Here is a 72,089-nt window from a genome sequence, read left to right as displayed (position 1 = left end):
AAAGCCAACCTGGATTGGTTTAATACAGCATTCTGAAATTATGATTCAACTGGTCTGCAACTCTAACGACGAAACCAAGTACAGACATGGGGTCTCCCCACCTTGACCTGCCCGGAAAGTGGTGGAGCCCGCCTGGGTCGAGGACCATCCAGCCTATACCTATAAGGTCGCTCCAATATAGACCAGCAGGCTGGATTCTCAACAAAAGACCTCCAACCATCGCGGTTGGTGAGTTGAAATTTTTACGTGGAGAAAAAGAACAAAGAGAAGGGATCCTTCGCGGCATAAAGGGAACTTCGGACAAGGGAGCACATGGAGTCAAGCGTGTGCAGTAGGGCACGGAAAAGAAGGTCAAATAGCAAAAAGGCCTTGCAACTTCATCCGAATGGAGAAGAGTACTTTGCCCGTGGCTCCTTTTAGCCTCTAAGAAAGCCTAGTCGTATTTACCACCCCAAAGAAAAAAAAAAACAAAGGAAAACCTAGTCTTCTCTGCTAAGAAAGTTATAGGTTAATGGTGGCATGGGATGGGTGGACTAGGATGGACTCCACCGAAGGTGAGGTTTAGAATTTCCATCAATTGACTGCGCTTGGGATCAACAACCCTCATTTCCATCATTCTCGTTCAACTGTTGTTGGATACCTAACTCTTGGTCCCAACAAATTTGAGGGGATTAGCAGGTAAGAACTCGGTATCTTCTGCCGTCAAATATGCGGCATGCGGCTTGCCAAATGAAATAACGTGATTGGTTTTGGATGGGATTCGAATGTGATACGATTTGGTAGTGTTATTTAATTATATTTGGTTAAATTTCAATGGGAATTTCCATACATAGAAAATCCACCTGGAAAGGTCATCCATCCTCCTCCTCTAGATCGTCTATGCCATCCATTCACTTCACAAAATAGTTTAAATCAGTGATGGCATGGACACTGATATTCGTATTCAATGTTTGTGGCGATTGTGACAGTGGTGACAATGTAAGATTCAATCAAGTAACCAACCACAGATTGATGATAACTCATGTCGTAACCTACATTTATTTTCATTTTCTTTTTTGATTGCACATTTAATCTTGAATAAATTTGTTAACAATGTGATAAAATATTGGCCACTGCCTTCTTCCCCGTTGTGCAGGCAAAAGGTTTTGGAATCAATTTGCCCAGTAATTAGTGATCGAACAATCATCACACATAAATTAGTTGTACCTTCTACCTATTAACATTCTACGATTTCTTCATTGGTCACCATGAATCACCCATTGCATCTATCAGTTTTCAAATTTGTTCCTTGCATGAGCTTAATCACATAAGATAAAACCTTTTTAGATTAAAAAAACACAACAAAAATAGTTATGCTTGATTGATTATCCATGGAATCGGCAAACCCCACATGAAAGACAAAAATCAAGTAAATTCCTCACTCACATTGGCTAAGATCAAGTTGTGATCTGACATGCCCTCGCCAAATTTTATGTTTTATTTTATAATTGTAATGTAAGTCCCAAGTAGACGAATTCATGGCCCAAGCACGTGCCAGGCCCATGTCCAAATGTCAAATAACTTTTTTTTTTTTTTTTGACAAGGCCCAGCCTGGCCCTACCTGCCCTTGAGGCCTACCTTCTAGGCCCGAGCCTGATTTTTGCTCAGACTTCGAGCCAGACCTCAGGATTTAAGATCATTATTTTTTGATTTTCTAAAATTTCTAAAAATATTTTAAAAAATGTTAAATATGCATTATATATTGTAAACAATCTATAACATGCCTTTTATCCCGGTAAATTCACATATCAATAAAAATTATCAATTAAATTTACAAATATATCAAACATAAACAAATAACAGAAGCAAAATAAATAAAAAAAATAAAGCTGAGCCAGCCAGACTTTAATCTCCAAGATCAAGCCTAACTCGTTTACGGCTTGGGCCTATTTTCCAAGCACTTTCCAGTTCAACGGGCCTAAATCTTGAGCCCTAAGTCGCCCCTTGGTTCGGATGGGGTCCGTGAACAGGTTTAACTTCATGTCATACTAGGTCCTCTATGCATACTAGGTCCTCTATGCAGACATGAGTAATTCTTTGTATACCATATATGATATAAAAAAAATATATCATTTTATTTAATTGGATCACATAACCATTACTTTTCAATGCGCATTTTAATATGTACGGTTTCGTTTTTTCGTTTAAAATTTTTTATGACGAAAATGCTCATTATTTTCTAAAAAAAATTATAATCTCTTGTGGTCATCTTATGATATCCTACGGTCAAATTATGACTTGCTGTTTATAATTTGACCATGAAATATTATAAAAAATATATATTTTTATTATTTAAAAATTTTATAAATTTTCAATGATAAAAATATTTTTCTTTTTTATGATTTATGAAAAAAAAATTATGACTTTTTGTATATAGAAAAACATAATTTGATCGCAAGATATCATAATATAGCGACAGGATGTTATAAATTTTTTTAAAATAAGAAAAATATTTTTATTATTTAAAATTTTAAATGAAAAAATAGAATTGTAAGTATTAAATGTATTATTTAATATGCGTTGGAAAGTATTAGTTATGTATTTTCATATGAGTGGATGGTATGTTTCACATCATTTTTTTTACACCGCATCCGATACACAGACTTTCTCATCCAGACACGGGTGTTTAAGAGACTGGACCTCATCTTTCTTTGCCGTGGTCTAAAGGAAGTAAGTGATATACACATTTTAGCCCTTGCTTTCCCGGTGAAAGGTGCAAAGTTTTCCCTAGCCGGCCATCACAATGTAAGAAAAGGAGATGAGACATGGGGAGCTCCACTCATGCATGGCCATAAGCAGCACTACCGAGGAAAAGAAAACAGAGTGGGGATAAACGGTGGCCAAGGAATCTAAAGCTTTTCGGTGAATGAGAGAGAAGCCAGGAGACCAATTTCCTTTCATGTCCAATGAGACAAGAAAAATCCTTAGGATCTTAGAGTCCATTTGGTTGGAAATAATTTGACATAAAAAAAATGAATTTAGATTACTATGTTTGATATAAAAAAAGAAAGAGAGAGATGATATCCCATGCTTATTTTTCGGAGAGAAAAAATAAAATAAATATCATGAAAGGTATTTAGTAAATTCTCAAAGAGAACTGTTAATGATCGGACACAATCAAACACGCTACTATTCGAAATCGGCTGTTTCGAACTACTGTTTAGTTCGTATTTGGTTCGGATTCGAATGTATGCGAGGAAACTCTTTTTGAGATCGATTTTGTTAAGTTTGTTATGTTCGAATTAGATTCGAGTTCGACTCGTCTAGAGTAATATAAAAAATAAATATTCAAAAAAATAAAAAAAAAAATAAAGAAGAAAATTATGCTGACTCTATGCAAGACGACCATCCATACCTCGCTGGGCTTTTCCGACCACTCCACCGAACGTCGGAATCCTTCCTAGCACTGTCGGAATATCCCCTCCCCCGATGCCGACGGCCTATGCCTCCTCATCGGAGATACCTCCAAGCCGCCGAACATCATCAAGTCCTCCGCTGTTGGCCTCGTAGGGAAGCCACCACACTAGTGTTGAGAAATATATCCCAAAATCAATTGTTAGATGATTGTACTTATCTTGTAAACTGTATATGAATTTTTATTAATAAAAATTATTTGATATTTTCATTACAAATTGACCATCTTTGAACTCATGTGTTGTAATGAAGTCATTGGGACTATATATATTAATCGACAAAGGAGGATTTGTCGTTAAATCCTTAAAATTGTTCGTGACCAAATGATACGCTATTACTAAAACGATAGCGATATCAAGTGTAGGTCGTTGTGTGCCATATGAGGTGGTTGTCCTCTTAACCAAGGAGTGTGGAGATACTGTTATGACATGTAGATAGAATGTAGGAGTACATTCGCATCGAATGTGACCATGTGCCGAGCACTCTGCTGTCAAGAGTAGCTTGTGAAGAGTATGGATATAAGTGTTCCTCCGACCTGAGACCACCACGATGACTTATAAGCAACTCACTGTGCTTTAGTACCGGACTATCTGAGTTTCTAACTTAGTGATAGAAGGATACTAGGTACAGTCAAATACTTACCAAGTCGGTGTGTGAGTCAAAATGGAACTGACCCCTCTGAATTGGTAGAAGATATGCATCAATGTATTTCAATTTAGCAAAATCTTGATCAGGATAATTCATGAGATGGATTTGAAAAGTTGAAATACAATGTGGTCGACTTAATTAGGGTTGATAGTTAAACCCTAAGTCACCTTGAGCATTTAGGTCAAAGAGATGAATTATACGGTAATCATACGCTAGTAGGTTCTAGAAGGTTATTTTACAACACTTCGACCCATCCGGTCATCGGATCATCTTTGCTAGATGGTTACATCGATTTGTATAGAAAGTTGTTTCTATGCTACCGGCTTAGGTTCGAACGTATGGAGTCACACGCATTAGAAGATTTGGTCAGATCTGATGACTGAAGAGTCCAATTGAATTGTGATTCTAGTGAAGAGTCCTACTTGGACAAGGACTCTGTGGAGGAGTCCCACTGGGACTGGAACTATCATTTATGAAGAATTAATTAGTAATTAGATTACTAATTGACTCAATTTGATTGAGTAAAGAGCTTTGGAACAAGTCTAATTGAATTAGATTCAGTTCGACTTAGATTGGGATTGATATGATCAATTTCGATTACAAGAAAAATTTGATCCTGATTCGATCAGGATTTAGACTTGGCTAATTCCTAATTGGATTAAAAATTTAATGAGATATTTAGATTTCTAATTAGATTAGGTTCATTTCTATCAATGGTTTCAATCCAAATTTGATTTGGATTAGAATTGAATTAGAAATGAAGAGTCCAAGTCAGACTAGGGCTCTATCCTTATCTTTTGTGCCACATCTGGATCTATGCCAATTTGTCCATGCCTAATTGGATTTGGGTTGTGATTTTTGACATCATAAGAGAGAATCCAATAAAGGTGGTCGGCTATAGCTGATGAGTCATGATATTATCTCTTGCTTAATTCGAATGCGATCTGAATTAGAGATAAGATGCAGGCTAGGAAAGAGATTTTTCATATATGATATATTATTGGAGTCATATTATTTTTTTCTTATTTTTCTTAAGAAATCCTTTGGCATGTGAGACTTTAGATTTTTTTCCATGTCCTAATAATTTTTTTAAAATTTTGGAGATGCTAAAAAGGGGTTTTGGCATTGATTCATGACATCCTTTCTTGAAAAGTTCTAATTCCCAGTCTATAGAAAGGGGACACATCCTCCATGCCTCACAGACGAGCACCAATGTCCGGTTGCCATGATCTAGCACCTCTTCAATGCATCTCGACAATAGGAGATGGAGATCGGGAATTAGGAAGCCATGGGAAAAGGAATGAGGAAGAAAACCATCTTGAAAATGATAGTAAAAAATTTATTATATAAACCATTCATCTTCTTACCGATTTGCCCTTGGATGTTGAAAAAATTATCTGCACCAACCACGATCGTAACTGGCTACAGGAAACAACGGGTACCCCATCTGTAGCCGTTGTTTCTCAATCCAACGGTCATAATTTTTTGTAAAAAAATGACGATAAGGACCTTTGGAGCACCGTAGAAAGATCTATTAAAAAAATATTTTATGTTGGAGGATATATTGATAAATTTTGCCATATTCTTATATAAGATTATCTCCAACCAAATAAAGTAATCTTTTTTCATTATCATTTTTCAGAGTAATTTTTCCATCAACCAAACATAGTAAAAATTATTTTTCTCTGTAATCATTTTCACAACTAAATGATTCCTAGAAATCGTTGAAATATTCCATAATCTGGAACACCCCAACCAAACATACCCTTAAAAATCCTAGGGAAGGTTCTTGTGGTCCTTCCATGCCCAAAACCTTTACTAGGTTTCTACTGTGTTGTACAGAGATTAAAAAACAAAAGTTTCAGAGGCCAAGGAGCAGAAAACCAGCAAAATTAAGAAGGATGAAACAAATCTAGCATCTTTTTCCACTATGTCAAATAGGGATGGCAATTGGATCGGGTCGGATATAAATGGATTGGAATAAATACGGATCGAATCAAAAAACTCTAAACCCAGACCCGACCAGTTTACTTAAACATATCAAATTTTAAAATCCGAACCCAACCTGCTTAATAAACAGATTATCCGATCCGATCTGTTTACAACCCATTTATAACCTCTTAAAAAAAATAAAACTCAACCCGTTTAATGACCCATTTATAAAAAAAAATTAAAAAAAACCTATTCCATCTTTATGGCTGACTGTCTTCGCCTTCACCCTCACCGCATCTCCATCCAACCGTCTCTCTAACCTCCACCCTTGCTGCACTCTTGACCACCTCCAGCTCCATCTGACTAACCGCCATCGTCCAGTTCGAGATTCCCAAAGTAGTCAGAGAGGGAGATTCTAGACTGTTGGACTGGACCTCTGTCATGCTAATCTCCACCACCAACGATCGAAAGGAAACAGAAGGCGAGGAGGGCCATCGTGCCACCGAAGGCTCCAAGCAGTGCGAGCAGTGGAGCGCACAGCCGGTGGGAGGTGACGGGTGCACACAATGAAGCAACTGGTGCGAGCGGCCGATGGGAGCCAGCAACGAAGCGAGCAATTGCAAGGGCGATGGCTTGGAGGAACTCGCAAATCTCGATGCCCTAACATGAAAGAGAGAGGTGACGGAGGGAGTGGGTGAGACGGTGATGGATTATAAAAGGGACGAAAGACTTTAAGGCTTTTAAGGAGAAGGAGAAGAGGAAAGGACAAAGCGCGAGGCATAGATCACAGAATGGGTTAAACAGCCCAAATGGGCCGCTCAAATTTGCCGATTTGGAAAAGGTAGAAGCACGAGCGTGGGGTGATAATGGATCCTGATTCGAAACGAAAGAAATTCAAATGGCAACCCAAAATTTACCATCTACACACAGCCTAAATAATTTAATTAAAATTATAAATAGATTAAATAGATTGAGCAGGTTGAAAAACTTAAATCCTAATCCGACCTATTTAATATATAGGTTAAACAGGCTGATCCATTTACGACCTGAACTCGTTTAAGTCAAATTCAAATCTATTTAAGACAAAATGAATGCAGATCGAGTTGATGAATTGGATCATATTTTGCCACCCCCAGTGTCAGGTGACATCGCTTTACTGGCATAAGTTTTAAAACTGGATTTTTTTTGTTTTTTTTTGGGAAAGAGAGTCAAGCCTCAACTTTTGATGAATTGTGAGACAGGTTGAAGCAAAGAAGCAAGAGTAGGGGGGTAAGTTGCTATCCATCACTCATCACGTCATCCTTCTCTGTCATGGTTGGTTGCTTGCTACTATCTACTTGCTCATAATTGCCTACTCCCCCTGCTTCATCGTTGTTGATCTTCGACCCAACGGGTTGGACAGGTATCATACGCCCTTTTTCTTGGTTATCATAGGTACCATATGCCTTAGATCTCACACTACCTCCCCTTCTAACGACCCTAAAACCGTTAGCCCAAATTCTCCATTTCTCTTACAAGCACACCTTTGAGCTCAGCTCTAGTTGGAGCACCACCAACCTTAGCTATGACATCGTCCACAATGAATCATCCCTACCATGCCTACTAGACACGACAAGAGACTCTCCATTCTCTCGCACTTTGCATTCATGTCCAAAAGCATGTAGATCCTAACATAGTATCCAATCTAATCTCCTTCCTATTAACGTAACTATGGATCCATTCATCTTGTTGTAGGGCAGACGAGCAAACTGAAAGCACGCTCAATGGAGCCATGTGTCTGGTTCGATCTTTCTCATGAGCATCTCATAGTGGGATCCTTCATCTCCAATGGCATCTGAGCAAACAAAAAGCAAGCTTTCTCCATGGAACCACAACTACAATACCTGCAAATCATGGTGTTGCACATGATAAAATTCCTTCAAGGCCCTGATCAAACAGCCCCCATGCAATCTCCAAAAAGCCATACTTCACATACCCATCTACCAGAAAATTCCGAGACAACACATTTCTCTCCGGCATTTCATCAAACATCTGCTCTGCCTCTTCTATGAATCCCAAATTCAACAAACCAGCAATTACTGAATTTGGAGACAACATCCCGCAGAGGCATTCTATCAAACATCTGGCGAGCAACCCCATAATAAATCGAATCAACAAATTCTGAACGAATAGTTCCGTTTGCAACCCGTATTTATAGAGGCATCCACAATCTCTCAAGAAAAGAGGCAGAGAGACAGGGAAAGTGTTTCTTGACCTGTTTCTCGGTCACGAGCCGATGAAGCTAGATCTTGAGGGCTGGCGGCCCAGTTTCGGGAGTTCAAAAATATCAACATGGGCGCCTCCGGCGCCTCCTGCTCGCCAGTGGAACGACTTGCCAAGGAAGAGGCCATCGATGACGACGCCATCACGGCGGCGTTTCCAATTCTTGATCCCGACGGTCATCGCCATGGCCATCTGGCCGTAATCCAGGATCAGCGTCGCCTGTCGTCACCTCCTCCTCGCTGATCGTCGCCATCGCCACCTCGTCCCTTTCGCCTCCGCTTTCCTCCCTCCCGCTCTCTCTTTCCCTGGCTCTCACCTTGCCAAGAAACAGAGCGCCGCGAATGCAGGGAAGGGGTAGTCATACCGTCGAAATAATAAGTTTATGGTTATTATTTTTTGAGGTTATAAGTTTATTATTATTTGCTATTTTTTTCTCCATTATTTTCTTTTGAATATTTGATTATTGTTCGTATATTTGCCAAATCCAGGGTCTTTCTAGTTCGGGTAAAAGAAGCGTGGTCGTGTGGGGCATATGCTAAAAAAAAAAAAAAAAAAAAAAAAAAAAAAAAAAAAAAAAGGAGGGATAGGCAGGTCACAAAAAAACAAAAAAAAAAAAAAAAATTGCGTCTGGGACGTCACTAACCTTTCTAGAGTATACAACAGGAAGAACGTGCCATGGAGAAACTGGAAAAATGCCATGGTTTCTTGATTGCTGGTGCGGTTGGCGGGTTGTTCTTGTCCGTTGGCGGCCAGACTAAATGGCTGGAGATTTATCGAGGGATTTAGGAGCCTTCTGCATCACTCGTAGCCTTTGCTTCCTTCGCTTACGGCCTCTCTCCCATTCCCTCTCTCTTTCTCCGGCTCTCACTTGACCAAGAACGATATAAAGAATGTAGCGTTGGGATGCGGGTGCAGGGGTATTTATATCACCAAAATTATAAGTTTATTACTTTTTTTTTCCTACTTTTATTTCTCTTCTTGTCAAATATTTTTGACTATCTTTTAGGTCGGGTAAATGATGCCTTGGACCTCACTTACCTTAGCAGAGTAGATAGCGGAAAGCGCGTTTCCATGTGAATAGAGATCAAACCTATGAAACTTCCATGGTCCCTTGACTACTAGTAAGGTGGGTGGGTTAATCTTGATCATTGGCAGTCAAGTTGAATGGTTGAGATTTATTAGGGGTTTAGCGGGCCTTCTGCGTCCTGCAAAGAACAAAGATCCTTTTTGCTTTCTCTTACATACTTCTGGTTAGTGCTAGATTAGAATTTATGCAATCCTCCATTATTTTCTAATGGTTTTAATTTGATTATTTGAATGAGTCTATTTGAAAAGATGTACATTTCTTTTGATCAAGCAATCCCATAGACTTATTTTGATTAAAGCCAAATAATTAAATACAAAAATAGATCCTTTAATTAAGAAATCTCCAAAAATCCTTTGCTGTTGAGTATTCTTTCAAGTGCCCTTAAAATTATTTAGCTGAATAAGTTTAAAGAAATCTAAAAAATAAATTTTAATCAAAATTATTTTGTACCCATGTATAAATATAAAATCGAGAAGTTATTTTCATTGGATTTATACAATTTTATCTCAATCACATACTATGTGATTATTGTAACTCAAATAAAATGATCTTTAACAAAGAGAGACTGAATATAGATTTAGTTTATTTATTAGATGGATTTTATTTCTCCGATGACTTTCCAAAAAGTTGGCCCCTACCAAAGTGACGTACAAATTGTTTTACTCCCACTAAATATTGAAATCAATAGCATTAGAATAAATCATTCTAATAGTAATAAAGACCTTAAAGAATAGTCCTTTTATATGAACAAAATGGAGTGGTTATGATTAGATACATACAACATGTTTTTCTAAAAACAAAATTTTTATAAATCAATTGCTCTAAATAAAATACTATTCTATAATCATTGCAGTAAAATGAGTACTTCATCTCATTTTTGGCTGTTATATTTTGCACTTTCTAAGCATCTAAAATTTGTCATTATTTTTGCTTCTTTGTTGTTCATCATGATACTTTAATCTTATGATTTTATTCTATGATAACTATCATTTCTCTATATTTCTATTGGTGCTTTTATTAAAGAAACTCTCAACTAACTATCAGAAAATTTATCATCATTGAAACTCTCTTGAATATAAATATTCCTTGTGAATTATATCTCTGGCACTGGGAGTCGGTTCTTTGGGAGGTAAAAAGCTTACCTAAGAACCTATATTTTTCTACATAAATATTTTAACGATAATATTTAAATAGAAAAATAATTTATCCATATTTTTTAATATTTGAAATGTGACTCTAAAATATATTATTTATATTCTTTACATTATTATTTTCTGAATAAATTAATAAAATCTAACAATATTTTTAAAATATCTTTTATTATATAAATATTATTATATATATTGTGTGTGTGTGTATTATTTTGAGATGGAAATCAACCCCTTGAAAAGTGGAGAGAGGGGGTTGATTTCCATCTCAAAATATCATGGTTTTTAGTCACTGCATGTTGCCTGCTATCAAGTATGGATTTTTTCTTTTTAAAAAAATTAGAAAAACTATAGATTTTTCTGTGATGTGAATTAACTTCACATATTTTATTTATGCTCTTGGATATATGCAAATTTGTCTATAGTTTCTTATTTTATTTTACATTTAACTCAAAGGTACCCATCTCTACTATTTTTTCTAATTTACCTCCTTTATAGGGGTAGAAGTCAATCTAAAGCACCTTTCCGATTGGTAAATCTATTTGCCTTATGCTTAGATCTCTTTCCAACATTTATTGTAGCCTTGGAGGTAGTTAAAGTTGCTGCATACTTAAATATATCAAATTGCTTCTATAAGCCTTTAAATCACTAGGTTTTGTAAGCATGTCATGATTTATAAAAAAAAAAAATTAACATCTGATCTTAATTATTAATATGATAATTATTAAACTGTACAATTATTCACCCCTCTTGAATGCTTAATATGCAATGACTTGTATAATAAACATCTGCATCCTACGGGTGAACCCCCATCTTATGGTATATATTCCTTAAATATGAGGAACAAAATATTGTGCAAAAGAATTTTGTCACAATATCAATTGTTTGTAATATTAGTTTTCAATCATTTGTTATAGCTTTATTTTTAGTGATCAAATCGATGTTTGATTTTTGGGATGTAATAAAAAGGCCAAAGCACGAAGTTTACTCGGACTAGTCTCTTGATTGATTTGGATTGGATTTTTTCATATTTAATTTGATTTTGATTTAAAATTTTTAAGAGTCAAAAAAATTATTCGACTTCAATTTAAATAAAAAAAGAAGGGAGAATGGGGGCTTAAAACTAATTGATCTACATATATACTAGCTTACTTGAATTGAGCAAGCCAACCAGGTGCATTGATGGCACCCAAAAGATCAAAATACAGTATAAACCTTTAATCACACCCAAACCCAATGCTACCTACCCAATGAGAGAGCATGTGAGGATTCTCATTTTAAAACAAAAATACTTCATCTAAATAATTGATGCAGGATTAAATGGAACCATTCCCTTCAAACTTTTCAATCCTAAGAGTTAGTAACTCAAACATCAAAGGCTCCCATTACCCAGATAGATATCCCCTGCCATCCTTCGTACTCTTGTTTCTCCCTCACTCTTCTCACCAGTTAGTCTTCTTCCTATCGTCGTACTTTTTTTCATGGAAGTTGCCTCTCCTTTCCTCCACTCTCCTCCCATCATTGGCCCCTTTCTTATCATTGCCTCCTCGTTCTTGCCTCTCCTTCCCCTCCTTGGCCCCCTTGCCACTAAAATCGGCCTCCTTTCCACCATCTCCCAGCTTCATAAAATTGCTCCCTATCAAGGTGTTCAATATCTAAGTCATTCAAATTGCTTATTTGGAGACTCGTAGGCCAGAAGATGGATCTTGACATACTCTCTACTTGTTCTCCATGGAAGCAAAAAGTAACCAAAGCTAAGGTATTGATGAATATAGCAACTATGAAGAGGCACCCTTGCAAGTGTTGCCTCCATCGTAAACCAAAAGCAAAATATCAAACAATACAAGCCTATTCTCGTCTCCATCCTCTCCTTCACTCCATCAATATTTATAGGATAAGTGCTTCATCCATCACGATATTATCTCCTCTGAATCCTCCTAGATTAGGATTTTGCTCTTCTTATCTTTTTTTATGTGATTCTAATTGATTTCTTCTCTATAGTTCTTTGTCTTATTTTTCTTTTAGCTAATGAATCATATAAACCAAATCATGCTAGACTTTTTTTTTGGGGGGGGGATCACTTTGAATTGATTTTTTTATTAGGTCAATTTGATTTGGATTTCAAATTTATTAAACCAATTTAAGTTGGTTCCATTTCAAAAATATCCGTAAACTGATCTGATCCAAATCATGCATACCCCTACATACATGGTTTCTATAAATTTAGCTAGAATTAGTAGGATGATGTTGCTATTTCAGTCACAATTGTATAATTTTTTTTCTATCATAGGGCTTGTTTTCCATGCATTCATGGTACCATATTTCCTTATGCTGCTCAACTATTTGGAGTTCTTTAAAATGTTAAGGATTGCGAGTTTACAATATTCTCCGGTGCCTAATATTGCTCTAGAATTTCTCTTAATTTCCTTTTCATACATTACATTTTAAACTATGCTTGCTTCATTTCAACATTAATAAATATAAACAAAATAACAATTACCCATCATTCATGCAATAATCCAACTTGCCAACGAGTATAAATAAAAGGATATAGTTTTCTTTTTCCCTTCTAGTGAGATTGAATCCCATTGCTGCTAAGCTCCAAGGAGTTGCTCGGATAGGTGCCAAGTAAGTACATCTCGCTCCCAAGTGAGAAATGAACCTATAAAAGAAGTTCGCTTGCTAAAATTGAGAGATCTTGTGATGTTTAAGTCAGCTAAAATTAAAAAAATAGTGAAAAAAATCACAAAAATGAGAGCTTAATATATATTAGAAAAAGTTTATCCAGATTCTCCTCTTATCTCCTTTTATACAGGGATGGAGTCAGCTGTCATTATGTAACCTTCATCCACCGAAATACGGGAATGTAGAAGTTATCGAATTTAGATAGGTCTAATGGGTAGTTATTACAGTCCACGATATCTTAGTTATGAGCAGTTAACATTCACGTCATGTGTCGTAATCGTTTTTTGACCCTCTAACTTTTTGGGTCGTGCATTATGATTTTTTTCTCTGATCCTCGGCCATTAACCAAGTAAGACATTTGTTAAAAACCAATATGACCATATCGCCAAAAAAGATGTTTCATCATCATCGGATTGTTATTGTTGGGATATACCGACTGACCGGCCGACCGACCGATCGACCGACCGATCGATCGACCGACCGACCTTCCGATCGACAGACCGACTGAAATCGGCCGACCAATCGAAGGTACATCGGTCGGGCAGACCCTTTCTGCCCTCCCGATCGACTGTACCAGGAGGTCCGATGCCCGACTCCCACGACACGCCCGACTGACCGTCGGAGGGTCCGAATCTCTACCCGACGCCCCTCAGCTGGCCACCGACCCAAGGTCGGTCGACTCCTCCGATCGTCGTACTACTGTCAGAGACTGTCGGTCCTGACAACAGCATGCGGCACTGCCGCCTAGGGGCATTATCCCACCTAGAGCATGGGTCAACCCTAGCGATTTGACAGTCTCACAGTGATTTGACACCTTTACGGCGACTCTGACAGTCTACGGTGAATTGACAATTCTTCAATTGTCTGCGCCATTAATGACGGCGCCATACCGCGCTCCACTATATATATCGGGGAAGGCAACAGTGCTAGGGGCTCCGAGGAAAAAACTTCCAGGCTTGCTCTCTCTCTCTCTCTTTCCCTCTCTCGATTGAGCTCTCTGTCTTCTTTTCACTGTTGCCCAGTCTCCTCTCTGACTTGACCGTCGGAGGGTCCCCGCTGGAGCCGCCTCCGGTCAGTGCGGACTTTCTTTTGCAGGCGTTCGTTCCCGGCGACCAGGCGACGAGGAGATTGGCCGCAACAGATTGGCGCACCAGGTAGGGGGACGCAAGCAGTAGATACTAACGACAAAGACAAGAGCTCAACGATCGAGAGTCACCGGGTCGGCGAGACGCTCTTCCCGCCGGGAAGAGACCTCTCTGCCACCCTCCACGACGGAACCTAGCTCCCCGCATCCCGCGGTTACCACGGAGGCGCAGATCGCGACGATCGTACGGCAGATGACCGTGCTGACGGACGCCGTCAAAAGCCTCCAGCAACAACCCGCACGGCTGCCGCCATCACCGGTCGGGCAATCAGCGGCGCGTCCGATGCCCTCCAGGAGCAGCCGCCGACGCCCGCGCCGATCTCCGTCATCTCCGCGGGAGCGCCTGCCACAGCGCTCTCACAGAGGGGAGGAGGTGCGGCCACGGCGCGATGCCCATCGGTCCCAGCAGCTTTCTCCCTCCCAGCTGGAACGAGTAAGGAGGGAGAAGCGACCGCGGACGCCGTCCGCCTCCCTCTCAGAATCTTTCGGAGACTCCACTCCTGGGGTCTCCCAGCACCAACGGACGGACGACTACGAACGCCGGTTCGAGAAAATCGACCGTCGGCTCGCGCAGTTGCAGATGGACGGACAGAAGTCTTCGAACGACGTTGACTTCCAGACCACCCAACCTCTCTCCCGACTCATCCTTGACGAACCGATCCTTGGTCAGTTCAAGATGCCGCACGTAGAGCCCTACGACGGCTCCACTGACCCAATCGACCACTTGGAGAGCTATAAAGCTCTCATGATGATTCAGGGGGCAACCGACGTTCTCTTTTGCATCGGCTTCCCCGCCACGCTCCGCAAGGCTGCCAGGGCCTGGTACTCCGGTCTTCGATCGGAAAGTATCCACTCCTTCGGGCAGCTCGAGCACTCTTTCATGGCTCACTTTAGTACCAGCTGGAAGCCGCCGCGAACGTCAGACAGCCTCTTCTCCCTCAAACAAGGAGAAAATGAGACGCTTCGACACTTCGTGGCGCGATTCAATACGGTCACGCTCGAGGTCCGGAACCTCAACGAAGACATGGCCATCTCAGCCATGAAACGGAGACTGAGGGCGTCCCGATTCACCTACTCCCTGGACAAGACCCTCCCCCGCACATATGCCGAACTGCTGGAGCGCGCGTACAAGTATATGCGCGCGGACGAAGGAGCCTCCGACCGGCGCTCAGTCGAGTTCAAGGGTTCGAAGGAAAAGCAAAGGAAGGGTCGGGACCCCGCCAAATCTAGTAGACCCCCGCCAAAAGTCACCCCGACGGCAGACTCCAAGGCCGACACGCCCCAGGTATGACTCCTATACTCCACTCTCCGCTCTCCGTGCGCAGATTTTGATGGAGATCGAGGGAGAAGAATGCCTGCGACGGCCTCCGCCTCTGAAGGCAAAAGGCCTCGACCGACGGAAGTACTGCCGATTCCACCGGGGCCACGGCCACAATACCGAGCAATGCATCCAGCTTAAGGATGAGATCGAAGCTCTCATCCGTCGAGGGTATCTCGATAAATTTTGGAGGAACCCGCCGACTCGACCAGTGGCCGACCGACAACCCCAACCGACTGAAGAAGCGACGACTAATCAGCCGACGGTCGGGGTCATCAATATGATTTCCAAACGACTTGGCTCGGGGACTACTGCTGGAGGGGAGCCCACGAAGAAGCTGCGCCCGGACGACGTGATTACTTTTACGGAGGAAGACGTTCGGGGCGTCCAAACTCCCCACGACGACGCTGTTGTTGTCTCGGCAACAATAGCCAATTATGATGTAAAAAGAATTTTGTAGATAATGGAAGTTCAACAAATATTTTGTTTTACTCGACCTTCTCCCGGATGCGACTATCAACCGACCGACTCAAGAGGGTCCCTGCGCCCTTGGTAGGCTTTGCCGGGGATGCCGTCGTGACGGAAGGTGAAATTACCCTGCCCGTGACGGTCGGCACCGAACCACGGCAAAGCACGGTTCATTTGACTTTCGCGGTTGTCCAAGTGCCTTCGGCCTACAACGCCATACTTGGAAGACCCGGACTTAACGCCCTCAAGGCGATCGTCTCGACGTACCATCTCCTAGTTCGGTTTTCGATCAGGAACGGAGTAGGGGTGATACGCGGAGACCAACAGCTCGCTCGCCGATGCTTCCAGATCTCCGCTCGGAGCGACGAGTTGAGGGGCTCCCTGACGATCGACAAACTGGACCAACGGGAGGAGGAAGAACGGGGCTCGCCGGCCGAACAGCTCGTGTCAGTCCCGATTGCGGAAAATCCCGACCGAAAGGTTTGGGTCGGGTCTCAACTACCTGACCCAGAACAGCAACGGTTGACGGAGCTGCTGACGGCCAACGCTGACATATTTGCTTGGTCGGCAGCAGATATGTCGGGCATCCCCCTAGAGACAATAACCCACCGACTCAACATCGATCCGACGATGAGGTCGGTGAGACAGAAGAAAAGGACTTTTGCTTCCGAAAGACAGAAGGCCATCGATGAAGAAGTGGACAAGCTACTCGAGGCGGACTTCATTAGAGAAGCCACATATCCCGATTGGCTCGCCAATATCGTCATGGTCAAGAAAGCCAACGGAAAGTGGAGGATTTGTATTGACTACACCGACCTGAATCGGGCCTGTCCAAAAGACAGCTTTCCACTTCCAAAGATCGACCAGCTGGTGGATGCAACGTCCGGATTTTGACTGCTCAACTTCATGGATGCCTTTACCGGGTACAACCAGATTCGGATGGTGCCCGAAGATGAGGAACACACTGCCTTCGTGACCCCAAGGGCCTCTACTGTTACCGGGTGATGCCCTTCGGGCTGAAGAACGCCGGCGCCACCTACCAACGACTTGTCAATAAGGTTTTCAAAGACCAGATCGAGCGCAACATGGAAGTATATGTGGACGACATGCTGGTGAAAAGTGCGCAGATTCCGGATCATGTTCAGGATCTCGAAGAGACCTTCCGCACTCTACGACAACATCGAATGAAGCTGAATCCGACTAAGTGCACTTTTGGGGTGATCTCAGGGAAGTTTCTCGGATTTCTGGTTTCTCAGCGAGGGATCGAGGCCAACCCTGAGAAAATAAAGGCGATCATCGACATGCGTCACCCAAACACCAAGAAGGAGGTCCAGCAACTGAACGGAAAGATCGTTGCCCTCAGTCGATTCATCTCTCGATCAGCTGAAAGGTGCCTCCCGTTCTTCAAAACTCTGAGGCAGACGAAGGGCTTCTCTTGGTCGGACGAGTGCCAACGGGCCTTCGAGGATCTGAAGAGGTACCTGGCTTCCCCGCCGCTGCTAGTAAAGCCGGAGGTCGGGGAGACATTGTATCTCTATTTGGCCACCTCCCCAGAGGCGATCAGTTCGGTGCTCGCTCGAGAAAACGAGAGCCGAACCCATCAGCCCATCTACTATATCAGCAAAGTGCTCCACGGCGCGGAAGCCCGATATTCGAAGACGGAAAAGATGATTTTCGCCCTGACCATCTCCACACAGCGACTCCGACCATACTTCCAGGCACATGCCATTGTGGTTCTCACCAACCAGCCCCTGAGGGCGATATTGCGCCGACCCGATACCTCGGGACGACTAGCGAAGTGGGCGATGAAGCTTAGCGAGTTCGACATATAGTACCGACCGCGACCTGCCTTAAAGGCCCAGGTCCTGGCCGACTTTATCGTCGAATGCCCGACGGCCGACCAAGGGTCGGAAGGTATGGACCCGGGACGAGACGCGGTCTCCGAGCCAGACCCGGTCTCCACCTGGGTACTGCACATCGATGGAGCTTCGAACGCTCAAGGGAGTGGGGCTGGGTTCCTGCTCACTAACTCGGACGGGGTAGTCACCGAGTACGCCCTCCGATTCAACTTCAAAGCCTCCAATAACCAAGCCGAGTATGAAGCGCTCCTTGCTGGCTTGAGGATGGTGAAGAAACTTGGGATCGACAGCCTCCGGGCGTTCTCCGATTCTCAACTGATCGTGGGGCAGGTCAAAGGTGAATTCGAGGCGCGAGACCCAGCCATGGCAAAATATCTTCAGAAAGTGAAGGATCTCGTGACACGCCTTAGATATTTCGAAATTTCTCACATCCCTAGGACGGAGAACGCCCAGGCCGATGCACTCTCCAGACTGGCGACCTCGGCTTTCGACTCTTTGGGCCGGACGTTCGTGGAGAACCTCGAGCAGTCGAGTATCGACCAGGCCGAAGAGATACTACAACTGACAGCTGAACCAAGCTGGATGGACCCGATTGTCCGGTTCCTGACCGACGGGATCGGCCCTGAAGATCCCACGGAGGCCAGGCGGCTCCGATGGTCGGCCTCCCAATATGTGATCATGGATGGCCGACTCTACAAAAGGTCGTTCTCCCTTCCCTTGCTCAGGTGCTTGGGACCGACCGACGCAGATTATGCTCTCCGAGAAGTGCACGAAGGAATCTGCGGAAGTCATCTGAGGGGCAAATCTCTAGCCTACAAAGTCCTGCGACAGGGTTACTATTGGCCCACCATGAGGAAGGACGCGGCTGAGTTGGTCCGGAAGTGCGAACCTTGCCAGAAGTACGCCAACGTACAGCACCGATCGGCCAGTCAAATCGCTCCTATTGTCGCTCCATGGCCCTTCGCTCAGTGGGGGGTCGACATTCTCGATCCTTTCCCTCCAGCATCGGGTCAAAGAAAGTTCATAGTCGTCGCCATCGACTACTTCACCAAGTGGGTGGAGGCCGAGCCCCTGGCGCAGATTACCGAACGGAAGATGGAGGACTTCGTCCAAAAATCCATCATCTTCAGGTTCGGATTGCCGCATACCATCATCACCGACAATGGGCGGCAATTCGACAACCAAGACTTCAGAGACTTCTGCACAAGGTTTCACATCACGCACCGACTAACTTCAGTCGGACATCCACAGTCCAATGGTGAAGTCGAGGTGACCAACCGGACCATACTACACGGGCTCAAAATCCGACTAAATGAAGCCAAAGGCCTCTGGATCGACGAGCTAGGCTCCGTTCTGTGGGCTTACCGAACGACCCCCCGCATTCCGACCGAGGAGTCGCCTTTCGGTTTGGCCTATGGGACGGAGGCGATGATTTCACTCGAGATTGGACTGCCATCTACCAGGGTCGAGCGGTATCGAGAGCCGGACAACTCTGATTGTCGGAGGGCCGACCTGGACCTCCTCCCCGAACTGCGGAACGAGGCCCAACTTCTCATGGCTTCATACCGACAGAAGGTAGCCCAGTATTACAACGCCAAGGTCAGACCAAAGCTTTTCAGGCCTGGTGACTTAGTCCTGAGAAAGGCAGAGGTCTCGAAGCCCCTGGACCAAAGGAAGCTGGCTCCGAACTGGGAAGGGCCCTACATGGTAGCAGACACCTATGGGCCGAGGGCTTACCGACTGGAGACTCTGGAAGGGAAACCCATTCTCCGGACCTGGAACGCTGACAACCTGAAGTTGTATTATCAATGAACCTTGTACTTGTTCATTCGGAATACAAATCCAGTTCGAAATTTCGGAGTTCCGACTCTTCGACTGACGATCGGCGCTCACCAAGAAGGTCGGGTCCCGACATCCCGACTCGGACTCGGTATCCGCATGAAACCGACGGCCCGACCGCCAACGACATATCGAGCGCTCACAAAGGCCATCCACGACGATGGGAGTTGACACTCCTTCTACGGTCGAACTTTCAGGCCAGACCGTCGGCTAACCTACCGACTGAGCCCCGACCAAAGAAAGGCGAAATGCCTACGCGACCGCCCTCGTGACTTACCGACCGAGCTATGACTGATCGAAGGATATTCGACTTACCACCATCTATCACACAATGCGACCTCAGTCACATTCATGACTCACCGACCGAGCTACGGCCGGCCGGAAGATATTCGGCTTACCACCGTATATTATGAGGCACAGTATAAATACCCGACATAAGGGTATCGGGATCCGACTTATCATCGATCCCCCGACTAAATGCGCCGGACGATATTCGACTGAACGCGTCGGAAGAGACCTGACTGCCAAACCATTATCCGGCGATCGGTCGGCTTTCGACTCAACGAACGCACCCGACTCACGGCATGGGGAAGGACGCCCGACTTACGACCTCGACCATTGGAGGCCGATCCAAAGTCGGGACTTGTTCTACCTTCGTGGCGGCACGAGTTGCCGAACGTCTTAACCGATCTATATGGGTTAGCGACTTACATGTTCGGATGCATTCTACAACACGTGAGAAAAGAGAAAAACAGGCAAAAGAAAAAATTTAAGTCCAAGACTTTGATTTCATTAGAGATCAAAATAGGCTTTACAAAATCGGATCGAAGTTCGGTTACAAGTGTTCTAAGAAAAACAAAAAGGATAAAAGTTGACGAGGCCACGGTCATCCTTCCGAGTCAATCTCCTCGACCGACGGAAGCTCGGGGATGACCGGCGTGTCCACCGCGATCGGTATTTGGTGGACTACCGGAACAGGATCGTCGGTCGGCAACGGACTGGCGGTCGGTGCCGGATCACGAGTCGCGGCCGTCTCTCCATCGGCAATCTGTTCCTGGACGGCCTCTCCCGCCATGGCGACACCTCCCGACGACGGGTCGGCCATCTCTTCCGTGGCTTGGTCCTCGACTCCCGATGGGACGATGCTGCTGAGATCCAGCTTCGGGTACAGGGCTTGAACCGCATCCCAACCATCCTCGTACCCCCTCAGTACGATGCGAAGCCGGACTCCAACATCTCCTCTCGGTACTGGTCGGTGCCGCGAAAGTCGTCCACCGCCCGACTCGCCGACTCCTTCGCCGACCTTGCTTCCGCTTCCGCCCGGCCGAGAGAGTCCTTCGCCGACTTCGCCTCTGCCTTCGCTATGTCGGCGTCGGCCTGGGCGATCGACATGTCCTCCTCAGCCCTGGCGAGCTTCTCCAGACTGACCCGGAGCTGCTCGCGTTCGCCCTCGAGTTCGACGGCGACGCCGTCCCGCTCGCGCCGCAGACGGTGCGCAGTCCGACCCTTGCATTTGGCTTCTTTTCGGGCCGACTTGAGCTCGGACCCAAGACGAGAGACCTCGTCCACCAACTTCGCCTCCCGGTCGGTCGACTGTTTCAGGTGTTCGACCAGCATTGTCCGGTCGGCTTCGACGGCCGCCGCTCTGTCCTTCCAAGCCGCCTGGACGTTCCCGAATCTCCGGTACCCGGCTTCAAGTTCGGACATGGTATAGATCAGCTGCGAACGCAGGCACTATGTCAGGAAAATGAAATAATGAAGACACTAAAGAAAGGGGAGGCGAAGTAAAACTTACCCCGACCATGGTCGGGTAAAACGAAGATAGCATCTCGGTTACTTGCCGAGACCTCAGCACCTCCACGTCGGTCGGGAGGAGGATCCCCTGGCACAGCCTCCTGGCCAGGTTGTGGTCGGCCAGCGCCGACGCTCTTTCGGGGAACTGAGCACTGGGCGGCAGAGTGCGACTCCCCGACCTTGTGTCGTCAGCGGGGTCCATCGGGGCTTTCCCCCGATCGGCCACCCCTGCCAGCGGATCCGGTAAGGAGGGGATGCTCGAGTTCGATGCGGCACCCCCCGTTGCAGCCGCAGACGCCGTCGGATGGTGTTCGGGTTCCCGAACGGTATTCGACGCCACACCCGCCGGCGAAGCCGCCGACGTCCCTTCAGCCGCTTCCTCCGCCCGCCGCTCCTCCGGTTGCACCGTCGGAGCCGCAAGTGCTATCACCGGCTCCGACTGGTCGGTCGTCGATGCCTCGACGGTCGGCGCCGCTGTGGAGGGTTTCTTCGGCGGTCGCGAAGGTCCGACCCCCGATGCCGGTCTCTTCCTCACCGCATACTGCCGGATTTCGGCGTTGGTCGGCCTCATCCTCGACGGTGTCCCTGCGATACCGATAGAAATATTAATATAAGCAAGAGAACGAAAGCCAAATGAAGAGACGACCGGTGGATCAGGCGATACCTAGACGGGGGACCAAGCTCAGGCCAGCATTATAGAGGGCTTGTTCGGTAACAAGCTCCCTCTTCTTCGGGACCGACATATCCTTGAGTCGGTGGAAGTCCTCCCGGTCGTCCGCCTCCACCCGACTATTCTCGTTCGCCTCGGTTCGGGGCACGCCCCAGTGAGAAGGGAAGCCCTAGGGAGAAGAAGATGAAACAAAGAAAAACTGGTTTTTCCACCCGTGGATGGACGATGGAAGGCCAGTGATGAAGGAAAGACCCTTTCGGAGGTTGAAGAGCCACCACCCTCGGGCCTTAGGGTGGGGTCGGAGGATAAAAAATGCCCGGAAGAGAGAGATACGAGGGTTGGTTGGCAGAAGCTGACACAACAGGGCGAAGCTGATTATTAGACGGACAGAGTTCGGCGCCAGTTGCGCCGGACAAAGTCCGTAATAATCCAGCAGATTCCGGACGAACTCCGAAATCGGAAGCCGAAGACCCGCGCGAAGATCTTCGACGTACAGCGCCACCTGGCCCGGCGGAGGGTTGTTAACCCGACCGCCGACCCCGGGGGCGGAAAGTTGGAACTACTCCAGGGTACGATACTGATCCTGAAGCCGATCAACGTTCGGCCCCGAAAGCGAGGAAACTTCAACTTCCGGAGCCGATCGAGGGTCATCGGTCGGGTTTCCCGACCGAGCCCCCCGAGATGAGTTTCCGACCATCGCACCAGAACCAAGAAAGGCGAGACCAAAGAAGAAGGAAACGGAAGGAAGGAGGTTTAAAGGAAAGCTAAGGCAAAACAGGAGGAAGCACGAACCCCGGGTGGACCCTTGCGAGAGCGGAAGAGAAGGCAGCTGCCGGTGATGACGGAAGAAGCACTCGGGCAGAGTCTCCGCAGCAAATCGTCAAAGATGGGGCTTCAAGCGCAAGTGGTCCTATATATATAGGGCCGTTCGATGGCCAAGATGACCCCACGCCGATCGAGATCTCCCGGATGGGCGACACGTGGCGGCATCCCGGGAAGGCCGCACCGCTTTCATTAAATGTGGAGGACGCCGGTCCAACGACCTCCGACACGTGGCGAAAGGGCCGCGGTTCAGAGTTAAATCACCCACGGCGATTCGCGTTCCTGATGGAACGCCTGACAGCGCCCCACGCTCCCAGAACCGGCGCTGGGCGGCGGTTTGCGTTCCCCAAAAAGCACCGGACGCCGGTTGTCTGACACCGAATCGTCCGGCGCCCGATCGTCTGACATCGAATCGTCCGACGCCCGATCGTCTGACACCGAATCGTCCGGCGCCCGATCGTTTGACATCGAATCATCCGGCGCCCGATCGTCTGACGTCGAATCATCCGGCACCCGATCTCCTGATACCTAATCATCCGGCACCCGATCGCCTAGCACCGGATTGTTTGACGTCCCATCATCAAACAACGGAACGTCTGACATCGACCTGACCGGACCATCTGTCGGTGTGATCGGCAAACTCGGTCCAGGACGTGGCAAGGAATCCACTCCTTTCGCCTGCGTGGTGGCACGGGGTAATGCGATGTCAGGCTCAGGAGTGAGGAGCGCAACTGTTGGGATATACCGACCGACCGACCGACCGATCGACCGACTGACCGACTTTCCGATCGATCGACCGACTGAAACCGACCGACCAACCGAAGGTACGTCGGTCAGGCAGACCCTTTCTGCCCTCCCGACCGACTGTACCAGGAGGTCCGATGCCCAACTCCCACGACACGTCCGACTGACCGTCGGAGGGTCCGAATCTCTACCCGACGCCCCTCAGCTGGCCACCGACCCAAGGTCGGTCGACTCCTCCGATCGTCGTACTACTGTCAGAGACTGTCGGTCCTGACAACAGCATGCGGCACTGCCGCCTAGGGGCATTATCCCACCTAGAGCATGGGTCAACCCTAGCGATTTGACAGCCTCACGGCGATTTGACACCTTTACGGCGACTCTGACAGTCTACGGTGAATTGACAATTCTTCAATTGTCCGCGCCATTAATGACGGTGCCATACCGTGCTCCACTATATATATCGGGGAAGGCAACAGTGCTAGGGGCTCCGAGGAAAAAACTCCCAGGCTTGCTCTCTCTCTCTTTCCCTCTCTCGATTGAGCTCTCTGTCTTCTTTTCACTGTTGCCCAGTCTCCTCTCTGACTTGACCGTCGGAGGGTCCCCGCCGGAGCCGCCTCCGGTCAGTGCGGACTTTCTTTTGCAGGCGTTCGTTCCCGGCGACCAGGCGACGAGGGGATTGGCCGCAACAGTTATTATCGGCCATCGTCCGACAATGTAGTTGATATTCGGCCATAAACCGAATACAATTGTCAGAATTCCTCTGAGGTTGTAATTCCGAATATTTGTCCCAACAAACCCTATGCTTTTACAATGTGCAAATAGAACTATTGGATACCTTATGAGTGAAGAAATGGGACTCAAGTATGGACAGAAATATACAAGGATAACCTGCCAATGGCACATTTCTTTATCATTGTTTTCTATCAATTATGCCACTGAAGATATTTGATCTATTCTGGAGTTATGCTTTTATAATGCGCCAATAGAGCTAATTAGAAACCTCAAGAGTGGAGAAGAACATGCCAATGGCTAATTAGAGACCTCAAGAGTGGAGAAGAACATGCCAATGGCTAATCTCTTTTATCTCTATTTTCTAGCGGTTGTCTTGCTAAAAAACTTGATTCTTGATGGTTACACACACGTACACACATACAAGTGCATATAAGCGAGAAATGCCCACACGTAGTGTATATTTTTAAATATTGGGTCTGAATTAATTATGGGACATGCAACATGAGAGAACTGCTCGTGGCTCAGGTTGGATTTTCCTTGAGTGCATACGAACTTCTATCTGTTTATGCGTACATATTTGGCGGAGAAGGCAAGTTTCGCAAGAACTTCCCCTCGGATGGACCAGCTGGCCCTGCAGCTCGATACCCACTACTGCGTTCCGGAAGCCGGGACTTCTCTGTCAAATTCCATCAATCCACAAATCCTCTCGCTCGTGGCGCCGTCGAAAGAATCTCTCTAGAGAACTCCACCGCCAAACCCCTCCATCCGACTCAATTTATTCCCCAGAGCGGGCCCCATCCCAGACCAGAATACACACTTGGACGGCCTCAATCGGTCCAACACCGACTCCTCTGTTCGAAACCAAATACCAAGTCGCCCTCCATATACGGCACCATAAATAGCCTCCCGTGTACCCAGGGTCTCTCCTAATTCCGTGTACAGCACTCGCACCACACCAAATAATCCGAGCTCGCCTCCATCCCCTCTCTCTCGACCTTGGGAGGAAAAAATACCAACCAAGAAGAACGAATGGAATCGACGCCGGTGAATTGGGAAGCGCTGGACTCCCTCGTCCTAGATTTCGCCAAGTCCGAGCATCTTCTGGAAGATTCTTCTCCTTCGACTTCGCCTTCCTCTTCGTCTCCCTCCTCTTCCTCTTCTTCGTCTTCGTATCGATCGCGCCTTATCATCCGTCAGATCCGGCGGTGCATCGAGGCGGGTGACGTAGATGGGGCAATCGACCAGTTGCGGCTCCACGTCCCGGCGGTCCTCGACGACCACCGGATCCTCTTCCGGTTGCAGAAGCAGGCAATTTTGGTTTTGGTTCCCAATCTTTTATCTTTTTCTTAGGTCTTTCTGTTTTTGTTACTTGTGATTTGGTTTGTTATTTCTTTTAGAAATTTATTGAGCTTTTGAGGAGAGGGACGGAGAGAGATCGGGATTTGGCCATCGAGTGCCTGCGGGTTGCTCTTGCTCCGTGCGCCCTGGATGCTTACCCGGTAACAAGCTGCCTACTTTTGTTTTTTATTTTTGGATTAAAATCTTTTTTTTCATAAAAGAATCTGCTTTTCCCCTAGTTTGTTTTAATTTGGGAATCTAGGGCTCAAGAATGCGTGGGTGGGTTTGTGGAGAAATGGGAAATGAATAGAATGTAGCGCTTTCAGATGGAAATTTTTGTGCGAATAGAGACGGTATTATTTTCTAGGGAGCATTATCAGATGTAGAGTGTTTGATATGTTACATGAAAAAAGAAAAGGATTTAGGGTAACTGGTAGAAGTAATTCCCAGATAATTAGGTCGAGAGTGACAACTATGACCAAATGAGGTTCGCAAATTATGTTCGATGGGTGGAGGTTGTTTTTTTTTTTTTTTTTTGGGTGTGGGTGGTGGTGGATTGTGCATGATCTGGTGTTAGATGCTTGCCCAAATAAGCAACGGATGGGAGAGTAATTAAAACGCTTCAGGGTCTTGCACTGGATGGATTGGACATTGGGAATGATTTTGTTTGGTGCTGTCACTAAAATGACAGCTGGAGAGATAACCTTGACCAGTTCTTGGCCAATTCTCATCAAGCAAATGCCTACGTGATGTAAGAGGTGAGTTTGTTGGATAGCTGGATCCTTCCTGATAGGTGTCAGACTAGGACTTCAATTTTATATTGAGACACTGATCTGACACATGGGAGTCTGGCATCAAAGAAGTCACATTCTTCCTTTATTAGCATCCGGTTCATGATTGTCAGAGTAAGGCTAGCATCGATCATGGTAGGGCAACAATTGTAAAAGGAATGCTGGCAGCAAGCTTTTTCTATTATTAGATTCATGTTATGGATTTACTGAGTTTTTTGACAGGATATGGACTACGTCGAACATTGCATGGATTTACTGGATCACATAATTGAATGCTAGGGTGCACATAAGCAGAAACACTTCATGCATGCATTTTCTTTTAAAATAAATACAAGTCATTCTGTACCATAAAAAAAGATTTTCTTGTAATTATAATTAATAAATACAATTAACCTTTTCCTTTTGGAGTTTTGACATGTTTTATTTGTTCTGAAGGAAGCTTACGAGGAGTTCAAGCACGTCCTGTTGGCATTAATATTTGAAAAAGAAGATCAGACCTCTCCTGTTGCAAATGAGGTAATACAGATTCATCTTACATTAAGTCAACTGTAATGAAGGTGGATCAGCCCATATATTTTTCTGTGTTAACATGTATATGGTTAAGGAAACCACGCATTGTTCTCACTTGGACATACCTCCCTACATACGTGCATGTCTGCATAATTGTACAGCATAACATGTTATGTATTTCCATTTTCTTTTTATAATTATATCAGCCAAATAGGTAAACTAACAATCTGGTGATTGAACTACTTGAAGAAAAATTAATGACATAGCCATTTAGGGTAAGTATGATATTCTTTATATCTTTAATTATTGGCGGGCCTCGTTTCTTATGATCTTTAAGAATGTATCATGTTAGCAAACTTCTTACAAATTTGGTGTTAATTTGTTGTCTAGGATTCTGCTGAACCTAGGTCTTTGCAAGTACAACTTGTTATTGCGAGTTAGCATTATGCCTTTTATGGGTTTTTATTGATCCAGAGTGTTATATATATATTTTTCCTTATAAGCTTGACCATCTGAGGATAATTCATAGAGCCATAAAGTCGTAAGCCTAAGTATTGTTATCTCCAAATGTGCACATTATTGCTGCTGCTCTGATGCTTGGTCGTGTTGTGGATTTTGACTAGCAGATATGTATCCTAGATTTCCCTAACCTGTCTTGAAAATACCTTTTTAAGTTCACCAATCAAATTTGAACTAATAGACTAGCATAGCCAAGCCCCAAGACTTTTGTAGCGAGGACCTAGAGAATACTCGTCATTTAATTTCACTTGTCAAATGCCAATTGGCATTGGGTCTGACGGTTGGCAGCCTCTCTTAAGGGTTTGCTCTTCAGAGAGGTCTAGGGTTCAAACCTTAGCAACGATAAAAAAAAAAGTGGCCAAGTAAAAAGGGTTCTAGGCGGTATAACTCTATTCCACCAAAATGATGGAATAGAGATATACCATGGAATAAGGAAAACTTATCCCCTCTAATTATCTTTTTGAGCCCACTTTATTCTTATCAAAAAGCAGTAGTAAAATTTTTCTTGGTGGTAAAATCCAAATCTATCATGAAATCCTGTGCATTTTATGTCTCACTTATCCTTTGCACTTATCCCTCCAACAAAATGCCAAAAAACCTCTATTAGGCAGTATAAGTCTATGTCTCCAAGCCTTGAAGATTTATTCTGCCTACCAAACACTACCTTAATCTTTTCTGTAGATGTGGACTTGCACTTGTGTTGGACGATATGGTAGTTGGTATATTAACAAATTGTAAGCTTATCGTAGGATTAAAAAAATAGCCATATTCAGACTGGTTCTGGTTGTTTTTAGAAGACCCAATAATGTTATCCCAGACTTGGCCTGTCCCGAGTGGGCTACCTGATTCATATTGTTCTGAGCCATGTGAGTTCTATTTTAAATTTAACATGATTTGAATTGTTAGACAGTTTGTCAGTAGTTATTCATGTCCAAAATTTTTTTTTTTATGTGTACCAGTGGTCTGAAAGGAGGAGATTTGATCTAGCTGGACTATTATCTTCAATATTAAGAGCTCATTTACATGCTTATGATCCCATTTTCTCAATGAGCTTGAGATACTTAATAAGGTATGTGCCAGCCTTTTAATCTTCAATTTTAATGTATTCTGGGAACTATGTCCAACTCCAGTAGCTGTTGCTTATCACTCATTAATATGCAGCATTCACAAAGTATTTTGCTTTCGTCAAGGCATTTCATCCCCTATATCAGATCTCACTGAAAGGTTGCTTTTTGAGGATCGTGACCCACCCGCAACTCCTCAGGAGAGTTTGTATGAAGCACCTCCTTTTGATGAAGTAAGTTTCTTCCCTGGCTATGTATTCATCTGCATTAGGTTGTCCAGATAAGTCTTTATGCTTACATTTAAATTTCAGGTTGATATTCAAGCTCTTGCACATGCTGTGGAGCTAACAAGACAAGGAGCAGTCGATAGCTTGAGATTTGCTAAGGGCGATTTATATCAAGCATTTCAGGTTTCTTTTTGAAAAATTATAAAACATAAGCTATGTGCAGTGTTAGGCTATATATATGTGTGTGTGTGTGTACATGTATATATATACATTATTATATGTATATATATATATATATATATATATATATATATACATGTATATATATACATTATTATATGTATATGTATATATACGTGTATATATATATATATACATTATTATATGTATATGTATACATGTGTGTGTGTGTGTATATATACACGTACATACATATTTATTTTGCATATTAAGATGGCTATGTAATTTTTGTTATCCTGCAATGATATGAGAATTCTGTTGTATGCAGAAGCTACTGCATATTTAAGGAAAGCAGTCTTCAATAAATCAAAACACGTGCTTGCAACAATTATTCAAATACCATTGCTATATTAACCGTAGACATATTTACTGGTTCACCTTTATTAGCTTTACGTGTTTTGCTTGGTTTAGACTGAAATATGACCCTTAGTTTGCAGTTGCCATAATATATCACCTTGCTGCACCACTTTTTATAGTTTGGGCACCTCAAGATAATGCCATCGCATGTCATAATTCAATAGTATGTTAAACCACATGGTTGCAGTGCATAAGTAGATCAGGTCGTTTTTTTCTTTGTATCTATCAATTAGTTGTTTTCAATCTCTTGCTGTTTTTGTTGGCGGATCTCATTTGAAAGCTATCAAAATCTCTAGATTTTGTAAGTTATGGTTGCTTGACAATCAAATCTAGGCAAATATTGTGAGCCAACTTAGAATGGCTGACAAATGTGATTGTCAGCATACTATTTCATTGATCCTTATTTTGTCATTGAACCATATAGTAAAAGCTGATTGAATATGTTATCAACTACGTTTGAATCTTTATTGTTAGTCCAATATGATGAAGTTAGTCATTCGTATAAGAACTTGAGGAGTAGTTGTTCAAGGAGAGATGGCAATATGCATACTGATGAGTGGTTATATCTATCTACATCATTAGCACAAAACACGGGAATATGGCAAGTGGTTCTAGTTTGACAAGTATATATGTTGTTTGGATTTACCTACCTTGAATTTTTAATGTATGTTTATCTTTTGTTTATTATGCCTTCCATGTGTAAATCTTAATTTGGAAGCCAATCATCACTGAGTGTATTTTTCTCTATTATGTTTTTTTCTCTTTTTACTCAGCACTTCCTTATCATTATTGGCCTTCATTTACTTCTTAGGAAAAACCAGAAAGTTCCAACAAGGAGTTTAAAATTGGGTTCCAATGCCAAAAATATATAAAAGGATGCACGATTGCTATATAATGGACTGAATTAGGAGAATTAATGTATGGTTCACTCTGTGAACTTTGCAGATGGAACATAAGAATTCTTTTTAACTAATGATGCCTACTGGGATCTTTTTGAGTCGCACTGTATTTGTTACAGGAAACTCCATCATAGTATTTGTGAATTCACATGTCAATTAGTTATGCATTTTTTTACTGTATTGAATTCCACTCTTGCTCAAAGTATTTGGATTGAAGGTAACCTAGAGATTCAAGGAAGAAGCCTGATCATAACAGCTCAAAGTTTGTATCTTGTCCAAGAATTAGTGATAGGTCCATCTTTTGAGACTGTCTAATTGAAAAATGAGCCGACCTTACCACTAAGACCATGCTTGTTTGCTGGTTAAAGGATGGATAAGTTAAAGTTATCTGATCAACCAATGAAACACCATCCAGGAAGTGATGGATAAACTTATTTGGCCAATCTGTCAAAGGCCTAAAAAGGTTCTTAACTTGAGTGAGTTTATTTTAGTGGGGAGGGTGAAATAAAGTTAATCACCTAGAGCTCTCTGCCTTTACTTTTTCACTTTTTTCACAACTTATTCCGCTAACCATGGGAGCATCAATCAAACAATGAATACTTTATTGGCTGGTTAGTGGTTTAAATCTATTTGGGGGTGGCTAGCTATTTGGCATCCAAACGCAGCCTGAAGGTCAAGAATTATCCTTTAGGAAGTTTTTCTTTATGATCTATGAAATGGAGGAATTAAAAAATAATGCACATTTGGTGCTAGTCTTATGAAGTTGAACTTATAATGTGGACTTGGAACCATGACTGTTGGTTGGGTTATAAAGATGATGACAATTTTGACACTATTGAATTGCCTAGAATATTTAGTACTCAAGAAGGTTTCAACTTTCAACTATTGACCCATATTTGCCAGTATGGGTGTGCATCCAAACGCAGCCTGAAGGTCAAGAATTATCCTTTAGGAAGTTTTTCTTTATGATCTATGAAATGGAGGAATTAAAAAATAATGCACATTTGGTGCTAGTCTTATGAAGTTGAACTTATAATGTGGACTTGGAACCATGACTGTTGGTTGGGTTATAAAGATGATGACAATTTTGACACTATTGAATTGCCTAGAATATTTAGTACTCAAGAAGGTTTCAACTTTCAACTATTGACCCATATTTGCCAGTATGGGTGTACCATACTGACCTAGTTTTAATGTAGGGGGCCAGTAATCCCCATATTGACACATGGTAGATGTAATGTGCTGATGCTAATAGTGTACCATGTGTCATTAATATGATTTACCATACTGTATAAATCCCTACTGGCGAAGTATTAATACAAGTTCTAGTACTAGGACCTAACAGTAAAGGTGGTGGTAGATGTTAGAACTTACAAGCACTAAGATGGATATGTGGTAAATTTGGGAAGGATAAAATTTAAAGTGAACCAATGGTTCTTAAGAGTTGATAGAATAATGGAAGAGTAACTGAATCTGCTTCTGTTCAAATGCATATCATTGTAAGCAAATGGAAAGAGGCTTGGATATGTGAAGCATGGGGGAGGGAAAAGAAAACTTGGTCAATGTTGGGAGGAAGGACTGGGAGGAAGGACTCAAAAAATTGCTTTAATTGAGAGCTTCACCCTTGAATTATTTAATTTGGGAAGAAAATATAAAAGCTGCCTCTGTTTGATCTATATTGTTGTAGTATCACATATAAATGTGGGCAAGATTGTTGATATACATGCCTTCTAATGTACATAAAAAACCCACTCTTGTTTCCTGAAGTTGGTCGTTTATGATTATTTGTTCAGAATTAGGCAGGACACTTGATTTGTTTTAATATTTATATGCGTTATGTGTCACATATTTTTGTACTAGATATCATTAACCATTTGAAACTTTGCCCAACACCCATATTTGTGTCTGGAGGAACCTATGGTGGTTACTATTGTGAGGTCATAATTGAAGAGATAATGGTTGGTCCATTCTAAGATTTTACTAAATGAAGAACATGTAGGGATGGTGATGGTTCAGGTCAGGTTGAGGCATACCATCTAAGCATTAGAAAAAAAAAACTGTCAACCCGAAACCTACCTGTTCGTTAAACTAGTCAAAAGTCAAAAGCTGAACCCAACCTGCTTATTGAATAGGCAAGATGACCCAACATGCATTATACAATAAATAGGTTAGTTCAGATTGGTTCTGCAATGACCTGTGAACCTGGTTTGACATAGGTAACCTGGCTATCTCGGGTTAGATTTGTGCTGGGCGATTATCTTCCCTATTCTTGCGGTCCCAAACCCTTACCCTTTTCTCTCGCTTTCCTTTATGCAGGGGTTCCCTTTTTTTTCATTTCTAAAAATATTAAATGCAAACTTTCTTTTCCTTGGTCCTTTAGGTTTGGATCACATAGTGGGTAGTTTTAAGCCTCTATAATCATATTTGGAAGTGTTTCCAAGAAACACATGAGTTGGCTCAACGAATAGGCGATGATATCTAAAGATCCATCATTATCGATTTTCCATCCTGTGCTAAGTGAATCCCCTGAACTGTGGTTATAGAAGCTAAGTAGGTCTATGATTTGCTGAAGAAAATACGACCGCAGGATCAGGTATAGGGAAACCTTTGATGGCCTAGCAAGCTGTTCCAACTTTCATGAGTGCTCCCCCTCCCTTATTAATTTTTTAAATACATGCTTAAACAAATTATGAAGTCTGAGATCCACTGATCTCGTCTCTGATAAAACATTTTATTCTCTTGTTTCTCTTCTTTTTAGAGATTTTTTTTTTGCTACTTTTTTTTAAAAAAAATATGTGATTATTGAAGATTTATTAACTGACATTCTTAATATGCTTATGTTATGTTTAGTTACTTATCACCCCCACCACCCAAAAGAAAAAACAAAAAACAACACAAAACACAATTATCATTCTCTATCTAAAACCTTTTGTTGATCCAACACTTGTTTATTCGGCTTTTTTCCAAATTATACTTGCCAATTTAGTGTTGATCAGTGGCGGATGGAGGTAAGTAAATGTGGGGTCAATTGACCCCACAAAAAATTTAAAAAACATTAGATATATATATATAGATATACATCACACACACACATTATATATATATATATATATATATATATATATATATTAGTAGAAAAAATCAAAATTAATCCCAGTAATTTTATGAATTGATCCCATATCTCATATAAAATTTTGAAGAAGTAAAGGATAAAAAATACTACATCAAAAGGGTAATTATAACCTATAATCTTTCTTTTTAATGACTCACATGTTCTATCTCTCTTTCTCTCCTTTTCTCATACCATTTTGACCTCTCTCTCGCTCTCCTTTTTTCTCTTTCTTTATTAATTACTTCTTTATTTATCTTTTAATATCTCACCCCAACTCTATCCGCCCATCTTTTATATTTAAACCACATCTCAACTTATTTTTTATATCCTAGAAGGATCACATCAAAAGATGAAAAAAGTAATTATGACCTATTCTTTCTTTAATGACTCATAAATCCCATCTCTCTCTCCTTCTCTCACGTCACTTTGACTTCTTTCTCCATCTCTCATTCTCTCTTTTTTTATTCATTACTTTTTTATTTATCTTTTAATGCCCCATCCTAACCCCATGGTCCCTATTCATCTATCCCTTATACTTAAATCCCACATCAATTTATTTTTTATATCCTAATCAGTCCAAATGCAACAAAAAATCATATGTTCTTCTTGTCTCTTTTTTCAACTTGAATTAGCTATGTCTCTTTTTGCTTTTTTTTTTTAACACTCTTTTAGTTTTTTTTTCTTTGTCTTCTCATTTTTTCATTCATATCAAATATATATGGTTAGAATATTTTTTGGTTAGCCATTATAATTTTAACATTTAGCAATATCTAGGATTTTGCTATGGTGTTTCTTTATAATATTTTATTATAAAGGATATTTAAGATATTACACATTGTCATTTTTATATATTTTATTTTTTAAAAAATAATATTTTATTATTTTTTTCTTTTTTCTTTCTCTCTCTGTGGCTTCTCTGCTTCTTTTATTTTATTGATCTTACAAAGCAAAATTTTTGGATCCGCCATCGGTGTTGATTATGCATACAATCGTTCACTCTAGGTATTTGGTGGTTTGATAGAAAATAATAGAGGACTTATGAATTATTTTGATTATTTTATTTATTTTATAGAAAAGTAGTCTGTCTTTTTTGTTGTGCGTTAGCTTCCGCAACTTAGCTTACCTCTCTTGGATATCTCTAGGAGACAACATGCATGTGTATGTGCTCATGAGTGCGCATGCATGCAAGAGGGGGCGCGCGCGAGAGAGAGAGAGAGAGATTAACTGATTCTAGTGTTTAGTAAAAGTAGGGAACTCTCGAAATGCTCATAAAATGTAGTTTTTTGGTCATAGTTTTCAAAGTCCCCTCAGGATTTTCTTTATGACATGTTCTAGTTTTTTAGAGATGGTGGAGATGTGTGTCAATGATGGCATAAAACAATATGACACGCGTTGTCAAAACCATATATTTTGTGTGTATAGAACATGATTCTTGGTCTTCAAGAGGACTTTCTTTATGGAAACATATGCAGTTGGTGCAAAGTCTTAGATAGCCTCCTTTATAATGTTATAGCAATCAATACACAACAAAAATACCAGTCGTTTTTTGACCTTTTCATGGTTCATCTGATTAAAGTAGTATTTTATTATATTCATTACAATTCCACTTAAAAAATATTGAATTAGAATACGCTGTCATATCAACAATTGTTATATTCCAGAAAATGATAATGAGGGTTACAAATAGAATATATCCTGTTATTTCCATTGGAACAGTACATAATGGTTTTTGAGGATTTGGAAGAGAGCATTATAACAGTTTATGGATGTTTTGACATTTTGCTCCAATGTTATGTGGCTATAGAGTGTGGTTCGATTGGTTGTTTACACATGCCTGCTGATGAGGTAATTCTATATTTTACTTCATTGTCACAGCCATTAACTTGTTTTTACAATAGAGGGATCTCTGTCAAACCCTTATATAAAATGCAGTCATGGGGTTGTCACATCATTGGGTTTTGTTGATGTCATGTTTGCCAGGCATCTATATCTTATTTGACATGCCGCTCTTTATTCATGTTGACCATATTATAGCTTGAGATATTGTGGTTCTGCTTCCAACCAATGAGGATTAATTTGCTACTGTGGTTCAATTTCTTCTTATCCTGTTCTGTTAAAGAACTGATTTTTCCTTCTTGTAATTTTTCCTTCTTGATATGCTTATCCTTTTTCCAATAACATGTTTTACAGAATGAACTTTGCCGAATGAAACTGGATCTCTCAATGCTTGATAAGCTGGTTCATGAGTATTGTGTATATAGGGGAATTGTTGATGGTGCTCCCAATTCTCCACCAGGTTAAACTTGAGATAGTAACCATAACTTTAGTTGCTGCAATGACTTCAAATTGCTTATGTGCTATTCTCTTACCAGGTGTCTGTCTGACTGAATCTCCAGATATTGCACATAGTTCGTCCAGAAATTGTTCTTCTCTAAGCATAGAATGTGGAATTAGTAGACTCTCTGATGGAGAAACTTCTGTGAACAATGCTGACACTGGAGGTGCTCGAGAAACTTATGCTGATGCTGCGAGCATGCGAGGAATCGATGACACAAGATTCACATATGAAGTGACTAACAACAATGACGATTGCAGCACCAGTGATGTCAACCATCAGGAAACCTGTTCTAGAAGGTTACGGAGGAGTAGAAATCATCCAACTGGACAAAGGAGACGCAAGAGATGGAGAGGACGGATTGAGAAATTAGAACTTGATACCTCCTTTCCTGAGTTTAATAAACAAGAATCCTTGTGTCCAGCCCTTCCTAGCAGTGAAGATACGCTTAGAGAAGAGCAGGTGAGCTTGATATTACCTGAGTAACTTTCAATCTATGGATGTTTGTCATATAATGATAATTGTTTTCTGTTGACTAGGACTCCAAAATTTGTTCTTCCTTTGAGCAGTTCAACAATATTGGGGATCACAAGTATGAGATTATCCTAGAGATGAGGGAATTAGCAAATAAAGGAATGGCTGCGAAAGTTGTTGAGGAAATAAATGCCATAGATCCTGACTTTTTTACTGAAAATCCTATTCTACTCTTTCAACTGAAACAGGTAATCATTGTGACCAAGTGTTTCTGATAGTAGCAGTATTGTGAAATGTGCAGCTTTTGGGATCTTGACATTCCTATCACCATTCTGATGTCAGATTGAATTTCTTTCACTGGTCAAGGGTGGTGATCATGCTACAGCTCTTAAAGTTGCTTGCAGTCATTTAGGCCCTCTGGCTGCAAGCAATCAAGCTTTGCTGAAGCCTCTAAAGGAAACTTTGTTGGCTTTGCTTAGGCCTAGTGAAGATGTACTTACAAAAGGGATACCCTTGCCTGTCCTTGCAACTTCCCTCCAGGTAAACATTTACTTAGTTTGGCCTAAAGTTGATATCTGCTTTCTGTTTCTTGATTTTCTTCATGTTAGCATTTTAATGCAATTCAGTTGATTAGGAATAAGCATCTGATTCTGGTTCTGTTGGTTGTGCAAGAGGGAGAAAAGAGCAGAGCAAGCTTTTCCACTTTTCTTTCTGATGTCATTTTGAATTAGTATATTGTAGAAGTCTGCTAGGGCCAGTTCAGACCTTTCTGTTGAACTTTGCTCTTGTGAGCTAGATAATTTGTTAGAGTCAACAGAGTTCAAGTGGCTATTATCAGTCCACTGGCTATGGATCCATTATCAGTAAAAGACTGTGCAGGTCTTCTGTGTTCTATTTTTACAGAATTATTTCAGTTTGTTTTCTGAATTGAAGTAAACAGACATGCTGAAGCCATCATGACTTCCAGTTTCACATGACAATCTCGTCCTTGAGAATGGCATTGTATACAAGTTATCTAAGTTCTCTGTTTTGGAAACCTGATAATATGTACGTCAGTTCATTCTCTTTGTTCCAAGGACTTTGTAGTCTGTCTTTGCAACGAGGCTTGCAACAGTTTGTGCTTTTGGAATTTTTGGTTAGGGAAAAGGAGGCTTCTTGGGAGCTTATAACATATGGATACTTCAAGTTGCTCACTGCGTTCATATCTGAGATGTCTCGAATATCAACATTTGTTGAATGTAGTTAGTATACATGTTAGGCACTTGTTCTAGTTTTACTCTTTAAAACTATATGCCCAATGGCCCATCTACTTCCTGGATACCTCCTTTTTCTTTTTTATTGGCAGACAATAAATTCTGGTTTTGGGGTGATAATGCCAATGCGACATGTTGATTGACCACATTGATTGTTCTTGTGGCTTGACTGGCTTATTGTAACCTAGAGAGACGCTCTTCTAAATTTGTGTTACTGGAAGGTTGAGCTTGGTCTAGTCACACTGATTTCTTCCTTGGATTTTGATTCTAAGACCCAAATAGCCAAGTGATTATATAATTAGTTTGGCCAAGGTATAACTTAAAAGTACTTAATTTGCATACATTGTATGCTCTAGGTTTCCATATACGCAGTTTGTAAGGTGTCATTTAATCAAGTGTAGCATTGGTGCTTAGCATTTTAAACATGCTGTGATAGGAATTCATGGGATTGTCTTCTTTGATTTGGATCAATAGTTCAAGTGCTTGAGGAAGTTGAGTCGATACTGGTTTTTGTTTTCAGAGTCATTCTTTGTTGCTTTAGGTTTGAACTTATTTTACCTTTCAAAATATCAAGATTTGACTTGTCCCACTTCCAGTGGATCAAAAGCTAAATAAGTTTTCTGAATTCAGAAAAATTAGTTAGTGAAGTTATAATGCTTCTGTAAAAATAAGTCATCTTTAATATCCATATTCAACTGTTCCTAGTAATATGTCATAAGCGAACACATTGGACACTGCTTTCTTTTTTGAAGGTTAGTAGACATGTTTCACTTTGAGGATTATCTTCTCCTTGGGGGAGATTAACCAACATTGTATTGGTTAATCTCCTCCATTCATTCTCTGCATGAAATGTCAAAATCATATATATATATATATATATTAAAGAAGAATGAATCAGCAGCTGCCATGTACCCTGTTAGGTCAAGTAGATTCATTCTGGAAAAATATTACTCTACCTCTTTCTTTTATTTGAAAGAATGCTGCAACTTAATGCACTCTTTATTCTTATATAGGTTGCGATGGGTAGGAGGCTTGGCATTGAAGAACCACAGCTGATGAAGATAATGAGAACAACACTTCATACTCATACTGAATGGTTTAAGCTTCAGATGTGCAAAGATCGCTTCGAACAACTCCTCAAAATAGATCAGTTGAAGGAAGTTGATGCTTCCATGCATAGTGATACAACGTCCAGGGCTTTTGGAGATGACTGTAATAATGGGTCTTCTCAAGTCACCATATGTTCAAGCAGCAAGATACCAGAAGATGGTAGCAGTCCTCAAGTCTCATCTAGTGAAACTGTTTATGATGAAAATGCAATACTTAAAGTCATGGTGAGTTTTACTGCAGCATTGACCTGTATGTATCTGTAAGACATGATACCTCTTGTTGATTCAAGCATGGTCACGTTTTGGTTATGGCATGGTGACTGTTGTATTTTGTTCTTGGCAGTTCTCTAGTCCTCTGTTGACTCCTGGGAAAAACCAATTCTAGATTCTGTAGGATGCCAGTTCTTCCTGTCTGTCTAATTCTTATATTGATTTTGCATCTTTTGGTTATAACTGCCTTACCTTTCTCTTTTCTAACCCTTCAAACCAGGATTGCCTCCCAGCGCCAACTGTGGATTATGCTGCATTTTCAAACTGTGTAGACGTTTTTCTTTTTCATTTTCCTTTATAACTACCATGTTTAAAGATTTGATATAGCTGTTCAAGATTCACTCTATCCTTGTTTTACCTCATCTTTACCTTCATGTTCAGATCCTTGTTCCAATCATTTTATGCTCATATACGCTCATCAGTGCCTACCACTGGATTTATGGTAGCAAGGCAAGCCTTCTAATGTTCTTTAAGGTCTTCAAGTTGCTTGCCCATATACTTTGAAATCAAGGACAATGTTTATTCATCAAGCATTGTAGTTTGTCTGTTAGAAAGTAAAACATCTTGTTGATCTTTCTTTGTGGATCAGATTTCTATTAGATAGGCATGCATCCACATGTATATGTATGCTTGAATTCATGTAAAAGCAAGATTAACTGGCTTCTCTTATTTGGTTTCTACTGTACTGCATACTAGTTTAAGTAGAACTCTATAATTTATATAAAACCCTGGTAATTTCATGTGGATCTATTTCTTGTCTCCTTGGGTCCAGGAGACATAGTCCCAGATAATGGGGCAATGATTATTCTTGGATAAGATGTATTGTTGCTCGATAATGCCGTTAATCTTCACCTTTTTGTGTTCTTTTTATGTTGTTCCTGTTGATGCCTATACTGTTTCTTGGCTCACGACCTTATACCTAATCTGTTGCAGGAATTCCTGGCTTTGCCAAGGGCTGATGCCATTCATCTTCTCATGCAGTACAATGGGAATGCGGAGACTGTTATTCAACAAATATTTTCATAGCCCGTTATGTAAAACTGCAATACAAACTCTACTACATTGTTTATTCATAAATACATTTGTTTATTCATTTTGTTTCATAGCCTGATAGCCTCTGCTATACTTACAAAGTCTGCTGGTGTGCCCAGAATGTCCATCTGCTCTACCACCACCTTGTATAATTCTTTATTTGTATGAATGTTTCAAAGCTCTGTTCATATACTCTATAAGAATTGCTCAGACTCAATAATTTGTATAATTCTAAACACTGAACGGTACATGTTGGAATCTAGACCATAAGAGTTGCTTCCTTCTCCTGCAGCCAATTTCTCCCCCACGTTGCATTCGCTGATTCACTGGTAATAACATGTTTTGTGGGCAACATTTTATATCGTATGCTGCATACTTTTAAGCCTTTTGTATGGAAGTCTATGATAAGATACTTGGACGGCTACAGGTATTTTTATCTACATGCACCCGCTCCCCGCATGTCACTCGTTTTGTGCACCCTGTGTTTGCCATGCTCGTATTGCTGCATTCAAGATCCCAAAGCCCAAGACATTTCTGGTACTCGGCTGCAGGCTTTAGCCCCTCTTAACTCTCCAGTCCACTGGTTCCTTGCCTGCAACTTCTGCTTTAGTGAAAGGTGGTTTCGAGTTTTTACTCTTTTTCTTTCTTCTTCTTTTTTTTTTTTTTGTCTTTTCTTTTTTCGCATAAATATGCTGGACGAACGCTCGACAACTACAATTCGCCATCCAAAAGAACAGCAGATTGTTGGTTTGTTGGACAGAATTGAAGTTGATTGGTCTTTTGCCAGCACTTTTCCTTTAAAATGCTCCATACTTTAAAAGAAGGCGCTGCCTTATCGAAGACAAAAGGGGGGACTGGATAGGATCCATCAAGACCACCAGCTAATTTAAACCTGCTGTGATTGCATATGGATGTCGTCCTTGCTCATGACATTGGCAATTTTTGCAATTTCATACCAAGGATACAGATAAAGGATTCTTGCTCTCTAATCTCTGCACAGCTTTGTGACCTTCTTTACGCGGATTCCACTGCTGTATGTACTCCGGGGTTGTATGAATTTGCCATCACAACAAGAGGATTGATTCTATATTCTATAAAAGATGGAATTCAAATGATCTCGAATGAGATTAGAGATAGCAAAAGATCAAATGTGGGTTGAATAAGCTATTAGTCATACTTGCCTCGTGCTTACCTCAGGGTGGGGTGGGACCAAGTGGATAGAGTTAAATAAGATGTGTTGGATGGATTGGACTGGATAAAATAATAAAAATCAATTTTTCATATATATATATATATATATATATATATATATATATATAGAATCCCTCTAAATTAAATGATACAAAATTTGCCTGCCTTAATAAAATTTGACAGCATCCATCAGTTCCAGCTAATCAGAGTTACAGTTATTACTGATCATAAAATGGTTCATGCATCCGCATGTGATACTCTTGGACATTGATTGGAAATCTGTACATGTTTCATTTCTATCAGCAGATATCATTTAAAAATAAAAAAAAACAAAAAAAAAACAAAACAAAACAAAAAGAAGGAGAACCGGCATAGGATCGACGTGGGTCTAGCCTCCGGGGGCATCTTATCAAAAAGACGTGCAATGTGGCCTTGGAAACCAAGAACTTGATCGACACGTCTTTGATGGTACCTTGTCCAGTTCTAAACTGACAAATATCAAAAAGGTGTAATATACCTTTTCGGTCCAAAATGGCTTAAAATATTTCTTTTATTTATGGTGAAAAAATATTTCATTTATAGTATGTCAATGTTGTTCAATGGTTTCCATCAAAAAGAAAAAAAAAAAAAAATTTGTGAGATCCAAACTATAAAAAAAAAATAAAATTATCGACTTTTTTTTGCCGACGCTTTTGGAAAGCGTCGGCAGGTTGCGCTGACCTGCCGACGCTTTTAAAAAGCATCGTTTATTAACGACGCTTAAAAGCGTCGTAAATTTTGAACGTGTCAACGCCGACGCTTTTAGCAAAAACGTCGTTAAATAAATAAAATACCGATGCTTGTTAACGATGCTAAAAAACGTCGGTAGGTTCGTTTAATACCCCCCTCCTCCCGTGCCCTAATCTATCTACCGCCGCCCCTTTAATTTCCACCCGTTCCTCCGCCGACCCCGGCCCATCTCCACCGTCGGCACCGCACCCGCCGTCCACGCGCACCCGCCGTCCATGCCTCACCTCCGTCCGCCGCTCCCCTCTGCTGCCGCGTCCGTCGACGCCGCGCCCGCGCGGTCCAAGCCATACGCCGTTCGCCACCCGACCGGCCCTCCTCCTCCTCCTTCCCTTGTTCGGCTGCTCCAAGCTTCCCACCATCCCACTTCGCCATTCGGCCACCCCAAATCGAAGGGAAACAAAGCCTGCTCGGCCGCTCCACAGAAATTTTGTGTGAGGGGTTTCTTTTCATCTGTCCTTTTCTGTTCTTTTTGGTTTTTCTTTTTCTCCTTTTTTAATTTTTATGTTTGTCAGCGTCAGTGATGTTTAACGTCGTTTTGTTATCCTTGCACTTTGATTGCCGGTGAAGAAATTTTGCGGGAAATCATTGACTGAGATGCTTCTTTTATTCTTAATTTTATTTCTCTTGTGCTGTATCTCCGGATTAATGATGCAACCATAATCTGCGTTATGTTTCTGTAACTCCGTTGAAGGATTTGAACATGATGTGTATCTACTGAGATCTGGTAAAATAGCTTTGGTGTTTTCAGCAAAGATATTATTCTAAACATTCTGGGGCATGTTTATGGGTCGCAAGAAAATTTTTGGTTTGTTTCTTATGACAAGTTTCGAGTCCTGAAAGTCCCTTTCTTTTTTAGTTTATTTTTTCAATTGGATCAATGATGCCCGTAGTCCGCGTTATCTTTCCGTAACTTCGTTGAAGGAATTGAAGATGACACCGATCTACCGAGATCTAGTGAGACTATGTAAGGATGCTGATCCATTCTAGAGGTTCATGCATTTTTGTTATTCTTCCAGGTCCAATCCTTTGAGAATACTAACGCTTTTGGATCTTGCTTCCCCCCTTCTGTTTTTACCTATTTTTGGTAATCCTTTTGTTGACTTCACTTATCTAGTTTCTAGCTTGCCTCTTGATTCAATACTAGAGTTTCTTTTCTATTATACCACAACTTGATTTATTTTTATTTGTTTCAGATCAACTCAGCAGTTATCTGTGGTTCCTATTAAACACATCTGTGTAATTGTATGAAAATATGCTTATGCACCCACTGCCTGTTTATTTCACGGTAATATGTGGTAACAAAGAATCTAAGAATTCCTAATATGAATGGAGTGATGATCCATTCATATTGGGGTTTGTGTGAGGGGTTTCTTAGGTTTCGTTGAGGAGAAGGGCCTGAACTTTCCGTCTCCACAGATGTAACGTGATAAATTATTTAACTTTGGACCATCTGTTACTCTGTTCTCACAGCTTAAGCACATATGTACATGCATGAAACCAGGAAATGTATAAAAAGTTCTATCAGTTACATGTTTGCATACATATACATGTACATAGGTATATCACACTGCCCCATTTCCCTGTCAGATTATTATATACATAAACAAATTAACCATAAGTCTGGGATCTAGTTATGAAGATTAGCTCGAAATTTACATATGAAATTCTTGGCAGACCTGAGGCTCTTGTCAACTTCATTAAACAATTTGTTTGTGAATGACTTGAGTTTGGGTCTCAGTTGAATATGCTACTCAAGCTTGGCATGATTATAAAACAGGTGAAGCTTGAGCCAGACTTCACTTCCTCGAGCTTGGCTTGTTTACATCTCTAGCGATCATTTCTTCTCCATGATACTGATGAAATATATACATCCATAATTAGTAGTATTTAGAACTAATTGATGGTGTATTTATTATTATTCTTCGAAAAAAATTGTGACAAGTTCTTTGCATAGTCAGATTATAAACATGTATCTGTCAGATTAGGAAAAGGAATATTCGTGAAGGATCATGAGTCAGGAATCATTAGGCACTGATTTACTACTCATAACAATGCATGTTAAAACTGAATTATATAAGTCCAATTTTGGTTGCTGATATTGAAAGCCCAACCGACATTGACAGTGACTACCAGCTATTTAATTCACTTGGTCCTCTCAATCCCACTCATTATCCATTAACTTGATTTTTTTACCACATCATCATTATTAGGAGAAGATAAGAATCAAATTGAAGTATGTAGTATTGAAATTACTGCATCAACTGTATCATTGACGTCTTATATAGGTGAAAAAAGTTACTGTACTTCAATATATAATGAAGTAAAATGTTCAATGTATATTAATATTTTTACATATATAATGCTTTGATATATGGGATAGGTTTAGGTAAAGTCAACCGATTTGGATTCGATTCGATCAAATCAAAATTGGACAATAAAGATCATACATTAATGATTTAAGCCATTAGATATGATATATTATCTTAAAACTACTTAAACATCGAAAATCATATGATTTGAAGATTCCTAACTTATACATCAAATGATTAAAAAATATATTTAATTTAATTTAGGTTATCCAATTTTTGACTACATAATGCATAGAATAGGACTTTCTAAATCATATAATTTTTTACGTACATACAAATTTGAGATAGTAGATCGCGTCCAACTATTTGAATCATCAATATAGAATCTTCATTATAAAGTTTTGATTTAACTAAACGTAAATCCAGTTACGATCGATCTCTTTCTACTTAAATTTTGTCTCTCTCTCTATATATATTATTTCATAGTTTCATGAATCCTGATTGATTGCTTATCTGACATGTGGCACTCGTTATGTGGCTGGACCCTGATATCGTGTGGCCTACGTTATCCTTATCTTCGTAACTGATGAAGACTAAGCATCTGGATTAAGCTGGGCCAAGTTTCTTTGTCCACTACTCCCCAAGTTAATATCAGGTATTAAATCAAGTTAATTATGAATTAATTTTAAAAAAATTTGCATTGCATAGAAACATAGACCCGTCTTTTGATTAATGTACATATTCTATTGTATCCGTACATTTATTTATTTTTGTACGGATAAAAGAATTATGTACATTGATCAATTGATTGTTCAGTATGGACAGTTTGGAAAATGTGAGTAATTCTATAGGTCATTACCATAATCAAATGGTATGCTGAGGGTTCGGAAAAAATTTCGGATGGTATTTTTCTTTTGTTCTTCCTATACGGAAGAACTAAGAAAAAATACTGTCGAAATTTTTTTTGGCTCTTGTTGCATATCATTTGATTTCTGTAATTGACCTATAAAATTAATGCATTTTCTGAATGGGATAGGACCTTCTTTACCTATTAGTTGATGATAGCAAGCATTTACTATGTAAACTTTATCTAGCTGTTATTTTTTTGGATTTTATGAAATGACTGATATTTTTTACTCATTGCATTAATATAGATTATATAATTTTTTTTATTTTTAGATAAATTGCAAGTTCGGTCATTTTTATCCTACAATGGACAAAAGTTGGATAAATAAACCAAGGAATAGTAAAGAATATTTAGATGGAGTTCATGACTTCATTAAATTTGGTATGGAGAAAAGTAGTTTGAATGGAAAGATTTTATGTCCATGTCGGAAATGTGTAAATAGTTCTTCTTTAGATCCACAAAATGTTGAAGAACATTTGGTATGGAATGGTTTTTTAAGAGGTTATACCGACTGAATTTTTCATGGAGAATCTATGTTGCCATCATCATGTAACCAACCCCTGACTCATTTTGGATCCACTAGCCTAGAAGACAATTCTGCAAGAGATGATGATATAAGGGGTTTGATCACAGATGCTTTTGGATTTGATATTCAAAATTTAGGAGAATCCAGTAGTATACAAGAAACAGTTGGGATGTTTGATGGATGTACGCATACGGAACGTATGCATGTTGAGGAGCCCATACATACATCTAATGATGAGACAGCTCGTTATCACACCTTAATGAAAGATGCAGACGAAGAATTATATCCGGGTTGTACAAAATTTTCTAAGATTTCTTTTCTTGTACATTTATTTCATATAAAATATTTGAATGGATGGTCTGGAAAGAGTTTTACCATGCTGCTCAAGTTATTAAAGGATGCATTTCCAGAAAGCACTCGTTTACCACCATCGTATTATGAAGCCAAGAAAGTAGTAAAAGAATTGGATCTTGGATACGAAAAGATTCATAGTTGTCCGAAAGATTGTATGTTATATCGGGATGAAAACGCTAATCAAGAGTCATGCAATGTATGTGGATCTTCAAGATGGATAACACAAAAAGAAGATTGAGATGATGTACTGAACGAATTGGATGCAACGCGGAGTAAAAAGAAACCGGCCAAGGTATTGCGTTACTTTCCTCTTATACCTAGATTGAAAAGGATTTATGCATCATCAAAAATAGCTTCATCAATGAGATGGCATCATGAAGGACGTACAAAGGATGGAATGTTGAGACATCCAACAGATAGTCTTCAATGGAAAGCATTTGATGATAGGCATCCTGATTTTGCCTCTGATATTCGCAGTGTTAGGTTTGGCTTAGCTTCTGATGGCTTCAATCCATTTCGGACCCTGAGTTCTACCTACAGCACTTGGCCAGTCGTTTTGATACCTTACAATTTGCCACCGTGGATGTGCATGAAACAATCATCACTTATCTTGTCAATGGTTATTCCAGGAGATAAGGGTCCAGGCAATGATATTGATATTTTTCTACAGCCTTTGATAGAGGAATTGAAACAGTTGTGGGAGGGTGTTGATGCATTTGATGCTTCCAACGACCAAACATTTAAACTACGGACAGCTTTGTTATGGACTATTAATGATTTTCCAGCATATGCCAATTTATCTGGCTGGAGTACAAAGGGACGGGTCGCATGTCCTTGTTGTGGAGATTCAACACATTCAATTTGGTTAAAATATGGAGGTAAATTTTGTTACATGGGACATCGTCGATGGTTGGAAGCAAATCATCCGTTTCGATTTCAGAAAGATTTGTTTGATGGTACTATAGAATTGGGATGTGCCCCTATTCCACCTTCTGAAACTGATGTTCATAGACAAATGGATGGCATGAATTACAGCTATGGTAAGCACTCAAAGTCCTCTAAAAAAGGAGGAAGGGATGATGTTGAAAGCTCAGTGCACGAAGGGTTACCAGAGGAAGTCAGTATCAGTACTATAGATGCAGAGGTGTTTCAAGATCCAGACAATTATTTCGAGGATGAAAATGAGGAAGACACACATATAGCATCTACACAACAGCCAAGTAAATATTTATGAAAAAAATGAAGTATCTTTTTTGACTTACCTTATTGGAAACATAATCTTATTCGGCACAATCTTGATGTCATGCATATAGAGAAGAATGTTTGCGATAATTTACTTGGAACATTTTTAAACCTTGATGGAAAGAGCAAAGATAACATGAAGGCACTTCTTGATTTAAAAGAAATGGATATCCGACAGAAACTTCATCCTAAAATGCTTGCTAATGATAGAATTTATGTGCCTCCTGCATGTTACACAATGTCTGCTCGAGAAAAGGATAATTTTTTGGGAGTTTTGAAAAGTATCAAAGTACCCGATGGATATGCATCAAATATTTCACGATGTGTGCATCTAAAGGATCGAAAACTTTCAAATCTTAAAAGTCATGATGGTCACATATTGATGCAAGATATTTTTTCAATAGCTTTAAGATCGTCATTGCCGAAACAAGTTGTTACAATTGTACTTCGATTATCGTCATTCTTTAAGGCATTATGTTCCAAAGTTATTTATCCTCGAGAACTTGATCAGTTAGAATCCGATATTGCAATTACACTTTGCCAGATGAAAAAAAATTTTCCTCCTGGATTTTTCACTATTATGGTACATCTGCTCATTCACCTAGCTTCAGAAGTTAAAGTTGGTGGACCGGTACATTATAGATGGATGTATCCTATTGAGAGGTATTATTACAAACCTTAAATCTTTTGATAATTTTATTAGAAATAACAGCATACTGATATTTTAATAAATATTTAATTCTTGAAGGTATCTTGTGCGTCTTAAAGATTATGTGCGAAATAGAGCCTATCCCGAAGGCTCGATTGCTGAAGCATATATTACAGATGAATGTTTGACATTTTGTTCAAGATATCTTCAAGGTGTAGAGACTATTTTTAGTCGACCTCAACGGCATAATGACTTTGTGGAGAATGCAGAACTGTATAAGTTCTTAACTGCTGGAAAATTCTTGGGAAGAGCTGAAAGTATTGTACTTGATCAAAAATCCTTAGCACAAGCACATCGTTATGTGTTACTTCATAGTGACATAATATTTGACCATCGCAGGTTAGTATATTTAAGGAATGACATCAAAATTTAAATTTTATATTAGATATAATGTTCTAAATGATATATTTATATTTTATGCAGTGAATTTTTAATTTATCAGAGACGAGCCAATCATAACATTCGTCCTAATGCAAGGATTGAACAGCGATGGTTGGTCGAGTTATTCCCCATGTGGCTTTTGAATCAGGTGTGATTTATATTTAATTATGAGATATATTAATTTTTGATACATATTTAATATCAGATAACTCAACTGCACTTCGTCATATCATTTTTTGTTAGGTATCAAAGATGATGGAGACAAATAATTCAGATGAACTAATAGCTCTTGCTCGAGGACCTAACAAGATTGTGAATAGATATAACGGTTTCATAATTAATGGCTTTAAATTTCATACTAGAGAACGGGAGAAATTTAGAAAAACACAGAATAGCAGTGTTATGGTGGAAGCGGATGGAAAATCCTATTATGGTGCACTTAAAGATATCTATGAGTTGGATTATTATGAAAAATTTAAAGTAGTATTGTTTAGATGTGATTGGATAGACATAAACTCACCAAGGGGTTTGAAACAAGATGCAAATGGATTTACACTTGTAAATTTTTCAAGGTTGATACACACTGGTGTGTTATTGAAGGATGACCCATTCATTTTTTCATCTCAAGCTCGTCAAGTATTTTATGTACAAGATGCAAAAGATAAAGATTGGTTTACTGTCATCAAAACAAAACCTAGAGACTTATATGATATGGGAAACCAAGTGGAGGATGATGATGATGACACTTATACACAATGTATGCCCTACAATTTTGTGCCAGCTGATGATTTAAATGCTATGACGACGTTGGTTAGAACAGAATTCGAAGAAAACACTACTGCTTGATTGTTACTGATAATAATTATTTATGATGTATATATTTTGCATTAATTATTATGTTATTTTACTCCATATATTAACTGATTCTACCTTTTATTTATATAAATGCTAGGTGACATCATGCGTCGCAGGGGACGATATGCTGGTGTGCAGTTCCAGTTTTCACAGACAGAGGCCGGTACGTCTTCTTCAGCACAGCAGCCTGAGGCCAGTTCAGCTGCACAGCATTCTGAGCCCTGTCCTTCATCATCAACACAGCACGATCCTCCTGTTCATCAGTCAGATGATGAGATACACGTGCAGGGTATATATTGTCTTTCATGTAATTTTTTTAATTTTATTTTATATATATTTATGATATAGTTACTTTTATGTATTTTTTGCAGACGGATCCAGGAGAGTACGCCCCAGACGCGGACCCACAGTAGTGCGAGATGTGTGGCAGATGCGTGAGGGCGAGAGGATTGTTGTGGAGTACAATCAGCTAGGTCAGCCAATTAAGAAAGCTGCCTGCTTATTGACTTCATTTTTGGGGACTGTTGCTCGGAGGCCTCAGCTATGTCCGTTGGGCTATGCAAAATGGAATGACATGCTTCCAACGTACAAAGTTGAGCTCCTCCGAGTTATAGAGGTAATGAATTGATGTTCATACTGTATATTAATTGTTAATCATTTATATAATTTATTTCATTTAACTTTTTTTTTTATAGAGCAAGTTTGTTCTCCCTCCATCCACTCATGATTTTGTAATGAAGTCTCTCAACCGCAAATGGAAAGAATATAGAGCACAATTGAAGAAGGACTATATGAGACAGGGTATGACAGAGGACGAGATTGCTAGAAATTGTCCTCCTGATGTACTCCCTCATCAGTAGATGGAGTTGGTTCATTATTGGTTCTCCGAGAAGGCACAGGTATATTATCTGTTTATTATCTTTTTTTTCTAAATATTTTATAAAAATATTGATTTTTATTATATATTATATATATAAAAAGTTCTTTACTTTATTTTACAGACTTATTCTGCTATTGGTAGAGCTGCACGAGCAGCTCAGTCTGTTCCTCATACATCGGGATCGAAGAGTTATGCACGACTCCGACAGGAGTTTGTATGTTCCTTAAACTTTCATAATTAACTTTTAATTTTTATGTTGAAATATTTATATAACTAATATCATTATGTATCGTGGACCATGTCTGTATCATGATACTCATATATTTTTTTAAATTATTATAACTATTTGCTTAAAATTAAAATTATTTATGTAGGAGGATGAGCATGGGAGGGAACCCGGACAAGTAGAGTTTTACCGGATGACTCATACTCATCAGGATGGTACTTTTGTTCGAGATGAGTCGAGAGATTTATATGTACGGCATTATTAATATTATATTTTTTGCAATGATTTAAATTTAATTTTGTTAGCTATTAATGTATAACTCTTGTTTTCAAAAAAAATACAGGAGAGGGCTACATCTCTCATTGCAGAGCGTGACGACGAGTCCGCAGCATCTACGTAGCAGAGCCGTATCGAGGCCGAGGTGTTCACAGAGTTGATGGGACCAGAGCGCTACGGCCGAGTGAGGGGTTATGGAGTAGGAGTCACCCCCACTCAGTTATCTGAGGTTAGTAGATATACGCAGCATGCTGCAGCAGATGCTCAGGATTCACGCGTTCGCAGACTCGAGGCGGAGATACAGGAGATTAGACAGAGTCGTGCCGCTGAGATGGAGGAGATGCGACAGAGCCGTGCCGAGATGCAGGCCATGAAGGGACAGATTGATCGCCTTACATCTTTATTAGAGATGTATGGTTCATCTCAAGTAAACACATAATATTAAATATATATTTTTGTATTAATTTAATGATTTATATATTTTTATTTATAGATATGCAAATCATGCTTTTGATATGTTTCTTGTAGGCTCCTGGCACATCAGGCACCCGTCGAGATAGCGGCACGTCACGTGGAGACAACGACGACCATCCGCCTGCAGATTGATATTATTTTATTTTTATTATATTTTTATATTTATTTATATTACTCTTGATTGTAATGGACGATTAGTATTTTTTTTTATTTATATAAAATATTGTCTTTTGGTTTTGTTAAATTTTCTATTTAAGTTTGCTTTTGGTGTGAATGGTGGTGATTGTATAGGTGTGAATGTGGTGATTGTACAAGTTTATATTCGAATAATTGATATAATTTCGTACAGGAATGTATGTATTCTTTTTTTTTTTTTTGTAGATAATACTTGTATTTTTTTTTTCTCTTAAAATCTTTAACGACGCTTATAAGCGTCGTTAAAATTATTTTAACGATGCTTATAAGCGTCGTTAAAGAAAAAAAAGCCGACGCTTCGAAAAGCATCTTGGTAGAGTGGATGACGCGGAGTCATTAACGATGCTAAAAAGCACCGTTAAAATTACATTTTGCGACGCTTTAAAGCATCGTTAAAAATATATTTAACGACGCTTATAAGCGTCGTTAAGACAAGTTTAACGATGCTTATAAGCGCCGTTAATGTTAAATTTAACGACGCTTTAAAGCGTCATTAAAAAATAACGACGCTTTTAAAAAGCGTCGGCGCTTTTCATCTCCACTCTTACATAGTCGACGTTTTGCCGACGCTTTTCGAAGCATCGTAAAGCTAAATAGCGACGCTTTAAAGCGTCGTAAAATAATATTATTAGCGTCGTTAATGACCATTTTTTCTGTAGTGAAGGAACGCTGGTTTAAAGAATGCAGATTTGTTTCAGCGGGTCACAGTGCAATAGGATAAATCATACTTCCTCCAGAAGCACTATACATTCCAAGGATTTGCATTTGTGATACCTTGCTGTTAGCAGCCATATGATGCAATGCACTCTTACAGCATGATACAGGACCATGCTTATTATGTTTTTGCAGAAAATTTAGAATCAATCTTAGCCTTTGATGTGGATTATTATCTCAATGACTTTTACTGTTAAGCTGGATCGACTTAATGTTAATATTTTTAAATTCAATTGGATAGGCTGAACCAACCAAAATATTGTCTCCTTTTTTTTCATAATTTTCAAAAATCTTGCTTGAGTACCTTTATTTTTTTGGGACCATTCATTCATTTTTGGTTTGAGATTTGATAGCTTAGATTGATAGTTTTAACCGGTTGGTTGGTACCGGATATCCATTTGAGATACCGTCAAACAAAATGATTCCGCAACATAATTAAATAAAAACACTGACTTTTAAAATACTTTTGTACTAGGGATGAGAAATGAATTTTCGGTAATATATAAGCCCATTCTAGTCTTATCAATGTAAAGTAGTGGTACCTTACTTTTTTTTTTTTCTAATTATTTTTACATCTGGACAATTATACCATTCAAATATGAACACAATCCAAAAAATTAGAATACAAAATATCGCACGATGTCCATGGGCATATGTCGCTATAGTGCCAAATCCAGTCTCCAGTACTCAGCAACAAATGAGGCAACCTAGTCCATAGCACTATTCGCCTCTCGATAGACATGACGAATAGTTGCTGCAAAGAAATGGCTGAGAGACTCCCAAATGTCATGAAGTAATGAGTAAACTCTAAGCTGCTTCGTGTCCGAGCGAATCCAACCAATGACCGTAGCAGAGTCGTCCTCCACAAAAATCCTCTCAGCTCAAAGCTCCAGATGAGTACGGATGATGCCCGTCCATGCAGCACAAAGCTTAACTCTAGAGACTAACGTCCCCATAAGAGGTGATCCCTCAGCAGCCAACAGCCTACTATCTGGGCTATGAATGATATAATCTGCACCGCCACTATCATTTTTGACACTGCTGTTAAAGTTAATCTTGACAAACCCCAATGGAGAAGGCTCAGAGGAGATGAAACAAACCCGACGGATCACTGCATATGTAGCAAGGGAGCCCCAAGAGGTTGGAGAAGCTAGGGACTATCCAGCAGTATCAAAATAATAGTACTCCTCTGTAAGATGATAGGCCCTCTATAATACCCGACGTGCTAGAACGACTTCATTCTCAAAAATCAGACTGTTTCTAGATAGTCAGATTTGGTAAGTAATGTATGCAAGTTTACCACCCCACTCACTGTCCTGAAATGAGCTCTGACGGATCGCATCAAGGAATGGGGATGGCCAAGACCCATAAGATGCTCCCCATGGCAGGTAGTCCGCCATCCTCTAAATCAAGCATGCCCTTGGGCAGCAGATTAGGGCATGTTCAGTCATCTCATTCTCCAGCCTGCACACCGAATAGACTGTCGGCAGCTCCATGTCACGCTTATTGAGAAGAGATAGGGTTGGAAGTCAATCCCAAGCCACCTTCCAAAGGAAGAGTCCGATCCTCGGATGGACTGCTATTCTCCAGATCTAGGCAGCCTCAAGTCTCTTCTCTAAGATAGGTCAGTACATCTCAACAAGATCCCTAGTAGAGACTCTAGGACAACAGGATCGGCCCCACACTCTCATGTCCTGACTCCGATGGATAGGGATCGAGATAGAGAAGATTCTATCCGCAAGTTGACCTCCAAAGAAATTGGTGACAACCTGAGTCCTCCAGCCTCTGTCATCCTCAATGATCAGCTTGTGAACCCGTCTGTCGTCCCGCAACTCCATACTAATGAAGGTCGGCCAACGTGAGAGAGACAAATCAGAGATCCAGACATCATGGCTCACATCAACTGAAGTCTCATCACTAATCAGCCACCTGACTCTGGCCAGCATAGTAGGAGTGCAAGTACAAATCTCCCCCCAAATAAAGGAGCAGCCGCACCCAATGCTAATCTGAGATCTCTGGCTCCGGCCATCATATCGAGCTCTCATCACTCTACTCCACAAATAGTCAAACTGAGTGAGAAATCAAGCAGTATGTCTGATAATCGTAGTCTCCTTTCTGACCAACAAAAACAGAATCCCGTTCTTCTTCCTTTAATCTATCGTGATGTTATATACCAACTAAAGTTTTTATTTAGCCATCTCTCTCTTATTTTTACTCATATATTTCAAAAAAGTTGAAATATGAAAAAAAAATATTTGACCAATTCCATCGATTACTTAGTTAATTTTAAGCAATTTTTATCAATCCCATCTCCGAATTCAATTATATTTTATTATACTATGAGTGAATATGCATAGAAATTAATATGCAGATATTGATGAACATGTGTAGAAAAATTTTGTTGGGTGCATAACTTGTAGACATTTTATGCAGATAAATGCTTGTTGTTGCATAAATATTTTATACGATATAGAGTTGCATAAAAATTTATATGAAGACGTATAAGAGCTATAGTAAGCACATGCATAGAATTTTTATGTAGATGCAACCCACATGGAATATATTATGTGGACATATGTGAGTAAGCACATAAAATTATTATGAGTAAACATACATAGAAATTAATATGCATAAAAGTATTAAATAATATATGGAGGCACCCACATAAAATTTCTGTACAAATATAAGTCTATGTGGGAATACATGATATTGTTTTAGTCGAAAATAAAATTATAGAGGCACCCATATAGATTTGATCTATCTACACTTACATCCCAAAAATTAAAAAAATATGAATTAGCTACAAGAACTTCAAATTTGTTGCAATATAATCTAGTCATCTACCTCTATTATGAATATTATGCTATATTGATCATCTACTGACTATACTTTTGTAAAATTATAGAAATACCCTTCCTACTAACTTACCAAGGGACTCTCATTTTGGTATGAATTGAATGAGGGTGCTTTGAGATCTGTGCAAATAAATAAATAATAAAAGATAGTACTTTTGAGATCATGTAATTGGATGAATGATAGAGGATAGAATACTTGAAAGTCAGTACAAGTGGATGGATGATACATGATAGAATGTTTTGAGATTTGTGGAGGCAGATGGATGATAAAGGATGAAGTATTTTGAGATCTATGTAAGTAGATGGATGACAATAGATTTTGATATTTGCGTAGGTGGATAGATGATAGAAGGAGTACTTTGAGATTTATGCAAGCATATGAATGATAAAATATAGAGTGTTTTGAGATATATATAAATTAATGGATGATAGCAGATGGAGTACTTTAGCGACCAATGTAAGTAGATGAATAATAGAGGATGGAGTTCTTGGAGATTCATATGGATAGATGAATGATAGAATATATAGTGCTTTGAAATTTATGTGAGCGGATGGATAACATAGCACAAAGAACTTTGAGATCTATATAGGTGAGAATAGATGACATAGAATGAATGCTCTGAGATCTGTATAAATGGATGGATAATAAAGGATGAAATGTTTTGATATTTATGTAGATGGATGAATGATAAAAGATGAAACATTTTGAGATCTATGCAGGTAGATGGATGACAAAGGATAGTGCTTTGAGATCTATATAAATGGTTGGAGAGCGAATGATGGAAGATTTTAAGATCTGTATAGGCAAATAGATGATAGAGGACATAGTGCTTTGAGATATATGTAGGTAGATAAATGAGAAAGAATAGAACACTTTGAGATTTGTATTGGTAGATGGATGACAAAAGATAGAGTATTTTGAGATTTGTGCAGATGGATGAATGATAGAGGATGAAGGACTTTAAGATCTATGTAGCTGGAAGAATGGTATAGGATAGAGTACTTTAAGATCCATGCAAGTGGATGGATGAAAGGATGGAGTTCTTTGAGAATTATGCTAGCGGAATGGATGAGAAATAGAGTGCTTTGTGCAGATGGATGAATCAAAGATGATGAAGCACTTTGAGATCTGATAAATAGATGGATGACATAGAATGGACTGCTTTGATATCTGTGCAAGTCTATAAATAATTAAGATTGGAATGCTTTGAGATCTATGGAATATTTTAAGATCTATGTAAGTAGATGAATCATAAAGGATGGAATACTTCGAGATTATTTGAAAGCCATGATTCGGCCTTTGTGAACCAAGGTTATTTTGATCTTTTTTTTCTACTCCATTAATGGTGTCAGAATTCAAACAGATGGTTAGGCCACATTACAATAAAAATGAAGTTTTGGTGGCTAATACAAACTTTTCAAACTTTTTTTAAGATCAGAGTGTAACTAGCCCAAACTTGAAGGGGTGTCTCTGTTGTGGGGATTAATATTGCACTTTTTGGATGATTCTACTGATTTAGATTCCACTAGATTAGGAGCCAATTTGGTGGACCCGATTTATCCATAGCTCTACTTGTGTGGCATAGTTAGTAATTTTGGCATCATAGGAAGAAGTGGATAGCTGTGATGGATCAGGCTAGACATTTTCGGCGTTAGACTTGATAAAAGAAATGAAAGTCAAAATAAGTTTAGCATCTAACTAGATTAGGTTGGATCTAGATCTTGTACACAAAGTTTTGCAAAATTGGTTATGGATCAAACAAACCTTTGGTTCAGCGCAACCTATTTGCAGCAATATTGCTTTAAAGCCCTCCAAACCTTCTCCCTATGGATCTAAGGGAATTCTTGTGTTGCTGTTGAAAGCTTCAACCAAACCTTTCTCGAACCAATTTTGTTTAATGCATGTCTTTTGCTCCACAACAGGTCCAATAAAGCATTACTGGAGCTAATTGGTGTGCTAATTGGTTCTCTAAATAGACTTGATGGTGTTAGAGCATTTCTTGAATTTTGTCATTTTGCCACCTCTTGTTTTCCACATAGATTGTAGCATGTTAGATTATGTAGATCCATGGTTTTATCGAAGATAAAAGAAGAAAAAGAAGAAGAAGAATCAGTTACTCTTGATATAGCATTATTCAAGATATATACATTAATGTTCTATGTTGGCTACAAATTGTAAGGGCAACATATTGAAAACATTTCTAATTTTTTCATGTTACTTTCACCAAAACAGTTACAATGACTTGTATCATGAAATAAGAGCAATTAGCATATTTTATATTGATATTATAGCAAGAGAAAAAATTCGGCATGCATTTGAAGATGATATCACATGTATTATCATCAAGATTCACAAGAAAGGAAGTTATGCAATCTTTGTTCCTGAATTCAGGAATGTCTATCCTTTCTTGCTATAGTAGAGCCAAAAAGAGAACGGAGTTAACAACCATGTATTACCGAGACTAATATTTCTTTCTCTTTTTATAGAAGCTTGAGTCTAACAATTGCTATTCATTGTTTATACAATATTATTTTTACTTCCATATCAGAATTGCATTTCTTACACCTTGCAAAATCTTATCAAGATGGAGGCAACAATCATGTTTGATCAAAACCGATATTTCTTCTCTTCTTTTTGGACGATTAAGTCTAACAACTACTACTTGATATATCTCGAGGCCAATCCTTGGGGATGGCAATGGGTTTGATTGTGTCAGGATGGATAATATCCATATCTGATGCATAATTAAAAATTTTATATTCGCATATCAATTTCAGATTAGATCAAATAAAGTAAATGACATGGGATGGAGTGGATTTATCTGATATGGGACTCACTAACCTCATCAACAATTTTGTTGGCTCAATATCAAGCTGTATTATAGTAGCAATGTTGCTAATTAATTATATAAATTTTATTTTGAACATTAAAATCATATTTTTTCTATCTTTCAATAATTTATCATCCCTTTATAAGGTTCCTATAATGACGTTGGTAGCCACCCCAAAATCATTATTAAATCGTTATAACAATTAGAATTGCCATATTTATCCTGTATGACATAATTTAAAATTTTTATTATTAAAATATTAGATTTTATAATAATACAATAATTGATAATAATAAAAAATAAAGATATATTTTCCGAATCACCGACCACTTCTTAGGAAAATTAATTTGTAAGTTTGAAAAAGAGAAGCGAAAATATAAATAATAGCCGTATTTGTCTTATAATGAACAGTAATGATATAACGGAGGGATCCGAAACGGTTATAATGACAAATACACCCTTCAAACGCGCGACACGTGGTATTTCCGTTTTGGCAGCTCCCGCGTAACGAAAGCTAGAGGACGTGCTCACCTCAAGAAGGAAAGCTAGAGAACGTAAACTTTTACCGTCCTGCTATAAATATAGCATGCCTCATCCCCAAAAGCTCAAAAGCCTCCACTTCCCGCTTCTTGTTTCTCTTCCCCTCTCTCGAAGCTACGCGTGCGCTTCTCCGTTCTCTCGATCGAACGAAATGGAGGAGGAAATCGGGGGACGCGGAAGTCGAATCGCAGGTGAGTTCCTCCAAACCCTCACTCTTCTCGTTTGATTTCGGATCTCGTTCTTGATTGCGTTTCGTGGAAATATTTCTTCAAAGGATGCCATGATCTCGTTCTTGATCGGATTTCCCATCAGATCTTCCTTGAATTGATTATGTGCTGTGGTCAGACGATCGCTTTCAGAATCTAATCCTTTTCTTTGTCTGTTTTAATTTGCCGTAATTCGAACTGATCTTTCATTCGGCTTCTAACAAACCCTTGTTCGAATACCATGCCAAGGTTTGGTTCTTGAACGTATTTCCCCTCAAATCTTGCTCGTATTATTCGAGTATTTGGTACGATCATGGGGATCACGGTTGATTTTGTTTGCCGTAACGATTTGAGCTAATATATCTTTCGACTCGAACAAACCGTCTTATTTCTTCTTCGAGTTCCATGCCAAGGTCTCGTTCTTTATTGCGTTTCGCTGAAATATTTCTTCAAAGGTTGCTATGTTCTCGTTCTTGATCGGATTCCCAATCAGATCTTTCTTGAATTGATTATCTGCTGTGATCATACGATCCCTTGCAGAATCTAATCTCTGTCTCTTTTAATTTTCCGTAATTCGAACTGATCTTTCATGTGGCTTCTACCAAACCCTTTAATATCTCGTTCGAATACCATGCCAAGATTTGGTCTTTGAACGTATTTCCCCTCAAATCTTTCTCGTATTATTCGAGTACCTGCTACGATCATATGAATCACGGATGGTTTTGTTTGCGGTAACGATTTGATTGTCGTAACGATTATATCTTTCGACCTGGAACCAACCCAATATCTTTCATTGTTGGTTTTGATTGTCGTGATGATTTTAACCAATTGATCTTGTGTTCCATGAAACCCTCGATCAAATTCCGTATTTCTTCCTCGTATTTCTCGTTCTGTGACGCTCGAATATTTCCTGGAGGTGTTTCAACCGGTATTGAACCGACTCCTCCATTATCTCGTTCAAATTCCGAACCTGCTTGCATGTCCCTTCGCGTGTATTTTTCTTGCAGGTCGTTGTCACTATACGGTATCTTGGAAACCCTAAATCTCTGTTGGTCTTTTTTTCACCCCAAATATATCTTTCTTGGTCGTACTTCTCTATGAATCTTGTTTCTATCTCGTTTAAAACCCTCAATCTCTGGTTGATTCTGAGTTGATGGAAATATTTAGAAAAAAACGATTATAAACCTGAACTGCTTGTCAGATCTCAACTGATGACGTACATTTTAATGATTTTAACTCGTTAATTCAAATGGATCATATCTTTGATCTTATTTTTCCGAGCCTCGATCATTTTGTCGATGCTAATTCTTTTTTCCTCTATCTTCTTTTTAAGCACAACCGGAACTCTTTAGTCAAAATTGTACCTTTCAAGGATGGATGCATCCTATTTTGAATTTTATCCTCACATTGATCTTAATTATGTCTCGTATGTGAAAACCTGCCAAGGCAATTACTTGTTATATAGCATTTTGGGCTTTTTATCTTTTTCTTGAATCCACATCTAAAATTTAATTATGATCATATCATCACATTTCCACTAATCAAAACCATAATCTTCTAGCATCAGTGATTTAGATCTCAGTATGAATACAAATGTAATAATGACTTTGAAATCGTCTTAATTCATCAAGAAGCTAATTTGGACATAAGCCTGACATCAAGTGAACAACACAGCTTACTGTAGAAGTGTTTGATCTTGACATTTTGATACATTTTGTATCCTGATTCCTTTCCATTGTATAAACTTGAGTCTGACATGTTAATCACCGGAAAGATGAAAAGGGGCCTGTACAATCTAATAAATTACTAAGACTCTTGTTGATTTCAGTTCCATTCATTATTCCCTTTTCTGTAGTATAACTTAAATTTAAATTTTCAATGGCTTAATGTAATTTCTGCTGTTCTACAAGAGATCATATGTCCAGAATATATGTTTCAGGCCATTCATAGTTTTGAATTCAACCTTATGCGGAGATTTTAAATTTGATTTAAGTCAGCACTGCTGATCTTGTTCTAGTTTTGATTTGAATCTACGTTTCATTTTGCGACATAAGTTTGATCTTAAATCTAAATCTCACTCCTTTTCAGATGCTAATCATGCTTACCTAGATCTTAATCTCAATTAGAACTAGATGCTCCTTCAGTCTGATGATAAACATGATTTTAAGCTCATAATTCAACCTGGACCTAACCTGATCATATCTATTTCCTGAACCAAATCACTTTGACTATGACCAAACTATTTGATCTGCACATATTTTAATATAATTTGGTCCTGTTTTATTTTGTTATCCTAAACTTGAGTCTAACATATTTAACACTCCAACAGTGAGAGGGGGCTTACTATTGATTCATTCATACTAGATTCTGGTTCCACTTATGAGTTATGATCCAAGTTATGATCCCTTTTATGGATCATAACTTTAGTTTCAATTTCAATAGATCTTAGACTTCTTTGGTGTGCCTGTTACTTTTATATGGAACTTGCATAAGATATAATATCTTCCTTAAAAAATAGGAATTATGGTCCTCTTTTTTCTGTAAATTGGATTTGCTTTGTTCATGCTTCTAATCTTAGTCGTTTTTAAACTGTATGCTTTTTCAGTTTTAATCCTAATAAAGACCCCAGTTTTATCCCGTATTATTATCTTTTGCTTGCCAATTGTTTAAGTTGTTTCTTTTAGATTATAGTTTTAATTTCCATTTCATATATGATCTTAACTTCAAATATGTAAAAACTCTCCAGATTATGCTCTTTCACTTTGGTATTATTGTTTCACTACTCTCAAAATATATCTGAGCACATTATAATTCCATAATCAAGTACAGAACCAATTCAATTATTTCATTGTAATCATGACTGGCAATGATTCTTTAAATTTTTGGAATAGGTCCAACATGATGTTGTATCAAATCCATTTGTTCCTCAAACTGACATATGTCTCAAGCACCAAAATTTAATTATCTCATATATTTCAAGTACAGAACCCAATCAATTGTTTCATTTTAATCATGATTGATGATGATTTTTTAAGGACAATGTGCTCTTTTTCATTTTAATTATTCCTGAAACCGACATATACTTCAAGGACAAAAGTTCAGTATAATGTTTTAATCTATTTCATGTGTTGGTCATATTATATATCTTACTTAAATTTGCAAAAGTCAATATGGATTATAAGTTTAAATACAACCAAATTCTCATTTCTCAATTCAATCTTATGAAATCTATGTGAAGACCCTCACATTATCATCTGTATTTATATCTTTGAAGATTTTTATCAAATCTATTATTTAAAATGCGATCACGATCTTATGATAGTAGTTCATTTAGTCGTTAAGATAATTTGGTTATGCCAGTGATGTTGACTAAGTATGGTTGCAATCACTATCATGATAATAAAATCATTTGAGTTCATCGTGACAGTCAATTGCAAAGATTATGAGTGCAATTGTTTATAATTCTGGATTTGCTATAAGCATGATTCTACAGTTATTTAGACCATATAGTGGTTTTGATTGCAATATGATCCCAATTTCATTGCTTGTTATCTTTGATCTTGATATTTGGACTATAATCTAAACCTTGATTTATATGGGGAAGTTTCTCAACCCCTTTAGTTCGCTTGGTTGATCTTGAGACAAAGTCTACTTAGTGGACATTAAATTTAGATAACTCATCATGTTTGAAGATTTAAAGCATGATTTGACCCTATTCCAATCTTATGAATTTGCATGTTGATCTGCATTGCAACTTTGCTCTCCATTTTTAAAATCCCACTACAATCAAAAATTCATTCAAACATGACTTTATTTTTGTTATGTGAATATGCCTATTTTTATAAATCTTATTTGCTTTTGAACTTTTCTTCGTATTGATCTTATATATAATAGTTTAGTTAAGAAATTTTCTTAGATCCAACATCTCATATGAAGTCATAATCTCTATTAAGATTTTAGCCGTCTAGCTTATATGTCTTGTTTATGATATTCTGACATTCATCACTTTAGTATAATACAAACATAATCATGGTTTTAATGTCATCTCAATTGCTTATGAATCGTAATTGCTCCTAATCCTTATGCGAAGGAATTGATCCCAACATTTAACCAGGATTCCAGTCTTGGTTCATTTTTATGATCTTTATTTAGAGTCTTTTTAACACTCAAAGTATCAAACAATGAGTGGAGCATGTCCCAATCTTATAACCTGTTATTTTATCCCTTGATTTTGATTCTAATCATGATCCATTTGTTGGATTGTAACTGAAGTTTCAGACTTTTAAAGCTTATCATAGTCTAAGTCCATATGTTGGTCACTTAAATTCTGAAACTTGAATGTGAATGTTGTTCTACCATAATCAACTGAAATTGTTATAATGATTCATTACCATTTTTAATTTAATACAGTTGTGATTCTGATGTCAGTCATGTTTTAAACCTTACAATAGTTTAGCTTTTAGTTCCATTTTCTTCCAAACTTTATCTCCTATAACTATCTTAAACTATGCAAAATGATTATGTTAAGTACACTTGTCTTGGCTGCAATTTGAGCATTGTTCTTATGTGTGATTTAGTTTCAGTATTATTTAAAGACAGTGAAATATTTTGTTATTTAATTTTGTTTATCATTGGTTATGATTATTTTCAAGTTTCCTCTTACCATCATGATGTGATGTGTCGAATATAATTCCATCTTTTGGTTGACCTCTATGTCAAGGACAATAAATTGAATGATCCATCCACCTACAAGGGTTAATGTGCGATCGGATCTCGGTTCAATTTTGATTTGAATCTCTGGGTCATTTAGTATCGTAACTTTGACCTTTAAAGCTATACCCCATTTACATTGTTGATGATAATTTTGCATACTCAAATCTTAATCTCAAGTATAATAAAAAAACTTTAAATAACTGCAATTATTTGTACACAGGTGGTTTTTGATCTAGTTTTAATTTTTCCTCACATTGACTTATTGTTATAGCCCATGTAAAGACCCTCCTCGAGAAGCTATTAGGATCTTTTTGGATTTTTATTGAGTTCATTCAAACACCCTCATGGTGTTACTATAAGCTTTATATATCATGACCATAGTCTCCTTATTTTCATGATTTTAGAATCATCTTATTCAAGGATTTAAGACTCTAGCATACAGTCCTTGAATTTGCTAAATATATAGAGGGGAAGATAGAATTCAGGCAGGAGGGGTAGGAGATCTGCTATTAAGATTGGGAAGTAGTGAAGGGAGATTGGAGTAGATGGAACAATGAGAGAGGGAGTGGAGGGGGAGCTTGATCTAAGTGGGAAGGAGAAGGAAGGAGATGATCAAAGGGAAGAGGAAGGAGATGATTGAAGGAAAAAGAGGATAAGGGAGGTGGTCTAGTTGAGGCTATGCAAGCCTTGGTGGGGATTAACCAACAACAAGGATTCACCAACAAAGGTTGGCTTGGGATATCCTGATTTGGATTCCACTTACCTATGGGAAGAGGTGATGGAAGGCGTTGGTGCTGGTGGAGAAGGGGGGATGCTAGGGCTGAAGTGGTGGTTAAGGATGATGAAGAGATTGGCAATCATGTCTCGAGACCAAGTGATGAGATGTTGGTGGCTTATTTGATGAAGAATGCTGATGAAGGAATGTCACTGTTGGTTGCTATTAGGCAAGTAGATTTTTAATCACTTCCTTACAGTTATCTTAACTATACCAAATGGTTTGTTCTGTTTTAGTGATAACTTAGGCCTTTATTTTGTAATTTTCAAGATTATGCTCTCTTAATTTTGGTAGTATTTTGTAGATGCTCATATCATATGAGATCACCTTATGGTTTTATGGTCAAGTACATGACCATTCAATTGTTTGATTTGAATGATACGATTTCTTTAGTTTGTACCATAAACTGTCATGGCTTTGGTACCAAATTTGTTTTGATCTTGAATCTAACCACTATATCAACTATATTATATTTTAATAGTTTAAGTATGGGTGATGATTCAAGGCAAGATTGAATCTCATTCCTGTGTCTATCCCGGTTCAATGTAAACTATATGCTGGTCTAGATTGTAACCTTGTGATCATTCTAAAGGGAGGGAGAGGGATGAGATGATCCAAGGAGGAAAGGAGGAGGGTTTTGTGTGTGTTGGGGGGGGGGGGAGGGAGGAGATGATTGGGGAAGGGAGGAGGAGGAAGGAGATGATCTATTTAGTTTGTTCTATAGATCCACAAAGATTGTTTTGATCTCGAGTATGATCTCTCTATCAAGTATATTACAATTTAATTACTCATCCATCTGTGACCTTTCAAAGTAAGATTTCAATCTCATTCTAGCGTCTATCCCACTTCAATGTTGATCTAAAATTGTAATTTCTGTAGATCACGGACTTGATATCAAATGAAAATTCTGACCTTACTGTTGATGTTAATCTTGATTGCTTGGAACTTAATGTCAAGTAAAGGCAATAAGTGTTTGCTAAGGATCAGAAGGATGGAAAGGAGGGGAAGGAGGGCCTGGCTAATAGTTTGCTAGAGCTGGCCGATCATGTGTCCCAGCCCATCTAAAATTCAATAAACCATAATTTTTATTGTTCTTGCATTTTGAGGCCATATGTTTATGTGATAAATTCACTAAGTCATGTGCCGAAAGCTACATTGCTTGTGCTCACTAAGTCACGTGCTGAATGATAGGTTACCTGTGCCCTAAGCTTGAATAATTTCGCAAGCAAAACCCCGATATTACCTTTTTAATTTAAACTATACAAGCTACTGATTGCATCATTCACATTTCTTTTTCTATTCATGAAGAACAAATAATTAGCTTCTCCAAACCATCCAGCTCAATGAAATGAAATTGTAGTGAAATGCAATGCTGCAGGGACTTAGAAAACATGTCATAGAGAAATTTACAGAGCTAAAAAAAATTATTACTGAATGAGATGCATTACGATTTACAACAAAAATTTGAAAATGAAATCTAGAGAAAGCCTTGCAAGAATTCATTTAGAGTGAGAGATAGTAGAAATATGGGATGGAGGGTAGTAGTCAAGGCAAAGATAGTGAAGTAGTCAAGGCAAGTCAGTTGTGGAAGAAACAAATGACCAAGAGAGTGATGGTGAGCTTGATCAAAAGGAGAGGGAGGAGGAGGAGAATGAAGGAGATGATCATAGGAGAGAAGAGGAAGGTGATGATTTGGGAAATAGATTGTCTGGTTGAGGCTGTACAGTTCTTGGTGGGACTCAGCCAACAACCCATGGGTCGCTAAAAGCAAATATTGTCCTTGTATTTTAGTTTGTATTCCACATTACTTGTGGGAAGAGGAAATTGGAGAAATTGGGTCATGTGGAGAAAGGACCACTGCCCCTAGAGTAGTAGTTGGGATTGGTGGATAAAAGGATGCAGTTATATTTTTAAACCAAGTGATGAGGCTCTGGTGGCTTATTTGAGGCAGAAGGTTGATGGAGTACTGCCGGTGCCAACTACCATTAAGAAATTGATTTTGATTTTTTTAAAAAAATCAAAATTATGTATACCAAGTGATTTGTTCTCTTTTGTTGATCTTGACTTTTTATATTGATCTTTTAGTTTCAATAGTATCTTTGTGATGATTTTCCAAAATACGCTGTCTTAATCATAGTAATATTTGGTAATGGGTTGTATCATATCAGATTGCATTATGAATTTTATAATCAAGTACATGACAATTCAATATTTTGTTTTTAATCAATATCGGCATGATTTCTTTAGTTTGTGCCATAGATCCATCATGGTCTTAGTGTCAAATCTATGCTATTCTTGAATTTACATTTGATATCATGATTGGTACTCCCAAGTTGAAGTCTCATTGGTATGAAATTTCTATCATGGCTGTCAATTATTTCAGGTTTCATATGTTGAAAATCGTTAATTTTGAGAGTGCCACATAATAGATATGCTTGGTTTAAAGTTTCATAAAACTGACAAATTATGTTTGGTGATTTTCATAGCTGATTCTTAATATATAAGGTTTCGGTTGAATTTTTTCCCCATTTGCCAAGTGTATCACAACTTGTACCCTTCAGTCTGGAGGTCATTATGGCTGATACACCATTTATAGAGTATCATATTCTAGAACCCTTTGATTAGATGAGTACCATTGTTGATATTGCATAAACTGAAACATTGTCAATCCATTGAATATCATAGCTGGCAATTGTTTAGAGTTAAGCCCTGCAGATTTTGGTACCATAGGTGATACTTTTAATCAAAGTACCATCATTAAACTTGCATAATTTTAGGAGTTTTATGACTGATACTCCTTACTTAAAGTTCTATAAACCGAAACTTTGTTTTTAAGAAAAGCAAAAAACTTCATCAGCTTAAGGAATATCATAGCTGGTTCTCCATATTTAGAGTTTCACATGCTTGAAGTTCAGGAGTAACATGGATTATACTTTTGAATATGAGTTTTGTGGTATTGAAATTTTTTGTCTTTGACAATATCATTACCAGTACTCTATTGGAAAAGTTTCATAAATTTAAAAGTCCACCAAGATATGGTGTGTATCATAGCTGATCCTGTGATTGTCTATATATAGAGTTTCATATTTCATATACTGAAACTCTTCGGTTGTAAGACTCTTCACATTTAATACTCTTGAATAAGATTCTGTGAAATTGATGCTTTATCAGTCTTTTTTATGATCATAATGACTGATGCACTATATATCAAGTTTCATGTTACTTGAGCCTTTCCCCTTACATTAAAATATTAATTCGGTTAAAATTCATTTCACCAATAAAGACTGTTTATCACCGAACCTAAATCAGTTTATTAGTGCATCGTGATATTTCAAAGAACCTAGAAGGCTATTGTTTTAGGTTATATGGGATTCATAAAGTTGCGTCTCTAGTCAAGCTGTTACACATTTGGACAAAGGGCGGATGTATATTGCAGACGGCTTAATCACTTCTGCTTCATTCATATATTTTCATCAAGTACCCCACCTGCTCAATGGTTTATAACATCAATTTCAAATACTAATATTCATCAAATATGACTCCGGATAGGATGAAACTCATTTATCATAAACTACAAAAAAATATGATAATAATATTTTGTATTGGACTTATCTAATTATGGTTCTAATATACTCATGTTTTAAACTTTATGATAGTTCATTTTTTCTCACACAATCATCAAATATTTCTGTAATCAGAAGAAGTTCTGGCATCTGATTATCTTAAATCTGGATGCATGAACTATAACTAAATCATGATTCCTCGTATCATCTTAATTGTGGTAATGAAATACTATTTGAAGTTTCTCTAAGTTTTTTCAATCTTTTAGCAAAATTATGCAATGACTGATTTTGTGAGGGCACATTACACTTTTAGGTCATCCACATATTCATCTAATTATTTGATTTTGATCGTTATTGGTCATGACTTTTATATTTATGTTCAGTATGATGTATTTATCAAATCCATTATGTTCTTAGATTTGAATTCCTTTAGATACAATTTATCTCAACATGTCTGACTTTGAGGCACTAAAGCATGGTTTCAAATTTTCACTCATTCATTTTGATCCCACTCCCGTCTCAATGTCAACCTATAGGATCATAAATTCTTGTCAAATAATTCTATTGCTTGTAGAGATGAGGTGGGTGGCAGAGTCATGCGCTTATAGAGAATGTTTGAAGTGACGACAAAGTCAAAGGGGGAATTTGGGACTGGATCAAGGTGGGCTTGATCTAATAGAGCTTGGCGTGCTAGGGGGCAAGGATTTAGGTCCTAATAGGAAGTCCCCTGGAATACTGGGATCGGGTATTATCCTATAAGTTGGGACAAGACCGTCTTGCAAGCGTCCCAGCATCCCAATCGGGATGTCTTGGAATATCCCGTCTCAAGTGTCAGGACGGGATGGGATGGCGGCGTATCCCATTCCATGAAAAAAATTAGAACACCCCACGGGATTTAAAACCTTGCTTGGGGACTTCAAAGTGGCAAGGTGGTGGTCGTAAGGATCATTGTGCAGAGCAGGCATGGTAGGGATGATTTAGTGAGGTTGATGTCCAGGCTAAGGTTGGTGGTGCTGCAATTAGAGTTGAGCTCAAAGGTTTGCTTGTAAAAGGAATGATTGATTTGGGCTTATTATTTTAGGGTCCTTAGAAGGGGTGGGAGAGCAATGAAGCAAACAAAGAATGTGCCTTTTGCTATTGCTTTTGTGAGATCCAAGCATGTGGTACTTGTTCAAGCCATTTCGTTAGAGATCAATTATGAGGAAGGAGGAATAGACAATGGTGAGCAAGCAAATAGTACCAAGCAAACAACTATTAAGATTTATTCATGAGAGAGAAGGGGCAATGTCATGAGTGGTGATAAAAGATGGGTAATCATAAATTAATATTTTCTTAAAAATTTTTTTATGCTCTTTAAGGGCATGTTTCATTTGTTTTCTCAAACTGAATTTCATTGCTTTAGAAACAGTTAAATTGCTTTGGTGATCTCATCTTCCATAGTTAAATGAAACAAGGTTGGTCCTTAATCATCATATGATAACCAACTTAGGAGATAGGGGTTAATTTTCTTTAAAGTCCAATCTAGTGATGTCCAAGATTTTGCTTCATGATATTCATCCGTATTCAATTACAGTGATTATGTTCTTAAAATCATTTCAGTTTTGTGACGAACCTGGTTTCACTTTAACCCTTATCCAATACTAGTTAGATCATATATTGTGTTAGTATCTGAGATGTATTTTTTTAACTATGTTTCTAGTATGTATTCCTCCTTAATGATATGGAGACCAAGTTGTTGAACATTTGGACAATGAGAGTAACTTTCAAACTCATAACATTCTTTTGGTTCACACATATATCAACTTTGATACCATTCTCCATCTCGCTCACCAGGTTATAACTTCAATTGAATTCCTTGTGTTCATTGATATGTAGCTTTGGTGCAAAAATATGGCTTAGATAGGTACTACATGCATTAGATCTCACAAAAACACTAGCAAAAGGCACATTCTTTGCTTGCGTTGCTCTCCTACTCCTTCTAATGATCCTAAAATCATATGCCCAAATCATTCATTCCTCACAAGCACACCTAGCACGCCTTTGAGTGGAGCTGTAATTGCAGCACCACCAACCTTAACCTTGACATCGACTTATCCCTACCATGCTCATGCTGCACAATGATCTTTACTACAACCACCTTGCAACCTTGATGCCCCTAAATGTGCAAATGGGTCGGGTCGGATCGGGTCATGAGTGACCCAAATCCGACTCAATTTTTTGATTGGGTCCTAATGTTGGACCCAGACCCAATCCAATTGAAAATCGGATCGGATTAGGTCATGTCCATGATTAAAAAGTCTGTCCCATTGGATCATTTGGGTCAGATCGGATCCATGTATAATCCAGTCTCAATCTGAAAAATTTGGATCTGATTCGGGCCCAAATTCTAGTCGGACTTGGTTTGTATGATAAACCAACATATGCTTAGTTTATGACAAAAAAAAATAAACATTACTTTGCCTTGACTATTAATTTATAAGTAATTTCTCAAATTCTCATAGTCAAGTGGAGTAAAATATATAAAAAATAATAATGCTACAATAGCATTTAGAATTCTAATCCCGCTCTATTTGCTCTATAGCTTACAAATTGGATTCAATACCGAATTTAGATTTGGTCGGGTTGGATCGGGTCTGGTCCTAATTCAGTAAACCTAGACCTGATTCGGAATATTGAACGGGTCCAATTTTAGAGTCCGACCCGGCCTCGTGGGTCTTTTAAAATGGGTTGGATCGAGTCTAAGCGGGTCAGATTGGGTCGGGTCACGGGTCAACCTGACCCATTTGTAGCCTTAGATGCCCCCAAGCATGACCAGCTCTATTAGATCAAGCCAACCCTGATCCAGTTTCGAATTCTTCTTTAGACTTTGTCGTCACTTCAAACATTCTCTATAAGCATGACTTTGGCACCCACCTCATCTCTATAATCAAATGGAATTATTTGACAAGAATTTGAGATCCTAGTTGTGATCCAACATGAAATGCTGGTTGACATGGAGATCGGAGTGAGATCAAAATGAATGAGATTGGAATCATGCTTTAGTGCCTCAAAGCTGGGCATGTTGTTGAGATAACTTATATATAAAGGAGAGTTTAGACCCAAGATCAAAATGGATTTGATAAATCCATCATACTAAACATAAATATAAAAGTTATGATCAATAATGATCAAAATCAAATAATTAGATGAATATGTGGATGACATAAAAGTGTAATATGCTCTCACAAAATCAGAGTCGTTGCATAATTTTGCCAAAAGATAGAAAAATTTAGAAAAACTTCAAATAGTATTTCATTGCCACAATTAAAATGATATGAAGAATTAAGATTCATTTACAATTCATGCATCTAGATTTAAGATAATCAGATGCCAGAGCTTCCTATGATTACAGAAATATTTGATGAACGTGAGAGTATTTTACAATAAATTCTAGAAATCATACAAGAACATGTTATCATCTTGGACTTGCTCTTATGATTCTAGTGCTAATTATGTTTCTTACTTTATGATCGATATTTTTTTCTCAGCCCATCATTAAATATTTATTGTCATGATCAGCTGCGTAGCCATCTAATTTTTTGATTTTAATCAAGATTGGTTATGATCTTTTAGGTTGTATCAAATTATCAATACTCCACCATGCCCATTTTACTTTTGATCTTTGATAATATATCGTGCTATGAAAATTTAGCATGAAATCAATCTTATTCTATTGTTGATCCAAATCCAATCTTGATTGAAGTTGCATCTCAATGTAGATCATAACTTCAACCTCAAATTCTTATTCTATAACATTGTTGATGCTAATCTTGCTGGCCTACATCTTAATCTAAATATGGCAAAAATGTTTCAGTCAGTTATGCATACACATGGATCTTCATCTAGTTGTTGTGCTGTCATAAGATCAATGTGAAGAGCTTATCAAACTGTCAACACTTAAATATCCTGGTTTTGTTCTTAGATCCATCATCTAGAACGCAACCTAGAGTTTTGGAAAAATCTTGGGATAGCTAATTCTGGGCCTGTAGCTTGTCTGTCATCTAATTATATGGCTAGTTGATCAAATTTATTCCTGGTCACCAAATCTTGCTGGCTATTTGTTTTTAATCCATGGGTTTTGAATATAAAAAGGCTTTAGTTTATGTTCATAAAACATGCATTAGTGTGCATAAGACAAGGCACAAGTGTGTACAAATTTCTACTAGAGAGTAAAAGTGAAACAAAAATATGTCAAGGGCCTCAAGGCCCTAATCATTAAACAGAATCCACACTAGAGATTGGGAGTTATTGTGCTCTGAAAGCTATTATTCATGATCATAATGTCCTTGCTTCATGATTTTCATTATAATTTTCTTATCATGACTATAATCATGATCTTGAGCTCATCTTAGTTTTTAAAGAACCTTGCTTTATGTTAATCCTTACCCCAAGCTAATTGGATCA

The 72,089-nt window shown here is 39.1% G+C and overlaps 1 protein-coding gene, 1 long non-coding RNA gene and 3 other non-coding genes across 10 annotated transcripts in view; all 5 read left to right on the top strand.

Moving 5' to 3' along the window:
• The first annotated feature begins 25,534 nt into the window (after window positions 1-25,534).
• On the top strand, window positions 25,535-40,327 carry LOC105041379 (uncharacterized). Of its 5 annotated transcripts, XR_012139829.1 has the most exons (15): window positions 25,535-25,913; window positions 26,003-26,104; window positions 27,170-27,250; window positions 28,723-28,832; window positions 28,925-29,060; window positions 29,139-29,237; window positions 35,853-35,958; window positions 36,035-36,459; window positions 36,537-36,719; window positions 36,814-37,011; window positions 38,738-39,058; window positions 39,177-39,223; window positions 39,324-39,371; window positions 39,485-39,553; window positions 40,037-40,327. XR_012139829.1 is itself a non-coding variant. In XM_010918341.4 (12 exons), exons 1-12 carry the CDS (start codon window positions 25,635-25,637, stop codon window positions 40,127-40,129), a joined length of 2,109 nt encoding a protein of 702 aa, XP_010916643.1. In that variant the 5' UTR covers window positions 25,535-25,634; the 3' UTR covers window positions 40,130-40,327. The 5 variants fall into 5 exon arrangements, 2 of the variants coding, with proteins under 2 accessions (XP_010916643.1, XP_010916642.1); XR_012139828.1 differs by having other exon boundaries at window positions 39,324-39,553; XR_012139827.1 differs by having other exon boundaries at window positions 39,177-39,553.
• Window positions 40,328-42,623: 2,296 nt separating this feature from the next.
• On the top strand, window positions 42,624-42,715 carry LOC140856803 (small nucleolar RNA snoR26). Its single transcript, XR_012140405.1, has one exon. It is a non-coding gene; the product is annotated as a small nucleolar RNA snoR26 (small nucleolar RNA).
• Window positions 42,716-42,751: 36 nt separating this feature from the next.
• On the top strand, window positions 42,752-42,841 carry LOC140856807 (small nucleolar RNA snoR27). The gene has a single exon (XR_012140409.1). It is a non-coding gene; the product is annotated as a small nucleolar RNA snoR27 (small nucleolar RNA).
• A 142-nt stretch (window positions 42,842-42,983) lies between these two features.
• On the top strand, window positions 42,984-43,071 carry LOC140856805 (small nucleolar RNA snoR27). Its single transcript, XR_012140407.1, has one exon. It is a non-coding gene; the product is annotated as a small nucleolar RNA snoR27 (small nucleolar RNA).
• A 15,371-nt stretch (window positions 43,072-58,442) lies between these two features.
• LOC105041380 (uncharacterized) overlaps window positions 58,443-72,089 on the top strand; it is a 14,778-nt gene continuing 1,131 nt past the window's right edge. The window contains exon 1 of one of the 2 annotated variants that reach the window (XR_012139826.1): window positions 58,443-58,580. This is a non-coding gene — a long non-coding RNA (uncharacterized lncRNA). The remainder of the gene's footprint in view (window positions 58,581-72,089) is intronic. The other variant, XR_831386.3, reaches the window with a different exon arrangement.

Source organism: Elaeis guineensis, chromosome 3 (assembly GCF_000442705.2).
Source record: "Elaeis guineensis isolate ETL-2024a chromosome 3, EG11, whole genome shotgun sequence".
NCBI lineage: Eukaryota > Viridiplantae > Streptophyta > Magnoliopsida > Arecales > Arecaceae > Elaeis > Elaeis guineensis.
Note: the sequence above shows the minus strand (reverse complement) of the source record. Positions and strands in the feature narration are given on the sequence as shown.

Excerpts from the sequence above, each read along its gene's own strand:
- LOC105041379 (XM_010918340.4), top strand. The coding sequence starts at position 25,635 with ATGGAATCGACGCCGGTGAATTGGGAAGCGCTGGACTCCCTCGTCCTA. Across the intron at positions 28,833-28,924 it reads AGCTTGAGATACTTAATAAG|CATTCACAAAGTATTTTGCT; the intron begins GTATGTGCCAGC and ends ATTAATATGCAG. Across the intron at positions 37,012-38,737 it reads TCCTTGCAACTTCCCTCCAG|GTTGCGATGGGTAGGAGGCT; the intron begins GTAAACATTTAC and ends ATTCTTATATAG.